This window comes from Moschus berezovskii, chromosome Y (genome assembly GCF_049115385.1).
Source record: "Moschus berezovskii isolate FMDL1 chromosome Y, NW_MosBer_1.0, whole genome shotgun sequence".
NCBI lineage: Eukaryota > Metazoa > Chordata > Mammalia > Artiodactyla > Moschidae > Moschus > Moschus berezovskii.
The window spans coordinates 40,736,176-40,808,264 of NC_142489.1; the positions used below are offsets into that span (position 1 = coordinate 40,736,176).

Sequence of the window (72,089 nt, forward strand, 5' to 3'; positions counted from 1 at the left end):
CAGTCAATCCTAAAGAAAATCAGTCCTGAATATTCGTTGGAAGGACTCATGTTGAAGCTCCAACAGTGTGGCTACCTGATGCGAAGAACGGACTCACTGGAAAAGACGCTAAGCCTGGGAAAGACTGAAAGCAGGAGGAGAAGGGGATGACAGAGGATGAGATGGTTGGATGGCATCATTGACTCAATGCACCCAAGTCTGAGCAAGCTAGGGGGAGTTGGTGATCAATTAGGGAAGCTTGGTGTGCTGTAATCCATGGGGTCACAAAGAGTCGGACCCAACTGAGGGACTCAACTGAACTGAACAGTCCACTACAGCTGAGTCCTGGCTCCAGCTCTATGAAATATTCGAAGAACAAGTCTGACACAACAAGTCTCCCTCAAGTTCCACACAATCCCCCAAATATCTCCTGAATTTAGAAGTGGTGACACTGCACTTGGTCTAGTCTAGTATGCTGAGGCATAAGGACTGTAAAAGCTCGGAGGCCAGCGGCCACGTTTCCTTATTATATTTGGAAATATGTCCCCAAGGCCCGCAGGCATGTCTGAAGCAGCTCCCACCACCTCAGAAAGCCAGATCGTAGCTCAGAAACCTCCCCTTCATCTTCTTTCTGACTCCCTTCATCATATCACCAACCTGTAGCATTCTCTGTCCCTGGCCCCGGAAAGATTCTCGGTTCTTGCAGTCTTCACTGAATTCCATGAGTGCCCATCCATTGTCCATACTTTGAGCTGCATGCTGACTAACTGGAAACACTTGAGGAAGGGAAATGAGAGGCTGAAGACAGGCCTGTACTGAAATGTATTAAGTTCCATAGAGGGAACCTGCACGTCCTTTTAGCTAAGCTAAGTGTTATTAGTGATTTGAATCCTATTGACCTGATCATCTGGGAGATGAGTGTTTTCTCTCCCAAACTGGCACTAAAGGCTTCTATATGGCTTCACTTTGGGTGTCCATCTTCTCCAAGGCCTACTGTACCTGCGCTGTTACCTCCAAACATTCTCAGTTGAGCATGCCTTGGGTCTGACATGCCGCAGTAGAGTCTTCTAGGCATGGCTAAGATGGACAGCGGAGAGGTCTTGCTAGCACAGTTTCTTGAGCTGGTAGAGGACTTGAAGTCTATACTCCCTATCAATACTGGGGATGTGTCCCTGGCATGGCTAAAGGTGTAAATGATGAGCTTGCCTGGAGCTGTGGTTTTGCTGCTCATAGCAGCCCTTGCTTGGGTTGAGGACCATGTACCTCTCCATGGGTTGGGGCCCTTCAGTCTGGACTGTATTGTATTCCTGTTTTGTTTTGCTTTTTTCTTTCAGATATGTAGTTAGGAAGCTAGAACGGTGGCCTCTTTGGGGTCTCAGGAATCCAGAGGACTGGAGACAAGAGTGGCGGTCACAGACAACAAACTCTGACATGCAGAAGGTGACACCAACATGCCCACCTGGCCAACTGTGTGGGGGGTAGGCCCAGGTGGCCCCAACGGTTTGAGAGGCCTTGTGATCCTCCAGGCTGCCTCATGGCTACTGAAGCCTAGCGTCTTGGTGAGAAGAGGTTTAGGGAGGCATGGGGACTATGACATCACAACTTTGGGATTTCACTAAAGCGATAGGCAGCAATGCCTTGGTCACTACCATTTGCCTCCTAGTATTTAGAAATCGATGTACGGGAAGGATAAAAGGAGAGGACTGTATCTTTTTCACGAGGTCAGAGTGCCTTCCTTCTGTGCTTCTTTTCTTCTACCACTTCCTGTGTATTATGCTCATTCTAATATTTCCGAGGTTAACTTGACCCGTGAAATAGGATTACGTTCTAGCCCAGCTGAATCTCTATAGAGATAGTGAAAGCTATTAGGGAGCATTAGCAATCTGTGAGGATTATCAGTTAATGGGAAAGACAGCTCTTTGCCATTTTCCATTCCCTGAAAATACATGTAAGAAAAGGACGCCTCTTTTGGAGCTGACAGCTTCTTTTCAAGAGAAAGGGCGTGTACCGGTTTGCAAGGGTTGCCATTACAAAGTGCCCCATGCCAGGTAGCTTCAATAAATTTTTCCTCAAACTCCTGGGAATCAAGTCAATAATCAAAGGGTCAGCAGATCTGGCTTCTTCTGATGACTCTTTTGGATTGTGCCTGGCCATTGTTTGCCTTTATCTTCACATAGTAATGTCTGTGTTGTTTGTGACTGATCTCCTGTTCCTGTAAAGTGCCAGTCGTATTAACCCAACTACCTATGCTGCTGCTGCTGCTGCTAAGTCACTTCAGTCGTGTCCGACTCTGTGTGACCCCACAGATGTAAGCCTACCAGGCTCCCCCGTCCCTGGGATTCTCCAGGTAAGAACACTGGCGTGGGTTGCCATTTCCTTCTCCAGTGTGTGAAAGTGAAAAGTGAAAGTGACGCCGCTCAGTTGTGTCTGACCCTTAGCGACCCCACGGAATGCAGCCTACCAGGATCCTCCAACCATGGGATTTTCTAGGCAAGAGTACCACCTATATAGAGGCCCAATTTCCAAAAAGGGTCAGAAAGAAATTACAACTTATGCAGTTTGACAACATATAAAGTACAGAGAGTTAGAGTGTCAACATCCACATGTTGAGAGAATACGGTTTATTCCATAATATCGATTTTCTTCTTTCCACTTGGTCCAGCTGTATCTGTCTGCCAGAATTCACCCTCCGAAGTAGGTCTCCACGACACAGAAAACAAATGTTTAAGAAAAACGGATTGTCCAGGGGTAATAGAGATGAAGACAATATTCAGAATTTATAACCTATGTAGAAATCCTATCCTCAAAGACATAAGGGAAGGAAAGCATTTCTAATTTTTAGTAAGTAGTAAGCCATGTGACGGCACATGATAAGCAAACTACTAAAAAAGATTGACAAGACAAAAGATATACTCTATATATGTATTCCAGCAAATCAGTTCATTACAAAATTATAAAAATACTAAGTAGTCCTCAAGTAAAACCTGATGACAAACTTTGTTGCACTTTGTCCTAAATTCACCTGGTAATTGGGGGAGCTATCAGTGTTGCTAATTTGCTTTACACAGAAAGAAAAACTGTTCATACTTTTCTGAGTGTATGTGACTTTGAAATGAGGCATTCTCTCAGAGTCTGTTACCCTCCATAGACTTCCAAGATAAGGTGCTACTGTAACCAAATAGACATTTACCCAACATCCTTAGGCCAAGCAATACTGAAACATTGGAGATTAAAGCAGAGATATGCTTAATGCAGAGCCATGCAAGGAGATGGGTGGCTTATGCCTTTAAAAATCGCAATCTAACCTACAGAAACAAAAGACCTACATATAGAAAACTATCAAACACCGATGAATGACAAAAAGAGATGGAGAAATATACTGTGTTCATGGACTGGAAGGATCAATATAGTGAAAATGAGTATACTCCCCAAAGTAATCTGTAGTCAATGCAATCCCTATTAAGCTACCAACGGTATTTTTCAGAGAACTAGAACAAATGATTTCACCATTAGTATGCAAATACAAGAAAAAACCTTGACTAGCCAAAGCAATCTTGAGAAAGAAGCACGGAACTGGAGAAATCATCCTGCCTCACGTCAGGCTATACTACAAAGCAGCAGTCATCAAGACAGTATGGTCCTGGCACAAAGACAGAAACATAGATCAGTGGAACAAAACAGAAAGCCCAGAGATAAATCCACGAACCTCTGGACAACTTTTCTTTGACAAAGAAGGCAAGAACGTACAATGGAGAAAAGACAATCTCTTCAACAAGTGGTGCTGGGAAAACTGGTCAGCCACTCATAAAAGAATGACACTAGAACACTTTCTAACACCATACACACACAAAAGAATACTCAAAATGGATTGAAGTTCCAAACGTAAGACCACACACGATAACACTTCTAGAGGAAAACATAGGCAAAACATTCTCTGATGTAAATCACAGCAGGATCTTCTATGGCCCACCTCCCAAAATAATGGGAATAAAAGCAAAAATAAAACACAATGGGACCTAATTAAACTTAAAAGCTTTTGCACAATGAAGGAAACTATCAGCAAGGTGAAAAGACAGCATTCAGAATGGGAGAGCATAATAGCAAATGAAGCAACTGACAAAGACTTAATCTCCAAAATATATAAGCAACTCCTGCGGCTCAATTCCAGAAAAACAAGTAAACCAATCAAAATATGGGCCAAAGAACTAAACAGACATTTCTCCAAAGAAGACATACAAATGGCTAACAGACACATGAAAAGATGCTCAACATCACTTATTATCAGAGAAATGCAAATCAAAACCAAAACGAGGTACCACCTCACCTCGCCGGTCAGAACAGCCGCTATCCAAAAGTCTACAAACAATAAATGCTGGAGAGGGTGTGGAGAAAAAGGAACCCTCTCACACAGTCAGTGTGAATGCAAACTAGTACAGCCACTATGGAGATCAACGTAAAGATTCCTTACAAACCTGGAAATAGGACTGCCATACGACCCAGCAATCCCTCTGCTGGGCATACACACCGAGAAAACCCGTAGAAAAAAGACACGTGTATCCCAACGTTCATCGCAGCACTGTTTACAATAGCTAGGACATGGAAGCGACCTAGATGTCCATCGGCAGATGAATGGAGAAGAAATTTGTGGTATATATACACAATGGAATATTACTCAGCTATTAAAAAGAATGCATTTGTATCAGTTCTAATGAGGTGGATGAAACTGGAGGCTATTATACTGAGCAAAGTAAGTCAGAAAGAAAAACTAATGCATATATATGGAATTTAGAAAGATAGTAACAATGACCCTGTATGCGAGACAGCAAAAGAGACACCGATGTAAAGAACAGACTTTTGGACTCTGTGGGAGAAGGCAAGGGTTCCATACTTTGAGAGAATAGCATTGAAATATGTATCTTATGATATATGAAACAGATCGCCAGTCCAGATTCCATGCCTGAGACAAGGTGCTCAGGGATGGGGCACTGGGATGACCCTGTCGGATGGAATGGGGACAGAGGTAGGAGGGAGGGTCAGGATGGGGAGCGCATGTACACCCATGACTGATTCATGTGAATGTATGGCAAAAATCACCACAATACTGTAAAGTAATTAGCCTCCAATTCAAACAAAATTTTTTAAAAGGAGGTACAAAATTAAAAGATTAGACAATATTTTACCTGAGTGATAATAAAAACACAGCATATCAGAATTCATGAGATGCATGTCTAGAAGTGCTTATAATTTTAAATGCTTGTATTAAAAAAGAATAAACGCCTAAGCCGATGGAAAAAAAAAAAAATCGCAAACTCCCTCAAAGCTTTCAGCAAAGGCCACATATAGGAAACATGAGGGAGGGGTGTGATTAGCTCTTGCAAACTTCTTGCTGTCAGATCTCGTGTTTTTGAGCTAAGGTGGTGGTCAGCTTTACTGTGTTCTTGTAATCATCGAGGGAAAGAAAGACTATTCCCTAGTCCCTGAAAGGAAAGGTCCCAAGCTTGACTTTCACCTTCCAAGGTCCTGATTGCAAGGAGCGGGTCCCTGTGTAGGCCAGTTATCCTGTCTGGGAGCATTCATCTAGCACCCAGTCTTGGCACTTCCAGCAGTACCCAGTCCCAGTTGGAAGAGGCAGTTCTCAGTTCTCTGTGCCCTCCTCTTACCAAGGCCCCATACCCTGCCCAGCAACCTTCAATGAGCGAGCCAGGTACCCAGCATGCAGCTGGCCCTCAGCCTCCTCAGTCTACCCAAATGGGGAGCAGGGTCCTATAGACTGTGACCCACGTAGATTGCCATAACCATTCGGACATCGAGGTGGGGATGGGACACGTTGGCCATTGCTTTGAAACCTGGGCCAGGTCAGTGAGGGACTCCAGCAAGGGCCCTGGGACTCTATAAGACACAGCCTGTCCCCAAGCTCCACAGTTCATTACCCAGCCCAAGGCCCAAGGGCCTGGAGGGCCCTGTGGGAAGGCTGTAATGTATCTTTCACTACATTATGCTGAGAGGCATTCTGTTGGTGGTGTTTGGTTTTCTAACTTCACTAATGGTCTTGGGCTGAGGCCTGCAGCTCCGTTTTCCATCCTGCCTCTATTACAGTATCTTCCTTGATAAGCTTATTCAACCTGTGACCAAAAGTTGGTAACTTGGACCATCATGGGCCATTTCCACTAGCCCGATGACCACATTCTACTCTGTTTCTATAACATAGGGATTTCAACTTAACAATGCCATGTGATATAAAAGCTTTCGTCTTCTTCTAACTGAAGTAATTAACTTAGCATAATGACCCCGAAGACATATATTGCAAAGGGGGCTACCATTTATTTATTCACTGCTGGAGTTATAGTTCCAGCATGTAATATATTTCCAGCAACTATTTTTGGACTATTGTCGCATTACAGCGTTGCTCTAGCTTCTGCTATATGTATGTCAAAGTGAATCAATTTTAGGTGTACATACATCCCATCATTTTTGGATTTCCTTCCCATTTAGGTCACCAGAGAGCAGAGTTGGATCCCCTTGTTCTTTTACTTTTCTCAAAACATAGTAGTATTTTTTTAATTAAGTTAACTGGGGGTTAATTACTGTACAATATTGTGATGGTTTCTGCCACGCATCAACATTAATAAGCCATAAATATACAGGTGTCCCACCCACCCTGGAGCCGCTCCCACATGCCCTCCTATGCTATTCTTCTGGGTTGTTCCAGAGTACTTGCTTTGCATCCCCTGCTGCATGCAGATGAAAACACGAAAGATGATTTTTCTGCATGAAATATGTACTTATCTCTATTTCACATGTGAGAACATGGGTGCAGATGTTTCACGTGAAATAGGAAATCTGTATTTCATGTTTGAAAATCTACTTGTATAGTTTTCTTCATCATACATGGAACCTGGTCTGTTTCACACATAGATATCTGTGCACACATTTTCTATATGAGTGGGGAATTCTATATATTTCAGATATGAAAAGTTGAGAATATACTTCCCTGCTTGAATTGTGAAATTGTATACATTTCCTATATAAAAATCTCAACTTTTACTGACATGAAGTATGTAATTAAGATCTGGGGAGCCAATATGGAATTGGAATTATCCCTATTTCATGAATGAAATTCTGGGCACCACTGTTTCTTTGTGAAATACTTAATTCTTTGTATTTCTCATAGATAAAACAATGACTGTCGACCATGAAGTATGGAGTTCTCTGTAATGCCTGTATCAAAAAGTAGGCTTTCATTCTGTTTCAGGAAAGATGGACTTCTCTACATTTCACATCTGAAGATCAGAATGAACATTTTCCTGGGAGAAATAAGGAAATCTATGCATTTCACACGAACCACTGGTTCTTCAGTCTCTGAAACACCTGTTTGCATTAGTGTCCCTGTGCATTGCACATGTGTGTGTACATGTGTGTGCTTGGGTCACCTGATTGTGTGTGTGTGCGTCCTAAGGTAGGTGCTCACTGTGAAAGAGCAGGCATCCTAGGCGACAGAGCGTGAGCAGCTCTGTTCCTCTGGGAAGTGCATCCGCAGGCGCCCATCCTTAGCCACCCGGGTGCCTGCTCTAAGCCAGGGGCTGGCGGAAAGGGCAAGAGCTGACAGACCATAGGCCAGGGGCTCCACGGTGGTTTGGCCTGTGGCTGCGTTGTGGGGCCCAAACAGCGAGCCGAGGAAAGTGCTCTGCTTCTTTCTCAGACGACGGCTGCATTCCTAACACTGCTCAAGCCTAAGACCCAAGTTTAGGGATGGACTCTGCAGCAGGTGCACCACGGTGAGGTCTGTGTAAGCCCACCGCATCCCCGCCCCCCACCTCGCCCCCACCCCACGCCCTGACATGGCTTGCAGTATGGATCCGAGGCGAGCACCTCTGTCCCTGAGGTACCCAGGAACCCTGTCTCACCTCTGTGGATCTCTGAGCATATGGAGTCGCCCGCTGCTCCAGAGGCAATTTCAAGCTTGAGGATGGTCGCGGCGTCAGGTTCAGGGTCCCTTCCTTCGCCTCCAACTGGCCTGGCTCTCCCAGTCTCTGGTCAGGCACATCTGCACTGTTGAGCAGGCAAAAGGCTTGCGTGGACCGGTGCACAGAGCGCTGGCCCGACTTTGGCCCAGGGGTCACCTGGGGCCAGAGTGGCCAGAATTCCAAGAGGCGTGGCCCAGGAGCCAACGCCTTTAGACTCCATTTGATTGGTTCTGTCGTGAGGTCTGGAGGTCAGGGTGTAGAGTTCAGCCCCTTCCCGCTGCCATACTACGCGTGCGTGGTGGCTCACGGTTCTGCGCATGCGTGTCTCCCTTTCCCTGCTCATTGGCTGCGCACGAGTATCCTGTTGGTGGTACTGCATTGAGTGCGGCTGCCCGGTGGGCGCGCTGTGCCGGCGTCTGCTGTGCTCTGGTGGCCACCTTCTTCACAGCTCCGGGCTCCGGCCAGAACACCATGGCGAGTGAGACGGGGCCAGAGGAAGGCGGCAGCACCCCCGGATCCTGGATCTTGGTTGTGAGTCCGGGTCTTCAGGAGGGAGGGGCCCTGGGGCCTGTCAGCCCAGTGCGGGCGGCAGAGGCCTTGCAGGCCCCAGGTGGTGCGCCAGGCGAGGAGGCCGCCCTCTTTTGGGTGGAGGCAGCGGAGGAAGGTGCGGTCCTGGAGGAGGGAGAGCTGGCGGGAATCGGGCAGGAGTTGCAGCTGCTGGTGTTAGACGTCATGGAGGAGCAGGAGCAGGTGTCCTCGGAGGAGCAGGGCCAGAAACATCCACGGCCTGGAGGCCCGAGCGACCAGCCTGCACTGGAGGCGCTGGCGGCCCTGCAGGTGGAGCTGGAGCCGGTGAATAAGAGAGCGCAAAGGGCGCACGCTCGCCTGAAACATAAGAACTGTCAGAGGCGAAAGCTGCATCTAGAACACAGAAGCGCCATCATCCAGGGAATCTGTGGCTTCTGGGTCGAAGTTGTATCCCTTGGTGTGGTGGTTGTGAATTTTTTTTTTTTCTTTTGTTGTTTTCTTTAAACCTGGGATATTGCAGGAGCAGTTTTACAGATCTGGTGGTTCTGGTAGAAAGTTGTTTTTTTTTTTGGATGATGGGTATTGGTTACCGTCCTGCATATCTGTTCCTGATATTAGATGTGATGTTCTTGCTGTCCTGACTAGCACAAATTGATACTTGGGCTTTACTTGCAGAGGTCCCAGTCAGAATCGTCATTAGCATTAGGGACTCCTCAGAGAAAAAGCTTGTCTGGAATCCAGGTCTTCTCCAAAAAGTTGAGTGAATTTGGGAGTGGGTTTGGGATGTGTAAGTGCTCATACTGGTTGTAGCTAGGAATGCTTGTTTTCCAGAAGTAAGCTACCTTGAAGGAGGCTGAGATGGAGCTTAGGGCCTTCCTGTTAGGAACAGAAGCTCCTTCTGGTAGTGCACTCATAGGCACAGCCTTGGGCCTTGTTCCGCATTCATACAGTCTGCATCCACGGAAATGTGGCGAATTCACTAGTAGCACGTTGAAGTCAGACAATGCCATTCTACTCTTTAGGCTAGCTTTGTTCTTCCAGCACATTTACCTCTAGCATCTAGAGGCTCCTTGACCTAAAGCAGTTTATGAACCACCCCCAGATGTCAGTTATGATGAGCAACCAGGATGAAGAGATGCTTCACTACATGACCAACTTGGAGGTCAGCCAGGGGACCCCGCTAACTGTGGAGGGGAGATGACTGGGGAGGGGAGAGGGCATGGTTTATCCCTGAATACGGGAAAGGACAGCTCTTCTGTAAAGAGGTTTCATACCCACTCCCCCTACCCCCAACACTTTGTCCTGGCAGGTGGAGGAATTCAGGCATCCCACTCATCACTGCAAGATCACATTGTCCTTTCGGAGGAATAGGTATTTCCAGAATGAAGTGATTGTTAAGGAGTATCTCATTAACGTCCCTGGTAAGAGGCAGCTCCCTGGATTTGGGGAGTGGGGGCAGAAGAGTGTAGGTTGAGTGGGAAAGTGAGCTAGGTCTTTCTCCCATACTCCTTTTCCTGCAGGATACCGAGCGTCTCATTCCACTCCGATTCAGTGGTCCCAGGGGTTTGAACGTAAGGCATACAGCCTCAGGCACCACGACAGCAGCGTTAACTTCTTCAATTGGTTCTTTGACCACAACTTCACAGGATCTGGCCGGATTGCTGAGGTGGGGTCCCACGTGGCCACTGGGCCGAAATTGGTGATTTATGTTGGAGTTCTTGGCGGTGCACGGGAAGGCTCAGTGTCTGGCCAGCCCTGTGCCGACCTTGCTCATTTCCCTGGCAGATCATCATAAAGGATCTGTGGCCCAATCCTTTGCAGTACTATGTGAGGAGGAAGGCTCCACCGCGAGAGGTAGCGGGAGGACGAGAGGTGAGGCACCCAGGGGCTGAGCACTGGCATAAGGGTTGTCCAGGAACTTGGGTCGTTTATTTCACTTGTGGAGAAAGTGAGACTCTGTGGAATCCAGCGTGACACCGTGCACGGGGAAATCAGCAAGAGACAGCAAGTGTGGAGAACTGTAGTGAAAGACAGGTTCTAACTAGAGAAGCCTGTGGTAGATGAAGTGGCCTGGTCAGGCCAAAGTCACTCCAATTTATATCTGAGTCAGCTGCACACATCTCTGAACTGTCATTCCTTGGCCAACAAGTCCAGCCTCAGGCTTCTCTTAAATTGGGGTCCACCTACTATTCCTCATGAAGTCCCCTTTCCACCAGGTCTGTGAGTCTCCTTTGTACAAGGCTGTTCCCCCACTGACCCATCACTTGATTCCATTTTGGTCATCACGCTTTTTTTTTTTTTTCCCGTTGCATAGTTTTCACCTGCCACCCTCACTATGAGAAACTGACCACTGTGAAGGATTATGGAGAATAGTTTTTTATTTATTTTAACTGGAGCATAACTACTTTATAATGCGGTGACCGGTTTGGCCGTACATTGGCCAACATGAATTACCCAGAGGTATACACGTGTCCCCCGAATGGTGAACCCACCACTCACCGCCCTCCCCTCCCTGTATTTCTGGGTTGTCCCACAACATGACTTTAGTTGCCTTGCTTCTCGCATCAAACTCACACTGGTCATCTATTGTTCAAAAGGTAATGTACATGTCTCAGGGCTGTTTTCTCACATTAACCCACCGTCCCCTTCTCCCACTGAGTCCCATGTCTGTTCTTTATATGTCTGTGTCTTATTTGCTGCCCTGCGTGTTGCATGTTCAGTATCACCTACATGGTGCTCAACTCCAGATATTTGTGTTAACATACAGTGTTTGTTTTTCTCTTTCTGACCCACTTCACTCCCTGTAATAGGCTCCACGTGCATTGCATCTCACTAGAACTGACTTTGATGCATTCCTTTTTAGAGCTGAGTCACAACACCATTGTGTATCGGTACCCCAACTTCCCTATCCCTTCATCTGCCGATGGGACATATAGGTTGCTTCCATGTCCTAGGTACTGTAATAGTTCTACGGGGAAGAATGGGGTACATGTCTTTTAGTATGTGCTTAGAGGACATGTAAAAATTCACAGACTCTGTCTCCTGGGAACTGACTTGAAAGAGGAAAGTTGTCTTTAGTGTTCTCAGAGAGGGTAGGTTTTCATATCTGTGTCTCTGTCTTTTTTGAAAGGAACCGCCCCTGCTCGACTTTGAGACATTTATGAGGCAGTGTCCCCATTTCCCTAAAATAGAAAACCTAAGAAGCTGCTTCATGTGAAGATCAATGGCCATCAGAGTTCTCTTGGACAGGAAAGTAGTGAAGAGTGGTCTGGTGGTGAAACGGATCAAGAGGGAGACACAAGTAAACCCGAAATAATGCCGAAGGACAAATAAAAAGCGTCAACTGTATGCGTCTGCGTATTGTTTGGGGAGGGCCTCAGGACAAAAACTTCAACTGCATGTAGAATTCTCAGTTTACCGTGTGGGAAGTACCAGTCCATGGAGAGTTGTAGAGGTGGTTAAGTCGTATGTGGGGGTTGTGTCAGGAGACACAGTTCTTCCTGTGGGGTGGGGCTTGGGGAGGATGGAGAAAGAAGATGAGGGGCCCATTAACTGTGGGTCTGGCAGTTTTACAAGGGAAATGTGGATGTCCACGCACAGGGTCTGGTGAACAAGGGCCAGAGAGTGAAAAGCTGGAACGCAATTTTGTTGGAAGGTGGTGCCCCAGGTATCTTCTCTGTTGCACAGCATCAGACATTTTAAGAGTACAGAACAAGGAAAAAGCCTTAACATTCAACTCACTATGAAGCAAGAAGGCATTGCAAAGAACTTACAGACAAGAAAAGTTTAGGACAGGGTCCCCAGTGCCTAATATTTCCTGCCAGTGCTTCAGTACTAGGGGTGGCTTTAGCTCTAACTTGTGCTGGAGTGAAGAGTGCAGAGATAGTCACAGGTCGGTGAGTAAAAGTGAACTGTGGATGGTTGACTTGCTGGTCAGTCTCTGGAAACTTGCCATGACTTGTGTCCCAGTCTCTTCAGGGCTTTCACTTAGGCCCTAGGGTCTCGGTGCTATTAGATTTGACTGCACACTAGGATGTGTTGTGTAAGGTTTTCTTCCACTGAATATCAATGCGTGTGAGACTTGGCGGGTTTCTGATGAATTCATGTGCATTCTGTCTCAGTCACCCTGAGCTGCATTTGCTTCCTGTTCCCTGGGTGTGTTCATGTTTTCCTCTGTTTAGAATGAAGACCGGGCGTCTCCATTGTGTCTGCCCATGAATGTGAGTTGATGTTCCTTCCTGCGGGTCTGCCTTTGCCTCCTTCTTCTTTCATGATGCACCCATACTTGTGCTGTTACGCACAGCTCTGCTGCCATAGCTCTCTGAGTTCTTACACTGCCCTGTTCAACACTCCTGCATTGTGTTGCTCGTATGCCCTCTTTTTTTTTATTTTTTTAATTTGTGTATCTTGTTAGATTGCATGTGAATTTGACCCTTTCTTTCACTCCTGGATCAAATGCTTCCAGCATCTTGAATTGTGACTTTTTTAAAGAGTTCCGTGATATCTGTGCTCAACAAGAAATGCGTTATCGCAGGAATAGTTAACAGTGACCCACATTTGGAAACAAGAATGCCTACACACTTAGAGTTATGCCCAACGGGCAAGAATATCACTCGCTGAAGTGAGAGTATTAGTTAGGATCACAGAGGGCAAAGATGTTGCAGGAATGCTTCTGTCAGGAAAGATTTAGGGTTGACTGGTTAAGTGTTCTAAAAAACACTAGTGCAGGATTGAAATACGTTGACTTTTACCCCCATCCATGTATTCTTGCGTTGACCATTACAGTTATGATGAAACTGACATTACCCATGCAGAATTTCTTCATGACTTTAAGTGAATTATCACCCAGGTGATAAGAATTGGGGCTTGCCTTTCTGTAAAGAGAAAGTTGTTAAAGAATTGTTGTCCTCAGTGACCCAGGGAAAAGGGGTGCATGATCAATTTCCAGTTCAAAACCCCTTGCTATTTCCGTGTTGTTTCTGGAAGTAAAGCACAGGGAATGGAATCACGCCAACCTGATTGGCACTGTGAGCCAGTCCAAGACGATAGGATTAGGGAACGCAGGCACACGTCACTCAACTGTCCACAGTGAGGACTTCCAACCCTGCCAGCCTCTTTGCATGTCAGTCCTCCTCATGAGCAAATCCCATTCACCTTCCAGGATATATCGTGGAAGTAGACGAGGACACTGACTTGATCAACTAGCGAGTGAAGCAGATAACTGGGACTAAAAAAGAGGGGTGCTTACCAAAGTCCATTATACTGCACAAGTAAGCCAAGAGTCGCGCATGTGTGCAAGTTTCTTTTCAGACTTAGGGGGTGTGTGTGTATGTGTGCGTGCACACGCATGTGCGCTGGCAAAAAGGGGTGTGTGAGCTCTCTGAACTGGCCTGGCTGGGGGATGGAAGAATGGACACTGGAAACGTGAAAGAGCTTGTGTAAGGTACAAAGACCTTGGGGCATCAGAAGCACTGACGTGATGGAAAAAAGCCCAGGGATCTCTCCGACAGAGCAAGATGTAAGTGTAAACGTGGATCCCTGAGCAGAAAGGAGAGACAGGAAAAAAGCACCCGGGGGCAGTCAGGGAGGATGTGAAGGGGCAGAGAACGAGAGTGGGCCAGATTCCCAGGCACAGAAGAGGGGCTACACACAGCCCCTAGGACACCCGGCTACAGAGGGTTTTCTGTCCTCAAGTGCAGCATTCTTTCCCCGACATGACCAGCCACATGAACCCAGCTTGCCCTCTTCTGTAAGGCTTGCGAGACGGATGGCACTGTAGCATCAGCAGCTGCTACGTGCAGAGTTTGCCAGTTTGAAACCACTCCATAAAAGGGTGTCTTAGGTTGATCCTCTCACCCCCTCCCAGTCCCACAGGCCTGGGCTGATGGGGTTAGCTGGCGTGTGTTCTCTCACCTGGAGGCTGGATGAGAACAGAACTAGTTTGAAAGGACCTCTGTACAATGAATGTTCAGACTTCAATTCCTCTGGCACTGGTGAGTCATGGCTCTTAGCAGGACACTGTCCTTAGCATCTCTGTATTAAGAGATGCTTCATCTCTAAATCTCTCTACAGAGAGAATTCCATGTTTGTGTCACTTTTTGACATGTGGGCAAAAGTGTTCTACGTGCAGCACGGAACTCGGTATTTCACATATGAATCCATGCATGAAGTTTTCATGAATGACATATGCAATTCTCTACATTTCACCTGTGAAAATCTCACCACAAACGTTCCAAAATGAAAATGGAATTCTCTACATTTTATATGAAAATATACGCACATACTATTTTCCTACGTGAAATTTGGAATTCTGCGTATTTCACATACGAAAAACTGGGTGCTGAGTTTTCCACATGAAATCTGGAGTTTTGTCTATTTCACTTATGAACATCAGGCCACTGATTTTAATACACAAAATGTGGAATTTTGATGATTTCATATATGCAATTCGGGGCACTGATTTTCCTCTGTTGAGGACGGATTTCTCTGTATTTCACATAAGAAAATCTTGGCAGAGACTTACTCCATGAGATACTGAACTTTTTATATTTCATTTAGGAAACTCTGAGCCATGATTTTCCTACATGAAATACGGATTTCTCCGCTTTGGCATTTGAAACTCTAGGCACAGAGCTTTTTCCCATGAAATATGAAATTCTTGTATTGCACACTGAATTGGGAATAAACAAGGTAACATGAAATATGGAATTTTTCATATTTCTCATTTGAAAATCTGTGTGCTGACTTTCCTTCACGAAGTACAGAATGCCGTATATTTAACAATTGAAAGACTTGGCATCAATGTTCCTACAAGAAATATGGAATTTTCTATTTCCTACATAAAGTGATTTTCATGCTAGAGGTGTGAAAGTCTCTATACTGCACCCAAGAAAATTTGTTAGAAGAAAAGTTGTTAATTCTTGGGTGGGAGCAGGACTCATGGACACCCTGCCCTGGCATGCCCTCCACCTCTTGGCAGAATATCCAGCCATCGCCCCAGAAACTCAGTCCTCTGAGTTTCAAGTCAGTGTTTGTCAAGAATAAATAGTCGAGCCTTTCTGCACTCCCCAGGGAGGGGCTACAGGTGGCTACTGATCCCAGAGCTGATTCCTTCATCTCCCAGAGGCTCTGGGATAAACCCGCCCACCCCTGCTCTGTGTAGCACAGTCTCTCCTTTGTGCCGTCCCTGCAATACCAAGGGAACTTGCCCAGCGGGTCCGATGTGGTAGATCAGGAAGTCCTACAGGTGCGTGGGGAGGTCGTTCCTGATCTCTCCTTCTCCAGAGATCCAGACGAGTTTGAAAATGAAGAACAAGTCACTTTTGAAAAGGAGGAATGTTATGGTGAATCGATGCTCCAGCACCCAAGTTCACTGCCACTCAACCAAGGTCACAGCCTGGTCTAAAGGCACACAGATGCCCTCTGTGCCTGCCCAGCGCCTCCCTCCCGGAGACTTCAGTGCTCAGACCGCTGGATAGGAAGTGGTCTGAGGCTGCTCTTCCACAGATACTTAAAGGTAAGCGGAAAAGTGGTTGATAGAAATTAAAATGAAATCGTCATCTAGCAAGATGAGAACCTTGACAGGAGAGAGGAAGGAGCATGTGGCAAACAGCTTCGGTTCTTGGGGCATACGATTCTCCTTAGTAAAAACATTTGCATTGCAAAACTTATGAACATTCCCTCTTATAATTTGTCTTCCCAGGGACATGGTCATTGTATTGTAATCTGTCAAAATCCACTGAGTTTCATTAGAAATATGAATTTTTGCAACATATGCAAAAGAATTCTAGCCTAATGAGGCTAGAAATAGGCTAGTCATAACAGTGGTTTGAAATACTACTTCAAGATATAAAACTTAAATTTCAGGACAAAGTGTTCTATTATTTTTTTATAAAGCATCATGAAATATCCAAAATATCTTCCCTTACTGTGTTGATTGAAAAAAAAAAAAAAACACTCCTCTAAAATTTTGGTTACTTGATAAAATAATGAGTTAAATATGAAAAAAAAAAAAAAAAACCCCAGAGTAAGAGGCCTTGCATACAGCAAGCTATGTAATCATTTCCGTTTGACATTAGTCATAGTGGTGGTCGCTCAAATAAGAAATACCTTGTATTTATCCAAACACCCAATAAAGCAAAATTCTCAGGTGGAAAAAAAATAAAAACATGGGTTCTGGAAAAGAGGAGCCCTGATGAGATAAAGCTGCATTGCCCCATTCTGGTCAGGTTAAGAATATGCTCAAACAGTGACCAGCACAGTGAATAATCCTTACTAAATGGCTCTCTGTCCTTTTGATTAGATGCCATCTGCTCCCTTTCACTAGTTGGGGGTATTTTATTTCTCTTTAGCCCCGATCACCACCACAAGGGAGGGGCTGAGGAAAAAGCGACAGCAACATCTCTGAGTAATAAACCCGCTGGCATCTCTCATGGGAAAGAAGAAGGATTCCATAATTTCACTTTCCAGTACTCAGGGCGAGATGGTCCCAGCATATGCAGGTCTTCCTGGCCAGCATCCACTGCATCAGATCCCCTGGGAGGCTCCCTTGTGGTGCAGGGGTGGTGGGGAGGAGAGTCTGTGCACACAGAACAGCAGTGGGCAGGTTAACCTAAGTGCCTCTGGGAGACACAGGTGGTCAGCTCTGGGAACAGAGTCATGCAAGCAGGTTATTAGAAGAGCCACATCTTATTCTGCACCCAGAAAACATTTTTTAAGTAACCTTCTCAAGATCTCAGAAGTTAGGATGTTAAATACCATGATATCAAGCTAGTGGGCGAACAAGTTAATTACACACAATCTGTATGTTTATTGTGTTTATTCATTTTCTTGGTCATGCTGCACACCTTAGGGGATCTTAATTTCCCAGCCAAGAGACTGAACCCACACCCTCAGCAGCGGAAGCACTGACTCCTAGCCACCACTGGACTAACAGGGAATTCCTCATCTTCTTAAATCTGAGTCATTTGGTAAAGAACAGAGCAGAGACTGTGATCACCCCATTCCCACCACCTCCAACTCACCACTTGCTGATATTACGACTTATTTGCTTCCAATCTTGTACACACTCACAAATGTCTCTGACAAATGACCCAGGTGAAGGTGTGTGTCTGTGTGTGTGGGTGTGGGTGTGCGGGGTTGTCTGTGTTTATGGGCACATTGGCAGGAGCTTGAAGATATCTGATGAAGAGCTTCTGTCAGCTGGTTGGTGTCTCTGTGATTGTCCATCCAACCTCCTCTGGAGGGAATGCCAGAATTTGCAGCTGAGCCCTTTCAGATTAAGTCACCCCAGTCAGTTTCCTTCTGGGCTGCCTGCCCCAGTGGTGACATTTGCTTTCGGATTTGAGGCATCACTCAAGGCATCTCTGTGGATCCTGCAGGGATTTTGTTGTCCCCAGTTTGATATTCAAGCTGAGCCTGAAGCACAGGAGAGAATGACCCAGTGCTTCCCATTTCCAAATTCTCTCTTCTCTGTCGCAGCCCTGGTGTTAAACTGGGGATACCGAAGGTACAGTTCCAAGTGTTGTTTCATTCCTAGTGCATCATATCTCTACTCTTAAACTCATCGCAGAAAATCCAGAAACAACAAAATAATAGAAAAAGAAGAAATGTCAGCCAAACCCACCCACTGAGAGGCCCTGGTACCATGCTGAGCTGCTCCCCACCCAGGCTTTTCCTCTCTGAAAAGACCTTCACTTTTGAAGTTTTGGGTCTACACATATCCTTGTGATGTCGAGTGATTTTGCAGAGCTATACCAGGGGCTTCCCCGGGGCTTCCCCAGTGGCTCAGAGGTTAAAGCGTCTGCCTCCATTGCGGTAGACCCGGGTTCAATCCCTGGGTCGGGAAGATCCCCTGGCAAAGGAAATGGTAACCCACTCCAGTATTCTTGCCTGGAGAATCCCATGGACAGAGAAGCCTGGTAGGCTACAGTCCACGGGGTTGCATAGAGTCGGACACGACTGAGCGACGGAATGGAACGGATACCAGGCTTCTGGTGGAGGGAGAGAAAATGGCGTTCCAGGAAAGCTGGGGTTTTCATTCTCATGCTCCAGCTGCGATCAATGACAAATTCCCCACTATTCCCCCTTCAGGTTCCCAGCTGCCACTCATGTCATTAACTTCCCATGACACTCTGACGTGTTCCCAGGGCATGCTTCACGCTGATAGAGGGTGATATATGCAAAGTACTCTGTACATATGCAATCGACTCGGCCTGATTAGTAGTAGTAGTATTTATTCTTTTGCTTCAGTACTGTGAACAGACTTTCTCTCATTGGGGCAAGCAGGGGCTACTTGCCAAGTAGCAAAAGTACCAAAAGCCCACGGTATTTTCTTCCAGAATCTTCTCTTGGGATGAACCAAAGGCAACCACTTTTTGGAATTGCCTTCCAGCTTCAAAGTCCAAAGTGGGAAGCAGAGAGGCTTCCCTTGGCTTGGCCACTCACTGCATGCAGGGAACAGGATGACTGCCCCTCAAAAATCTAGACATGTTCTTTGATACCAGAAGCAAGAGGATGGAGCCTGACTGGGCACGAGCACAGGAAGCCACCGTTTATCAGGAAGTGAATGAAAGCCCTGATCCTGCTACCCCCAGAATGCAGATTCAGCACCATCACGAATTCAGAGACATAGTGAAACACAGCCCTAAGCCCACCCATGGTCTCCTGGTGAAAAGTGCCCTCCTCCCCACAGTAAGAAAGTCTCTTCTCCATCCCGCAGCCATCTTCCTCCTCCCCAGCACCTACAACTTCTCCCCTATGGCTTCCACAGTTCCGCCCCAGGAGCCAGCCTGTGCCATGATTTCGGTGTGCACAGCGGCTGTGGACTGGATGAGCAAGCTGGCCCTCCGCTACCACTGGGTGAATGGGATCACAACACCTACAAGAACAATGTTGGCAGTGAGTGGGCCGGGGAGAGGGCCACCCATGGTGGTTGAAGGGTCTGCCTGCCTGGACTCCAGGCGCACCCTGGACCAAGGGAAAGTCATCAAGAATGGATGCTGTCACTCATATCCCAGCGGCTCGGTGCCAGGTTCCAAGAGGCTTACAAATCCTAGCCCACTCAGTGCCGCCCTCATTGACACTCTGGGAGAGGATCTCATCATCTCCACTTTGGTTCTGGGGAAGCTGAGGGACAGATGACTTGTCTTGCCCATCCACGATTTATGCCTCCAACCCCACCGAGGTGTTCCACATGTGGTCCAACATCAGGGTCACCTGCAGGCTCTTTAGAAATGCAGAGTCTCTGGTCCCCACCTCAGACCTGTCAGATCCACAGCTCTGGGGTGGGCCTGGCCCTCTGCATCTTAACTGGCCCTCCAGGTGACTCTGATGCTTGTTGAACATTTGAGGACCACAGGCTTCAGCCCTGACTACTCCGACTGTGTTCCCTGGTACAGCCACATGAGCATCACCTGGGAGCTTGTTAGAAATGGGACTCCAGGCCCCTGCCAAGGCAATGGAGTCAGGTCTGTGTCTTTAACAAGATTCCCAGGTGATTTCTGAAAACACTGGTTCACAAGCTTGGCTCGTATTGGAGTCCCCTGAGGATCTGCTCTTTGTGGCTTAGCTGCTGCTTGGCATTGGGACTTACTGAGTTCCCTGGGTGATTCTACTGTGCAGCCAAGTCATGAAAGCCACCAGCTTCATTGTCAGGACAGCATTGGTTTATCACACTGAGCAAGAAACCTGGAAGGTGCTGGAGGCTGGGTTGATTCACCAATGGCCAGGCCCTTGATCACTATTTCTGGAATTCTCTAGGCCTTTGCCTCTTTTCAGGTGAGGCTGCTTCTACCCCACGAGGCACGTGGGGATGTTTCTGATTATCACTATGTCTCTTAACAGCTACTGGCTGGTAAAGGAATAACCATTTCTTTTCATGGTGCCTCAAATCACTCCTAGGAATCGCTGTTCACCTCTTAGCATTCAAGACCACCTCCCTAAACTCCGAAACAACATTATGGGATCCAGACTCGGTTCAGAAGATCTGTGACTAAATGTAGAAGACTGAGCCTCATATAGGACACCCATGTTCTGCTTCTGGGGATTCTAGGCCCACATCCGCGGTCCACAGGGCTACTGTTAAGAACCAGAACTTGTGTTAGGGAACCAGTTTATTTCCAGACATCTCAAGGAACACGTCAGGGATCTCAGACCCTCAGTGGCCAGGTGAGAAGATTCCAGAAGCAATTTACGATTTTCCAGATCCACTTCAGAGAAGCATAAACCCACTTCAGGGGAATCAAACACCTCTCCAGTAACCTCCAAGTTACCTCGTGGTACACTGGACAGTCTACTGGTTCTAGAATCCTATATAACTTCTGGCGATATCATCCCGATTTAGGAACCCTGTGCTTTGTGCTCTGTTTCTCAGTTGTGTTTGACTCTTTTTGATACCATGAACTGTAGCCCCTCAGGCTTCTCTGTCCTTGGAATTTCCCAGAGAAGAATATTTGGGTGGGTTTTCACTTCCTGCTTCAAGGGGATCTTCCCAACCCAAGAATCAAACCTGTATCCCATGTCTCCTTTATTGCAAGCAAAGTCTTTACCTGTGAAGCCGTGGGTGGAGCCCTTTAACTCTGAACTGACTTTCGTTGAAACCCACTTCAGTTCAGCCCTACATGCTTAGTTGCTCAGTTGTGTCTGACTCTTCACGACCCCATGGCCTGTAGTCCACCAGACTTCTCTGTCCATAGAGATTCTCCAGGCAAGAATACTGCAGTGTGTTGCCATGCCCTCTTCCAGGGGATCTTACCAACACAGGAATCAAACTCGGTCTCCCACATTGCAGGTGGATTCTTTACAATCTGAGCCTCCAGGAAAGCCAAAGAATGCCAGAGTGGGTATCCTATCTCTTCTCCAAGGGATTTTCCCAACCCAGGAATTGAGCCAGGGCTTCCTGCATTGCAAGTGAATTCTTTACCGGCTGAGCTACTAGGGCAACCCTATTTAAGAAACCATGAGCCCACTGCAATGAACCCAGATTCAACCTGAGATTCCTAGACTCACTTTAGGAAAATGTGAATCATCATCATATTATCGTCCTCAAAATAGTAGCTGTATCATCGGTTGAGCATGTTTTGGACTAATAACTGTTGATGAAAAGTCTTCTTAGGAATGAAATTAAAAGGACAATTACTTAAGGTCAAAAAGTAATATATAACCAACAACTGAGCTTAAAGTGAAACTTATACATGGTTGTCATAAATATGACTCATTAGGAATTACCTAGGGTTCATTAAAATGGTTGTCCAAAGGATTCATATTTTAGAGTTCATATGACCTGTTGTGATGGAAGTAGTATACCATCCATTTTGGAAGATGAAAGTTCCCAGGTTTTTGACTGCATGACAATCAGAAGTTCCAAGTAAAGTTTGCATTATAGTTAGGACCATCTCAGTATACTATATTCACACAACAAGACAAGGAACATGTGGTTTTGTGGCAGAGTGAGCTCCAGGAGTTGGTGATGGACAGGGAGGCCTGGCGTGCTGTGATTCATGGGGTCACAAAGAGTCGGACACGACTGAGCGACTGAACTGAACTCAACTGAGTATAACTGAAAACAGTAAGATGCCTGAAAAACCTTTTGGTTATGTTACAATGGAAGTATACATTACTCATTCTGAAAATCACTGAGGTTCATGGAGGTTCCTTTTGATATCCAGAGAGGAATTTAAAGCTAGCCCATACTAAGTTTCAAGACAAATGATGCCCTTTATTCAGTATAGGAATTTCAAGAAACTGCAGTTTTCCAAAGGAAAGTGAATAGAAAAATCAAATGAAGGAGTCAGGTACATTTGGACAATTCCTCTGTCCTTGGAGGGACAGAGGAATTCTTACAGGGGAAATGGTTCATGTGTAGAGGAAGACAAAGAGGTAACATACCAAGAGGGAATGAAAGAAAGGAAGAGGGATAAATTTAGAGACTGGGACTGACATATAAACACTACTCTCTCTCTCTCTCTCTCTCTCTATATATATATATATATATATATATACATACATATATATATAAAACTCATAAGGACTTACTAGTATCTATTACAAGGAACTCTGTTCAATACTCTGTCATGGCTTATATGGGAAAATGATCTAATGAAGAGCAGATAGGTGTATATGTGTAGCTGATTCACATTGCTGTACACCTGAAGTTAACATAACATTGTTATCAAATATACTTCGATAAAAATAAGTTTTTAAACAGCTAATATAACGTAAGGCTTGCAGTAGACAGCTACTGTTGTAATGGTGAAAGTTTTAAGGACAGCAGAAGTGATGGTGGAGTGGATAGAGATGAAAATTCAGCAAAGAAAGACCAAATAAATGGCAAGGACAGAAAGACAAGGAATTTCTCAGACTGGGGGTCTTGTTCTGATATCTTAGGTAGAAGCTGACCATCTCTCCTGATGTCGTCTGCTCAGGCCCAAGTTCCTGGGAAATAGGAACAGCCTATAAAGAACTATCGATCTCATAGTCCTGTCTGCCCTTGGGCACTGAAGAGAGTACCTCAGTTTAACTCCCCAAGTAGGGTGAAGGAGTTGTATTCAAGAGTAATATGTATACCCTTTCAATTGAGAGATGCAAATCCTGGGTTAGAACCCTTAGCTTTTCTCAGCATTTCTAGGAGGATAAAGATTTGTATTTGCTGTTGATGAATGAAAATTTGAACACACTTGATGTTTAATGATATTTAGAAATTATTATTAATATACTCGTATGTCTGTTTTCTAGTAATGTGATGGCCTACTCTTTCTTGTCCATTGTCCACTGGAAGAGGACAAAGGATGTCAAAACTCATTTGTGTCATAGCACTCAAAAGTGGAAAAACAAACTGAGACATTGGTAAGAAGTTTATTTAAAAAGAGAATTAAATAGAAGAACATTTCCATCTCAGAATCTGCAAATATTTTAAAATAAAAAAGAATTCTTAAAGTAAGTTTTTTTTTTTAAGACTATGGAATGAGCATAATCATTCCATAATGATTATGGAATGATTTTCCTAGCCTAGGAGAAACTAGACAGAAGCTTATGGGGGCACAAGCAAATGGGTGAGCAGGAAGTAAAATATCATCTTTCTAAGAGAAAATTTCTCTTTCTGCCAACTTATTCTCAGTATAAGCTGTTAGGAAGTATGTTCTACCTTAGTATGTTACTGCTTGCTACAAGTTGAGAACAGGTCAAAATTTAGGGCATTCCCATCCCTTTTAGAATTTTCCAGAGTTTGTTGTGGTCCATACTGTTGAAGGCTTTGGCATAGTCAATAAAGCAGAACTAGATGTTTTTCTGGATCTCTCTTGTTTTTTCTATGATTTTGGTAATTTGACCTCCTGTTCTACTGCCTTTTCTAAATCCAGCTTGGACATCTGGAAATGCATGGTTCATGTACTGTTGAAGCCTGGCTTGAAGAATTTTGAGCATTACTTTACTAGTGTACCTTTCTTTGGATTGGAATGAAAACCGGACCTCTTTCAATCCTGTGGCCAATGCTGAGTTTTCAAAATTTGCTGCAATATGTGTGATTCACAGGAAAACAGCAATAACAAAATGAAACAGCTAGCATCACAAATATCCATTCATCCAAGAGTGGTAGAAGGAAGGAAGGGGACGAGGGAGTGGGGAATGACACAGGGAGAAAGAGGATTCAGATCAGTGCCTGCCCAGGGCTGGCAAATGCTAGAAAAGAGTTGAGAAAAATCAGTGGTCCTTCCAGACCCTCAAGTGTTTAAGGTCCATGCTGGTGTCAGGAAGATTCTGCCTTACATGCACCTAACACAGAAATCTGGATTCCTCACATTTCTCAGAGAGAATGGAACATGGCTAGAGCTCAAAGGGGAGAACCAGCCAACACTATATTACTTACTTATAACAGCTTACTAAGAAATTCTAAGTATTTTTGTAAATGGGGAAGTATTATAAAGATTAGTAGACATCAGTATTAAAATAAGACATAAACACTGAAAATGGAGCTACAGTATTGCTTTTCTAAAAGTAGTAAAATCTAGTATACTTCCAAATATAAATATACAAGTATATTACAATTTATATATGTATGAATATATACATATGTAAATATTTATGTATCTATGAGCGTGTATGCATGTATATTATATATGGGTATATAAACTATGTGGATAAATTCTAGGGAAAGCCTTGGAAAATAAGTTTTAGTTCTGTCTTGCATTAAGTGTATTTTCTTCTATTACATATGATTTTGCATGTTAATTCCTAGAAAGAAGAATTTTATATTAGGGAAAATAATTTACAATTTATAAACTTTATAATTTTATAAATTTTATAATTTATAAAAAAATTTATCAATTTTAAAAGGTTACAATTTTTCCAGTTTCTTCGGGTATAGACATGCATTAGCTGAAAGCGTATTTATTACACAGAAGATGAGGTGACAGAAATTGCAGAAATTTTCCTTAGTGGATCTCTTCATTTTGTTAATTTTTGAATTTTCAGTGAAAAGCATTACCTGTATTTTCTTACTGAGAAAATTCCAAATGTGTTTACTTCAAAGACACTAAGATTTTGACTCCTAAATGTTTTGAGTATTTTCCTTATGTTTTCTTAATTTTATTATTACTTTTGTTTTGTATGAAGAAAAAAGAAAATCACACTCAACTAAAGAATATGCCAGGCAAGCGTGATCATATTGGTGACATTTGAGACGGCAATAAATTACGAAAAACATGTGATGGTAAAAGTTCTCTTTTGTATTTTGTAGTAATTAAGTTAAGGCGAGTGGTAAATCTATTCATTGAAAAAGAAACGTAGAACACTTGGCTCTTCTTATTTTATTATTATTTTTTAGACTTTCCCTCAAAGGTCTCCATTTACCCCTCCCCCGCCTCTGTATTCTCTTCCTGTCCTACTTTCCCTGAGGCTCAGCTCGCTATACATCCGGGTTTCTTACGCTCGTCTCCTGGCGCCATACATCCGGTTCCTTATGCTCTTGACGGAAGAGGCACGGCCGCCTTCAACGGTAGTTTAGCTAGCGGTCAGTTGAGGAAGGTTGGTGTTGTGTGTTCGCAAGAACGAGGCGAAAAAAGGTACGGAGTTGCACATTTTAAGATTGGAAAACAGATTTAGACCCTACGAGAACATGTTTATAGTTATAGCGTCCGTGTTTACTGGAGAAAAATAGTAACTCAGACTGATTTTTTCCTGTCAGGCCTTTTCCTGTAAGAACTAATAACTGAGTGAAATGTGTGTGTGTGTGTGTGTGTGTGTGTGTGTACCTTCTCCTGAAAAGTCTTATCAGTTTAATTCTTGAAAAGTATCTTTAATTTTTATTCCTTGGAGAATCAGTGCCTGAAGTAGCCATGGAAAGCCAGTGAAGGTGGAGAGTCCTTTTGTCTGAATGGAGGGCTGGGGGATGGACAGGAGGGTGGGGGTGGGCAAAGAAGGGGGTTTGAAACGTCTGGATGTTGGCCGTGGGAAGATATACTGGGCATATACTCCTTCCCTGGGACTGAGAAAGCTGCTTTTGCTTTCTTTTATTTGGTATATAACGCTGGGCTTTTCTCCATCCGCTTATGGCTACTAGTGCGGGATCTTGGCTGCTTTTGGTGTGTAATTCGTTTTTTTTTTCCGTTGGTTTGGGGCTGCTAGTCACGTGGAATGTTGCTTTGGTTTCTCGTGCAATGTTGCTTTGGTTTGCAGTTCGGCTTTTTTCCGTTGGTTTCGGGCTGCTAAGCGCGTGGAATATTACTTTCGTTTCTCGCCTAGTGTTACTTTGGTGTGTTCTTGTTTTTTCTCGCGTAGTGTTCCTTTGGTGTGTAATGCGGCTTTTGTTTTTACTCGCATAGTGTTTCTTTGGTGTGTGATGCGGCTTTTTTCCGTTGGTTTGGGACTGCTGCTGCTGCTGCTAAGTCACTTCGGTCGTGTCCGACTCTGTGTGACCCCACAGACGGAAGCCCACCAGGGAAGTCCCGCGTCCCTGGGATTCTCCAGGCAAGAACACTGGAGTGGGTTGCCATTTCCTTCTCCAATGTGTGAAAGTGAAAAGTAGAAATGAACTCGCTAGAAGGCAATGGCAAGCCACTCCAGTACCCTTGCCTAGAAAATCCCATGGATGGAGGAGCCTGGTAGGCTGCAGTCCGTGGGGTCGCTAAGGGTCGGACACGACTGAGCGACTTCACTTTCACTTTTCACTTTCACACATTGGAGAAGGAAATGGCAACCCCCTCCAGTGTTCTTGCCTGGAGAATCCCAGGGACGGGGGAGCCTGGTGGGCTTCCGTCTGTGGGGTCACACAGAGTCGGACACGACTGAAGTGACTTAGCAGCAGCAGCAGCAGCAGCAGTCATGTGGAAGTTTGCTTTGGTTGCTGGCGAAATATTGCCTTGGTGCGGCTTTTTTTCTCTCCACTTGGGGCCGCTAGTCTTGCAGAATGTTGCTTTGGTGAATAATGCGGCTTTTTTTCGATTGCCTTGGGCCTGTTGGGCGAATTGCCTCTTCGGTGTGTAATACGTGTTTTTTCTCTTCGCTGGGGTCTGCTAATCGTGCAGAAGGTTGCTCTGGTGTGTAATTCGGCTTTTTTACATTGGCTTGGGGCTGGTCGTTGTGCGGAATGCGGCTTTGGTGGGTAACGCGGCTTTTCTCCCTCTGCTTGGGGCTGCTGCTGCTGCTGCTAAGTCGCTTCAGTCATGTCTGACTCTGAACGACCCATAGACGGCAGCCCACCAGACTCTGCCATCCCTGAGATTCTCCAGGCAAGAACAATGGAGTGGGTTGCCATTTCCTTCTCCGGGCTGAATGTTGCACTGGTGTGTAATTCGGTCCACCCCCGCACCTCCCCACCCACGTTGGCTTGGGGCGGCTAGTGCGCTAGACTGTTGCTTCAGTGTGCAAACCGGCTTTTCTCCCTTGGCTTGGGGCTGCTAGTTGTGGGGCCTGTTGCTTTGGTGCGTAATCCAGCTTTTCTCTCTCGGCTTCCGGCTGCTAGTCGTGGGATATTGCTTTGGTGTATAACTTAGGTTTTCTCCCTTGCCTTGGGTGTGCAAATTGTGCATCGCGATGTAACAGCCGAGGCTCCGTTTGGTTTCACGTGCACTTCTTTAAACAGTTTTTCTCCGAGATAGTGACAGTAGTTGGAAAACTTAACCAATATACCTAACCATTTTACTTACATGACTTTAAAGTTTTCAAATGTCGAACTGTTGATTATTTTAACAAAAACGGTCAAATTTTAATGTTCGTAAAAGTTAACATTATTCAGTTTGGCGCCATGATTCTTACTCTACCACAAAAGCCCACAGGTTAAATTTCCCTCAACAAAGTATTTTATTCTTTTGTGGCTTTTATGACTTAGTATTGCAGAAGTTTTTGAATGTAAGTGTATTTTAAAGATTATTTGTAGGGTAATGAATATAAACGTGAGAAAATGGAGGAAATTTGAAAATCTGTTTAGTATATTTTATGCACATGTTATAAAACTTAGATACAGTATTTAGGTTTTAATGAGTGAAACCTTTAAATAATGCAGCTCAAAAGAGATTTACAGCAGCCGTCTAATGTAATTTAAACTTCCAGGCTTTTGTCATCTGTAAAAAACGTCATTCGTTAGTTCAGCGCTTGTTTTCCTTTTTGCGTTACAAGTTTCCTTGTCTTCTTAGTAAACATTTTTTAAAGTTAAGTTTTTTTTTTTAAATGACACTTGAACATTTTGGCTCATAATTAGTTTTTTGGCATATTTTTTGCCACCTAACAGTAAAACGATGGAAGCAGATAGGCCTGGAAAACTCTTCATAGGAGGCCTCAGTGCTGAAACAACGGAGAAGTCTCTTGAAGCGGATTTTGGGAAATACGGTCACATTATGGAAGGTAACTGTAGAATCAATATACATTAAGTCGTTAAAGCATATGTATACTTTGAGTAGTTTGAGATTTTTTTTTTTAATTGATTAAGCACTTGGCAGTCAGTGAAAGGGTCTCCTCTTACTGAAAAGGGAAGAAAAGAGTGCTTTTAAAATGTACTAATGGTCCTGGGACATGAAATAGAATAAGATATGGTAATTGTAGAATTCTTGAGATTATTTACTGTTAGTTTTTAAAATACTAGAAGTTATACATAAAAATCAAATTGTGTGGTGTTTTTATATCATATATAAAATAATATATAGATTTTTGTTGCTTTTAAGTAACTTTCAAAAGTTTCTACTCTATTGATAACATTCAAGTATGTTAAAGGGGTCTTATGAGAAAGCGTCAAAGGAGTGATTATTTTGAAAACAATAAAGTTCAGTTTTATGTGACATTTTAAATTAAAAAGATTTATGTATATTACAGTTCTCTTGATAAGGGATCGGAACACAAACAAGTCGAGAGGCTTTGCTTTCATTACTTTTGAGAGCCCGGCAGATGCAAAGGATGCTGCCAAAGGAATGAATGGAAAGGTAAGTCTTAATAATGAATGTTCTTCATCTAGTACTCTTTATAGATTTCTTTATTGTTACAATAGTATAATGCTCTGTAAGGCTTCACTCTCCTTTTGTCACATAAACACTGGATTCTCTGGTTGGGAAGAGATTGAAGTTAATACCCAGCAGTAACAAAATAGATTAAATCTGTCTTCTATTAGCATTCAAGTGTAAACACAAATAGGTTTTAACCTTCAGCACTCTACCGGTATTCCATTCTGTATTTTAAGTCTTGGCATTTTCTATTTAAGTCAGTCTTCACTGTTACAGTGTTACGAATAAAAATTTGTCCCTTAGAGGCAGAACTGTTTTTAAACATTGGAGAATTGCTTTACAATATTGTGTTGGTTTCTTGCAGTCTATCAGCATGAATCAGCCATAAGCATCCCACTTCTTTAGCTAGTTACAGAGCACTGTGTTTGCTCCAGGATTTCCCCCTCTGTGGATTGTTATATTAAATAAAAAAGTCTATTTCCCCCATTTTGTATTGTGGGTCATGGGCTTTTGTACTCATGATATCCTGTTAATTGTTAAATTATCTCTAAAACTTCTACATTCCCTTAGTGTGACTACATTAATTCCCTATTATCTATAGTTATGGTTCTAGTATATTTCAGGCATGTGGCACAAGCTGACCCTTGTACTTTCATTTTTCAGATATAGTAATACCTAAAAGTTAAGTTTGACCCAGCTTTGGGTCACAGAGATAAAGTTTCCTTGAGACTACTTGATGGTAACTAATTGCTGTTTTTTAATTTGTTCTAGTTGTCTAGCCACAGGAACATGTAATCTGAAATTACACTTGAATTATTCTTTATTCAATAGGTGTTATATTGTAAGGCATTGATTGTATTTAGTAGCTGACTAATGGTTATGGATGAGACAAAGTATTTATTTTCTTGAGCACTGGTATTCTAGGGTGAAGGGAAAAGATGTACGAGAGGAAACATTAATTTCACATGCAGAAATGTTAAGGAAAATGAAGTAGTAATTTTGGTAGAGCTTATTGGGTTTTGGATACTATTTTTAGGTATATCTAGGATGTAAGCTAAATCCTGCGTTGGGAAGGAGGCAGTGCATGAATTTGTGGAAAATATTTTGAACCAAAAAATAGAAAATAAGACCTAAGATGGGAAAACATGGCTTTTGAGGCTGATTATATTGAGCTAGAGCCCATTTCAGCCAGAAGTCCTGGTAGGAATTTAGGATTTAAAATTATTTTCCAAAAATAATATGAAATAACAAGAGTCTATATAGTATGATTCCTGCTGGGTTTTCAAAACTCCCTTTGGTCTCTGTAAAAGATTAAGGCAGATATTGGAAGATCAATTAAGTTTAAGCATTTCTGAAAAATATGAAGTAGCATTACGGTAACTATTTGGGAACACAAAATAAAACAGTTGTATAAGGCAAGAAATGTTAAAGACCAAATAAGGACCCTAGTTTTAAAAAAGAAAAAGGAAGAAAATTAATAGAACTAGAGTAAATACAGAGCAGCACTCATATTGAGAAATTTTCTTTATGTTTGTGTCTAATAGAACAAATGCTAAAATGTAATTATGATAGGAACAATAATTTTGAGTAAATACTGTAAGTAATATGCATGCTTTTACATACCCTTGGGAAACAAATTTTAAATGGAAAAATTACTAAAATGAAGCACGTTACAGAAAATAAAAATGTGTGCTTTTTCATGGTAATGGAGAGATACACATCTTTTAATACCAGAGAACCTTTCAGGAAATTCTGATAATAAATGCATATGCTTTGTGGTGGATGACTTACGAAAGGCAATTGCCAATTAAGTCATGTTCATCATGAGGAAGGACACAGTCATTTCAGGAAAAAAATGTTTGCTTTTGGGGAAAAAATACTGATTTAACTCATTACAACAATAAGTTAAATTTTATGTAACATTAGTGATGCTGTACTTAATCTTTTAGTTTTTGGATGGAAAAACAATTAAAGTAGAACAAGCCAATAAGCCATCATTTGAAAGTGGTGGTAAACTGAGATCTCAAACTCCTGCAAGAAAAAGGGGCCATCCGAAAAATCTGAGATGTGAAAAAGGAGGAGGAGCAAGAGGGCGTGTGTCTCAAGGAGGACACTTTGGTAATGTATTAAAATATAAGGATGCCATAGCACTGAAAACCTGTTAAGTTTGAACATCTAGTAAACCTTAATTTTTATTGAATTGGTAATGAGCAGAATAATCGATAAGAATATATTAGGTGAGAAATTACCATTCTTGATAATCAAAATTATTTCTAAGTTGTAAAGAATTGTCGTAGTTTTAAAATTACGTATGTGCAAAAAATGTTTATCGTCTTACAGGGAAATCACTTAAATTTTGTTAAGTTTTTTTTAACCATTGTTATTGATGCCTCTTTAAGAGTTTTTCTACAGAATTCATTTCTGTTGATCATACATTAGAATTTTCCAGCTTACAGCAAATAACTTTATTTAAAGAATTAAAACTACGTTGATATACTTTCAGAGTAGTCCTACTGTATTGTAAAAAGTACTGGATAATTTTCAAGATTACATAACAGATAACCACAGTTCAGGGGTGAAAATTCCATATTTTTGGACTGACCTTATAGTGTTTGTCTTGAGCATAAATGTGCAGACAAATCTATGCAAATATCCACTGTCATTTTGACATGGTGCTTTTGTTCCTGGGTTCTGTTATAGTATAATTTGCATTTTGGAAAAGTTGTCTTTGATGCAGATGTAAAAGCATCTGTTTTGTATGTATATTTACATACAAAACATGTATATTTACATGTTTGTGTGTGTTAGAAAACAGTGAGTTATTGAAAATGGTAATATGAGATTTTCAAAGAAGTTTTTACTTGGTAAGACAGAAGAAGGGAGTCACTTTCCATTCATAAACTTCCATATATTTAACGAACTTTGTCTCTTCTACTAACAGTAGCAAATCTTTAAAAAATTTCACTTCTGGTTTTGACAACCAGATGTGCCATTTTTAGAAAATCTTAAGTTCAGTTACAGCGTGTGTTCATTATAAGATCACACAGTTCTGTTGTTTTCTCAAGAGATGAGGGGAAAAGTTTACTAGCTTATACTCTGCCAAGTGTAATTGGAATATATCTGTCAACATTTTTCTAGTTAGATAAAAAGATAATTTTTCATTGCATACCATGCATTTTTAACGTCTGTTAAACTTGAACAGAACATAGCCTTTTACTCAAAATTAACACTAAAGGTTATGCTTGAACAAAACAGAATTGATCTGTGTGAATTCAGTTATAAGCAGGATTTTTTGTTTTTTATCGAATTATATATGTATCCATGGTTGTTTGAAAAGTTGCATATTTTCCTATAAAAGGTGTTGTTTGTATTTTTAGGTGCATATTTTTATTGTTTTGACTTAATTATTGTTACATTTTATTTATTTGAAGTATAGTTTATTTAAAAGAATGGATTAGTTTCACTTGTGCAACATTGGGACTTAATATTTGGATAGATTCAAATCAATGTATATTTCATGTAAAATATTCTCTCTTTCTCTATGAGGTACAAATAGCTTTGTGACATGTTTTTTTTTTTTTTAATTTACATTATTGTATTGGTTGTCCCATACTTGGCATGAATCCACCCTGGGAGTACATGTGTTCCCAATCTTGAATGCCCCTCCCACATCCCTCCCCATATCATTCCTCTGGGTCATCCCAGAGCACCAACCCCGAGCTTCCTGTATCTTGCATCGAACCTAGACTGGCAATTCATTTTACATATGATAATATACATGTTTCAGTGCCAATCTCCCAATTCATCCCAACCAGCCCTGTGTCTCTATTGCTGTCTCACACACAGGGTTATCGTTATTGTCTTTCTAAATTCCCTATGTATGTGTTAGTATCCTGTATTGGTGTTTTTCTTTCTGGCTTACTTCACTCTGTATAATAGGCTCCAGTTTCATCCACCGATTAGAACTGATTCAGATGCATTCTTTTTTTATTATGTTAATTTTAATTGGAGGCCAATTACACTATTGTTTTGGTTTTGCCATACATTGACATGAAACTACCGGGGTGTACATGTGTTCCCCATCTTGAATCCCCGTCCCACTTCCCTACGCATATCATTCCTCTGGAGCATCCCAGTGCACCAGCCCCGAATATCCTGTATCATGCATGGAACCTAGACTGCCGATTAGTTTCACCTATGATGATATACATGTTTCAGTGCCGTTCTCCCAAGTATCCCACCCTCACCCACGGGGTCCGTAACTGGTGTATATATCTGTGTCTCTTTTGCTGTCTCGTATACAGGGTTATTGTTACCATCTTTCTACATTCCATATATATGTGTTGTATACTGTATTGGTGTTAGTCTTTCTGGCTTACTTCACTCTGTATAACAGGCTCCAGTTTCATCCGCCTCATAGAACTGATTCAATTGTAATTTTTTTCCCTTTTTTAATATTTTTAAAAAATTTTATTTGGAGGCTAATTATTTTACTATATTGTATTGGTTTTGCTATACATTGACATGCATCTGCCCTGGGTGTTCATGTCTTTCCCAACTTGAACCCCTCTCCCATCTCCAACCTATATCATTCCTCTGGGTCATCCCAGTGCATAAGCTCCGAGCATCCCGTATCATGCATCAAACCTGGACTGGAGATTCATATCACATATGATAATACACATGTTTTAATGCCATTCTCCCAAGTCATCCCACCCTCTCCCTCTCCCTCAGAGTCCATAAAACTATTCTGTATATCTGTGTCTCTTTTGCTGTCTCACATACAGGATTATTGTTACTATCTTTCTAAATTCCATATATATGGACTAGTATACTGTATTGGTGTTTTTCTTTCTGGCTTACTTCACTCTGTGGAATACGCTTCAGTTTCATCCACCTCATTAGAACTGATGCAAATGTATTCTTATATATATATTGTTTTAACTGGAGGCTAATGACTTTTGAATATTGTATATGTTTTGCCATATGTTGACATGCATCTGTCCCGGGTGTACATAAGTTCCCCATCTTGAAACCCCTTCCACCTCTGTCCCCATATCATCCCTCTGGGTTATCCCAGAGCACCTGTCCCAGGCATCCTGTACCATGCATTGAACCTGGATGGCCGATTCATTTTCACATATATTAATATACATGTTTCAATGCCATTCTCCTACATCATCCCCCCTTGCCGTTTCCTACAGAGTCCATAAGATTGTTCTATATATCTGTGTCTCTTTTGCTGTCTCGCATACAAGAGTTTCATTAAAATCTTTCTAAATTTCATATATATGTGTTAGTATACTGTATTGGTGTTTTACATTCTGGCTTACTTCACTCTGTATAATAGGCTCCATATTCATCAACATCTTTAGAACAGTTTCAAATTGCTTCTTTTTTTTTATTTTTTAAAACAATTTAATTGAAGGCTAATTTACAATATTGTATTGGTTTTGCCTTTCACTGATATGAATCTGCTCCAGACATACATGTCTTCCCGATCTTGAACACACCCTCCCTCCTCCATCCTTATATCATCCCTCTGGGTCATCCCTGTGCCCCAGCCCAGAGAATCCTGTTTCATGCCTCGAACCTGGACTGGAAATTCATTTCACATATGATAATATACATGTTTCAGTGCCATCCATCCATATCATCCCAACTTCGCCCTCTCCCACAGAGTCCATAAGACTGTTCTATATATGTGTTTCTTTTGCTATCTCGCATAAAGGGATATTGTTACTATCTTTTTTAAATTCCATATAAATGTGTTAGTAAACTGTGTTGGTGTTTTTCCTTCTGGCTTACTTCACTCTGTATAATAGGCTCCAGTTTCATCCACCTCATTAGAACTGATTCAATGTTATATATATTTATATATATATATATATTTATATTTAATTTTAATTGGAGGCTAATTATTTAAAATATTGTATTGGTTTTGCCTTACATTGCCATGAATCTTCCCTGGGTGTACTTGTGTATCCCATCTTAAACCCCTCTCCCACTTCCATCCACATGTCATTCCTCTGGGTCATCCCAGAGGACCAGCCCCAAGCATCCTGTATCATGCATCGAACCTGGACTAGCTATTCGTTTCTCATATGATAATATACATGTTTCAATACCATTCTGTGAAATCATCCCACCCTCTCCCTCACCCACTGAGTCCATAAGATTGTTGTATATATCTGTGTCTCTTTTGATGTCACGCATACAGGGCTGTTTTTACCATCTTTCTAAATTTCCATAGATGTGTGTTAGTATACTGTATTGGTGTTTTTCTTTCTGGGTTACTTCCCTCTGTATAATAGGCCCCAGTTTCATCCACCTCATTTAGACTGATTCAAATGTATTCTCTTTTTTTTTCTTAAAAAAAAAAAAAAAACTTTACTTAGAAGCTAATTAAAATATTGTATTTGTTTTGCCATACTTTGACATGAATCTGCCCTGGCTGAACATGCATTCCCCATCTTGAATCCCCCTCCCGCCTCGCTCCCCATATCATTCCTCTGGGTCATTCCAGAGCACCAACCCCGAGTTTCCTATAAGATGTTTCGAACCTGGACTGGCAGTTCGTTTCACATATGATAATATACATGTTTCTATGCCATTCTTCCAAATCACCCCACCATTTCCCTCTCCCACAGAGTCCATAAGACTGTTGTAGCAGTAACAGATATCTGTATCTCTTTTGATGTCACGCAGACAGGGTTATTGTTACTATCTTTCTAAATTCCATATATATGCTTTAATATACTGTATCGGTGTATTTCTTTCTGGCTTACGTCACTATGTATAATAGGTTCCAGTTTCGTCCACCTCATTAGAACTGATTCAAATGTGTTACTTTTTTTAATCCTTTCTGAAAAATTTTAATTGGAGGCTAATTAGTCTACAATATTGTGTTGTATTTGTCATACATTGACATGAATCCGCCCCGGATGTACATGTGTTCCCCATCTTGAACCCACCTCCGACCTCCCTCCCCATATCATCCCTTGGGGTCATCGCAGTGCAATAGCCCCGGGCATCCTGTTTCATTCATCAAACCTGGGCTGGGGATTTATTTCACATATGATAATGTACATGTTTCAATGCCATTCTCCCAAATCATCCCAAATTTGCCCTTCCTTCAGAGTCCATAAGAGTCTTCTATACATCTGTGTCTCTTTTACTGTCTCGCATACAGGGTTATGGTTACCATCTTTCTAAATTCCATATATATGTGTTAGTGTACTGTTTTGGTGTATTTCTTTCTGGCTTAATTCACTGTGTAAAATATGCTGAAGTTTCATCCACCTCAGTAGAAGTGATTTAAATGTATTCTTTTTTTTTAATCTTTTTAAAAATTTTAATTGGAGGCTGATTACTTTACAATATTGTATTGGTTTTGCCATACTTTGCCATGAATCTGCCCTGGGTGTACCTGTATTTCCCATCTTGAACCCATCTCCCTCCTGATAATATCCCTTTGAATCATCCCAGTGCACCAGCCCTGAGGAATCTGTATCATGCATCAAACCTGAGTGGAGGAGATTCATTTCACCTGTGATAATATACATGTTTCAATGCCATTCTCCCAAATCATCCCTCCCTTGCCCTCTTCCTCAGATTCCATAAAACTGTTGTATATATCTGAGTCTCTTTTGTTGTCTTACATATAGGGTATCGTTACCATCTTTCTCAATTCCATATATATGATTAGTAAACTATATTGGTGTTTTTCTTTCTGGCTTACTTCACACTGTATAATTGGCTCCAGTTTCAACCACCTCATTAGAACTGTTTCAGTGTAGTCATTTTCTAAATTTTAACTGGAGGCTATTTATTTTACAATATTGTAGTGGTTTTGCCATACATTGACATGAATATGCCCCAGTGTACATGTGTTCCCCATCTTGAACCCCCTCCCTCTTCGCAGTATCATTCCTCTGGGTTTTCCCAGTGCACCAGTCCCGAGCATCTTGTATCATTCATCGAACCTGGACTGGCAATTCGTTTCACATATGATAATATACATGTTTCTGTGCCGTTCTCCCAAATCATCCCACCCGTGACTTCTCCCACAGATTCCATAAGACTGTTCTATATATCTGTGACTCTTGCTGACTCGCATACAGGGTCATCATTACCATCTTTATAAATTCCGTATAAATGTGTTAGTATACCGTATTGGTGTTTTTCTTTCTGGCTTACTTCTCACTGTATAATAAGCTTCAGTTTCAACCACCTCATTCCGTCCGTTCCGTTCAGTCACTCAGTCGTGTCCAAAGCTTTTACGACCCGTGGACTGTAGCCTACCAGGCTTCTCCGTCCATGGGATTCTCCAGGCAAGAATACTGGAGTGGGCTACCCTTTCCTTCTCCACTAATGCAAATGTATACTTTTTCTAAAAAAATATTTTTATTGGAGGCGAATTACTTCACAATATTTTATTGGTGTTGCTGTACATTGACATGATTCTGCCCCGAGTGCACAGGTGTTCCACATCTTGAATCCCCCGCCCCCTGCCGAACTTCCCTCCCCATATCATCCATCTGGGTCAACCCAGTGCACCAGTCCCGAGCATTCTGTGTGATGCATCGAACCTCTACTGACGATTCATTTCCCATGTGATAATATACATGTTTCAGAGCCATTCTCTTAAGTATCCCATCCTCGTTCTCTCCCATAGAGTCCATAGACTGTTGTATATATCTGTGTCTCTTTTTCTGTCTCACATACAGGGTAATCGTTCCCATCTTACTAATTTCCATATGTGTGTGTTAGTATATTGTATTGGTGTTTTCATTTCAGGCTTACTTTAATCTGTATAATAGACTCCAGTTTCATCCGCCTCATTAGAAATGATTCAAATATATTCTTTTTTAAAATTTAAATTATAAGCTGATACTTTACAATATTGAATTCGTTTTCCCATACATTGACATGAATCGGCCCTGGGTGTACATGTGTTCCCCATCTTGAACCCTCCTCCGACCTCCCTCCCCATACCATCCCTCTGAGTCATCCCAGTGCACCAGCCCCGAGCATCCTGTATCATGTATCAGACCTGACTGATGATTCATTTCACGTATGTCGGCATACTTGTTTCAGTGCCATTCTCCTAAATCATCCCTTGCTTGTCTCTCCCTCTGAGTCCATAAGACTGTTCTCTATATCTGTGTCTCTATTGCTGTCTCACATAAAGGGATATTGTTACCATCTTTCTAAATTCCATATAAATGTGTTAGTATACTGTGTTGGTTTTTCTTTCTAGCTTACTTCACTCTGTATAGTAGGCTTAGGTTTCATCCACCTTATTAAAACTGATTCAAATGTATTCATGTTTTATCATTTATAAAAAATTTTAATTAGAGGTTAATTAGTTTCCAATACTCTATATTGGTTTTTCCATACACTGCCACGAATCCACCCGGTTGTACATGTGTCCCCATCTTGAAATCCCCTCACACCTCCCTCCTCATATCATTCCTCGGGGTCGTCCCAGTGCACCAGCCCCGAGCATCCTGTGTCATGGATCGAACTTGGACTGGCGATTCTTTTCCCATATCATAACATACATGTCTCAATGCCATTCTCCAAATCATGCAACCCTTGGCTTCTCCCACAGACTTCATAAGACTGTTCTACATCTCTGTTTCTCTTTTGCTGCCTCGAATACAGGGTTCTCATTACCATCATTTTGAATTCCAATATATGTGTTGTATACTGTATTGGTGTTAGTCTTTCTGGCTTACTTCACTCTGTATAATAGGCTCCAGTTTCATCCACCTCATTAGAACTGATTCAAATGTATTCTTTATATATATATGTATGTATGTATGTATTTAATTTTAATTGCACGCTAATTGCTTTACCTGAATTGCTTTACAATATTGTATTGGTTTTGCCTTACATTGCCATGAATCTTCCCCGGGTGTACATGTGTTCCCTATCATGAACCCTGCTTCCACCTCCCTCCCCACATCATTCATCTGGGTGATCTCAGAGCAGCAGCTCCCAGCATCCTGTATAATGCATTGAACCTGGACTGGTGACTCATTTCCCATATGATTATATACATGTTTTAATGCCATTCTCCCAAATCATCGCACCCTCTCCCTCACCCACAGAGTCCAAAAGACTGTTCTATATATCTGTGTTTCTTTTGGTGTCTCGCATACAGGGTTATCGTTACCATGTTTCTAAATTCTATATATTTGTGTTCGTATACTGCATTGGTTTTTTTTTCTTTCTGGCTTACTTCACTCTGTATAATAGTTCCATTTTCATCCACCTCATTAGAATTGATTCAAATGTATCCTTTTTTTATCTTTTATAAACAGTTTTAATTAAGAGGCTAATTACTTTCCAATACTATATTGGTTTTGCCATATACTGACATGAATCCACCGGTTGTACATGTGTTTCCCATCTTGAACTCCCCTCCCACCTCCCTCCCCATATCATTCCTCAGAGTCATCCCAGTGCATCAGCCCCGAGCATCCTGTATCATGGATCGAAGCTGGACTGGCGATGCATTTCACATATGATGATATACATGTTTCATTGCCATTCTCCCAAATCATCCCTCCCTCACCCTCTCCCACAGAGTCCATAAGACTGTTCTATACGCCTGTGTCTCTTTTGTGTCGCATACCATGTTATTGTTTCCATCTTTCTCAATTCCATATATTTGTGTTAGTATACCGTGTTGGTGTTTTTATTTCTGGCTCAGTTCACTCTGTATAATAGGCTCCAGTTTAATCCACCTTATTAGAATTGGTTAAAATGTATTCTTTTAATTGCTGAGTAATACGGCATTGTGTATATGTACCACAGCGTTATTATCCATTTGTCTGCAGATAGACATCTAGGTTGCCTCCATGTCCTGGCTGTTAAAAACAGTGCTGCATTGAACATTGGAGTACATTTGTTTCTTCCAATTCTTGTTTCCTCGGTGTGTATGCCCAGGAGTCAGATTGGTGGGTCGTATGGCAGGTCTATTTCCAGATTTTTAAGGAATCTCCCCCACTTTTCTCCATAGTGGCTGCACTAGTTTGCATTCGCATCAACAGTGCAGGAGGGTTCCCTTTTCTCCACATCCTCTCCAGCTTTTTTGCTTGTAGAATTTTGGAAAGCAGCCATTCTGACCGGGGTGAAATGGCACCTCATTGTGGTTTTGATTTTCAGTTCTCTGATTAGAAGTGACATTGAGCATCTTTTCATATGTTTGTTAGCCTTCTGTTTGTCTTCTTTGGAGAAATGTCTGTTTAGTTCTTTAGCCCATTTTTTGATTGGGTCGTTTATTTTTTCTGGATTTGAGCTACAGGTGTTGCTTGTATATTTTGGAGATTAATTATTTGTCTGTTGCTTCATTTGCTATTATTTTCTCGCATTCTGAAAGCTGTATTTTCACCTTGCTCATCGTTTCCTTTGCTGTGCAGAAGGTTTTAATTTTAATTAGGTCCTCTTAGTTTATTTTTGCTTTTATTTCCAATATTCTGTGAGGTGGTTCATGGAGGATCCTGCTGTGATTTATGTCAGAGAGTGTTTTGCCTACGTTCTCCTCTAGGAGTTTATAGTTTCTGGTCTTCCCCTTAGGTCTTTAACCCACTTTGAGTTTATTTTTGTATATGATGTTAGGGAGTGTTCTAGTTTCATTCTTTTACAAGGGGATGACCAGTTTTCCCAGGACCACTTGTTACAGAGATTGTCTTTTCTCCATTGAATATCCTTGCCTCCTTTGTCAAAGATGAGGTGTCCATCGGTGTGTGGATTTATCTCTGGGCTCTCTATTTTGTTCCATGGCTCTATATTTCTGTCTTTATGCCAGTACCATACTGTCTTGATGCCTGTGGCTTTGTAGTACAGCCTAAAGTCCGGTGGATTGATTCCCCCCTTTCTTCTTTCTCAAGATTGCTTTGGCTGTTCGATGTTTTTGTACTTCCATACAAATTGTAAAATTATTTGTTCTAGCTCTGTGAAAAATAACATTGGTAGCTTGATAGGGATTGCACTGACTCTGTAGATAACTTTGGGCAGTATAGTCATTTTCACAGTATTGATTCTTCCAATCCACCAACACGGTATTTTCTCCATCTATTAGTATCCTGTTTGATTTCTTTCACCAGTGTTTTATAGTTTTGTATATATAGGCCTTTTGGGTTTTTTGGTAGGTATATTCCTAAGGATTTTATGCTTTTCGTTGGAACGGTGAATGGAATTGTTTTCTTAATTTCTTTTTCTATTTTCTCATTATTAGTGTATAGGAATGCAAGGGATTTCCGTGTGTTGATTTTATATCCTGAAACTTTACTATATTCATTGATTAGCTCTAGTAGTTTTCTGGTAGAGTCTTTAGGGTTTCTTGTGTAGAGGATCATGTCATCTGCAAACAGTGAGAGTTTTAATTCTTTTCCAATCTGGAATGCTTTGATGTCTTTTTCTGCTCTGATTGCTGTGGCCAAAACTTCCAAAACTATGTTGAATAGTAATGGTAAGAGTGGCCACCCTTGTCTTGTTCCTGACTTTAGGGGAGATGCTTTCAAGTGTTCACCATTGAGGATAATGTTTGCTGTGGGTTTGTCATATATAGCTTTTATTATGTGGAGGAATGTTCCTTCTATTCCCACCTTCTGGAGGGTTTGTATGATAAATGGATGTTGAATTTTGTCAAAGGTTTTCTCTGCATCTATTGAGATAATCATACAGTTTTTATTTTTCAGTTTGTTCATGTGGTGTATTACATTGATTGATTTGCGGATACTGAAGAATACGTGCATCCCTGGGATAAAGCCGACTTGGTCATGATGTATGATCTTTTTAATGTGTTGTTGGATTCTGATTGTTAGAATTTTGTTAAGGATTTTTATATCTATGTTCATCAGTGATATTGACCTATAGTTTTCTTTTTTTGAGGTATCTTTTTCAGGTTTTGGTATTATGGTGATGGTAGCCTCATAGAAGGAGTTTGGAAGTTTACATTCGTCTGCAGTTTTCTGGAAGAGTTTGAGCAGGAGAGGCGTTCAGTTCAGTTCAGTCACTCAGTCGTGTCCGACTCTTTGCGACCCCATGAATCACAGTACGCCAGGCCTCCCTGTCCTTCACCAACTCCCAGAGTTCACTCAAACTCATGTCCACCGAGTCGGTGATGCCATCCAGCCATCTCATTCTCTGTCGTCCCCATCTCCTCCCCCCCCCCAATCCCTCCCAGCATCAGACTCTTTTCCAGTGAGTCAAGTCTCGCATGAGGTGGCCAGAGTATTGGAGTTTCAGCTTTAGCATCAGTCCTTCCAATGAACACCCAGGATTGATCTCCTTTAGAATGGACTGGTTGGCTCTCCTTGCAGTCCAAGGGACTCTCAAGAGTCTTCTCCAGCACCACAGTTCAAAAGCATCAATTCTTTGGCGCTCAGCTTTCTTCACAGTCCAACTCTCGCATCCATACATGACCACGGGAAAAACCATAGCCTTGACTAGGCGTACCTTTATTGGCAAAGTAATGTCTCTGCTTTTTAATACACTATCCAGGTTGGTCATAACCTTCCTTAGCTCTTCTCTAAAATTTTGGTAGAATTCATCTGTGAAGCCGTCTGGTCCTGGGCTTTTGTTTGCTGGAAGATTTCTGATTACAGTTTCCATTTCTGTGCTTGTGATGGGTCTGTTAAAGATTTTCTATTTCTTCCTGGTTCAGTTTTGGAAAGTTGTACTTTTCTAAGAATGTGTCCATTTCTTCCAAGTTGTCCATTTATTGGCCTGTAATTGCTGATAGTAGTCTCGTATGGTCCTTTGTATTCCTGGGTTCTCTGTTGTGATCTCTCCATTTTCATTTCTAACTTTATTGATTTGGATTTTCTCCCTTTGTTTCTTGATGAGTCTGGCTAATGGTCTGTCAACTTTATTTACCCTCTCAAAAAAAAAAAAAAAAAAAAAACAGCTTTTGACTTTGTTGTTTTTTGCTTTGGTCTCTTTTGCATTTATTTCTGCCCTGAGTTTTAAGATTTCTTTCCTTCTACTCAGCCTGAGGTTGTTAATTTCTTCCTTGTCTCATTACTCTAGGTGTAGAGTTACGTTATTTAGCTGACTTTTTTCTTGTTTCTTGAGGTATGCCAGTATTGCTATGAACCTTCCCTTTAGCACTGCTTTTACAGTGTCCGAGAGGTTTGGGGTTGTCATGTTTTCATTTTCATTCGTTTCTGTGCATATTTTGATTTCTTCTGCGATTTGTTGGTTACTCAGCAGCGTGTTCTTCAGCCTCCATGTGTTGGCATTTTTAATAGATTTTCTCCTGTAACTGAGAGCTAATGTTACTGCATGGTGGTCAGAAAAGATGGTTGGAATGATTTCAATTATTTTGAATTTACCAAGGCTAGATTTATGACCCAGGATATGATCTATCCTGGAGAAGGTTCCGTGTGCACTTGAGGAAAAGGTGAAATCGATTGTTTGGGGGTTAAATATCCTATAGGTATCAATTAGGTCTAACTGGTCTGATGTATCATTTAACGTTTGTGTTCCCTTGTTAATTTTCTGTTTAGTTGATCTATCCATAGGTATGAGTGGGGTATTAAAGTTTCCCACTCTTATTGTGTTATTGTTAATTTCCCCTCTCAATTGCTAGCATTATCTTACACATTGCGGTGCTCCTATGTTGGGTGCATATATATTTATAATTGTTATGTCTTCTTGGATTGATCCTTTGATAATTACATAGTGTCCTTCTTTTCCTCTTTTCACAGCCTTTGTTTTAAAGTGTATTTTATCTGATATGAGTATTGCTACTCCTGCTTTGTTTTGGTCTCTGCGAGGAGTATCTTTTTCCACCCCTTCACTTTCCATCTGTATGTGTCCCTCGTTTCGAGGTGGGTCTCTTGTAGACAACATATATAGGGGTTATAGGGGTCTTGTTTTTGTATCCATTCAGCCAGTCTTTGTCTTTTAGTTGGGGCATTCAACCCATTGACATTTAGGGGAATTATTGATACTTATGATCCCGTTGCCATTTACTTTATTGTTTTGGGTTCGAGTTTGTACACTCTTTCTGTGTTCTGTCTAGAGAAGGTCCTTTAGCATTTGTTGGAGAGCTGGTTTGATGGTGATGAATTCTCTCAGCTTTTGCTTGTCTGTAAGGCTTTTGATTTCTCCTTCATATTTGAATGAGATCCCTGCTGGGTACGGTAATCCGGGCTGTAAGTTATTTTCTTTCAACACATTCAGTATGCCCTGCCATTCCGTCCTGGCCTGAAGAGTTTCTCTTGAAAGATCAGCTGTTATCCTTATGGGAATCCCCTTGTGTGTTATTTGTTGTTTTTCCCTTGCTGCTTTTAATATTTGTTCTTTGTGTTTGATCTTTGTTAATTTGAAAAATATGTGTCTTGGGGTGTTTCACCTTGGGTTTATCCTGTTTGGGACTCTTTGGGTTTCTTGGACTTGGGTGATTATTTCCTTCCCCATTTTAGGGGAGTTTTCAACTATTATCTCAAGTATTTTCTCAGGTCTGTCTTTTTGTCTTCTTCTTCTGGTACTCCTGTGATTCGAATCTTGGTGCATTTGACATTGTCCCAGAGGTCTCTGAGATTGTCCTCGTTTGTTTTAATTCGTTTTACTTTTTTTCCTCTCTGTTTCATTTATTTCTGCCATTCTGTCTTCTAGCTCACTTATCCTATCTTCTGCCTCCCTTATTCTACTGTTGATACCCTCCAGAGTGTTTTGGTCTCATTTATTGTGTTATTCATGATATATTGACTCTTATTTATTTCTTCTAGGTCCTTGTTAAACCTTTCTTGCATCTTCTCGATCCTTGTCTCCAGGCTAATTATCTGTAACTCCATTTTGTTTTCAAGATTTTGGATCACTTTCACTATCATTTAGAATTCTTTATCAGGTAGATTCCTGTCTCTTTCTCTTTTGTTTGTGTTGGTGGGCATTTATCCTGTTCCTTTACTTTCTGGGTATTTCTCTGACGCTTCATCTTGCTTATATTGCTGTGGGTGGGGTGGCCTTTCCGTCTTCTGTCTGTTTGTGGAGTTCTCTTTATTATGAAGTTTCCTCTCTGTGGGTGGGATTGCACGGTGTGGCTTGTCAAGGTTTTCTGGTTAGGGAAGCTTGTTCCGGTGTTCTGGTGGGTGGGGCTTAATATCTTCTCTCCGGAGTGCAATGAAGTGTCCAGTAATGAGTTATGAGATATCAGTGCATTTGGAGTGACTTTGGGCAGCCTCTATATTGAGGCTAAGGGCTATGTTCCTGTGTGGCTGGAGAATTTGTGTGCTGTGCTCTGGAACTTTGTGTGCTTGCTCTGGAACTTGTTGAACCTTGGGTAGTGCTTGGTTTCAGTTTAGGTATAGAGGTGTTTGATGAGCTCCTATCGCTTAATGTTCCATGGGGTCAGGAGTTCTCTGCTGTTCTCAGGATTTGGACTTAAGCCTCCTACCTCTGGTTTTCAGTCTTATTCTTGCAGTAGCCTCAAGACTTCTCCATCTGTCACTTCCAAAGCCATTCCCTCTGTTTTAGCTTCTTCTGTTTGCTGGTCTCTTCAGTGTCTAGCTTCTGCCGTGACACAAGGGGGCGGTGGTGGACACTTTTTTAGGCTCACGTTCAGTCGTGCTGTGGGGAAGGAGGAAGTCTGCAAACAGATATCACTGGCATTTGTGGGGAGTGCTCGCAGTGTCTCGGCCACACTGGCTTTGCCCCCGCTCACAGCGTGTGTACTTTCCCTCTCTATACTGCTCAAGCTCTAGGTTGCTCTGCCAGGAACTGTCTGAGGCAGGCCCTGTGTAGCATGCACTTCCCAGGTCAAAGCCGCTCAGGTTCAGGTAGTACTCCTCAAAGGCGCAGACTTGGTTGGGCCTGCGTATTGGGCCCTTCCCCAGTCCGAGCAGCTCAGGTGGCCAGGTGTTTGGCTAGCGCAGTCGCTGCGACTTATCACCTCCCCGGGCCCTGCTTCTCGGTTTTCTGGGTATACAACTGGCGTACCCTCTCAGGCTGTTGTCAACCGTCCAGAATCCCAAGAAAACTTGGTTATCATCGAAGCCTGCTTGCAGTTTGGTAGATGATGCCTCTGTGGGGCCTTGATTGCCCCCTTAAACAGCTCTGCTTGCCCTCTCCTGCCTGTCTTGGCGGGGGATGGGCCATCCGCAGCTGGCTAAGTTGCTCAGTCCTTTGTTCTGTGAGCAGGTCTGGCGGTGTCTTAGGTTTGGGCTTTTTGCCTTTTTGCAGGGTATCTATCCCACAGTCTGCTTTGCTATCTCAAGTTAGCTCCCTCAGATTGCCCTCGGGGCCTTCAGGTCCGGTCCTTACTCTAAGCAATGCAGCCCGCATCTCCCTGCCAAGCCCCCACTTGCTAGTGGCGGATATGGGCGTCTGTGCTGCTTCTTCACTGGGAGTTACCATTGGGCATGTAATCTGTGGGTTTTAATTATTTATTTATTTTTCCTCCCCGTTATGTTGCCCTCTGAGTTTCCAAGGCTTGCCACAGACTCGCCAGTGAGAATGTTTCCTGGTGTTTGGAACCTTCTTTCTTTTTTTAGACTCCCTTTCTGGGACAGATCTCCATCCTTACCTCTTTTGTATATCCTTTCGAAGACAATGGGCTGATTTTTTGGGTGCCTGATGTCCTCTGCTGGCATTCATAAGTTGTTTTGTGGAATTTACTCAGCGTTCAAATGCTCTTTTGATGAATTTGTGGAGGAAGTGGTCTCCCTCTTCTGTTCCTTCGCTGTCTTAGGACCGCCGCCCTATTGTGTTACTTTTTTAAAAAGCTTTTTTGATACCAGAATAGTATGAATTATTATCATTTTCCTCCAAGTGTGTTTAAAAATTTATTTTATCCTGGTTTTTCTCCACCTCCTTTATTCTCTTCAGACTACTATCACAGCAGTGGTTCTTGACTCATTTTGTAAATTTTTCAAACTGAATTGTACTAACTGATGTATCATTTGAGGAATTAGTTTTATTGGTTTAGGCAAATACGAATGCTGAAGGCAATGGTAGTTCTTTAGTAAATATCTATAAACAGTAAGCGAAACTTAATGTTTATTCTACTTATAAGATTTCACTGAAATACAGGTGATAATGGATATAGTCGCAATATGAGCTCTTCAAGAGAAACTTATCCACCTAAAAGAGGACCATCCTCAAGATGTGAAAGTCCTTCTCCTAAAAGATCTGCTCCTTCTGCTCAAGGGCGAACCAGTAGTGGAATGAAAGGACAAGGTAAACGCTATATAATATAGGGACTGTTGTTTCTTAGTAAAAGTGAGCAATTTTAAAATGAATGCTTAACTTTAAGATGCACATGTTTACTGATCACTAGTTTATTTGTTGATTCACAGCTGGAAAATAATTATTTAGCATCTAATTTTAGATGTGTAGTAGGTGATTAACATAGAAGTGGGGAAGACATTTCCTTTAAATCTAAAAGTGAAAGAGGAGAGTGAAAAGGTTGGCTTGAAGCTCAACATTCAGAAAACGAAGATCATGGCATCTGGTCCCATCACTTCATGGGAAATAGATGGGGAAACAGTGGAAACAGTGTCAGACTTTATTTTGGGGGGCTCCAAACTCACTGCAGATTCTGATTGCAGCCAGGAAATTAAAAGACGCTTACTCCTTGGAAGGAAAGTTATGACCAGCCTAGATAGCATATTAAAAAGCAGAGACATTACTTTGCCAACCAGGGTCCGTCTAGTCAGGGCTATGGTTTTTCCCATGGTCCTGTATGGATGTGAGAGTTGGACTGTGAAGAAAGCCGATGGCCGAAGAATTGATGCTTTTGAAGTGTGGTGCTGGAGAAGACTCTTGAGAGTCCCTTGGACTGCAAGGAGATCCAAGCAGTCCATTCTGGAGGAGATCAATCCTGGGTGTTCATTGGAAGGACTGATACTAAAGCTGAAACTGCAATACTTTGGCCACCTCATGCGACGAGTTGACTCACTGGAAAAGAATCTGATGCTGGGAGGGATTGGGAGTGGGAGGAGATGGGGACAACAGAGAATGAGATGGCTGGATGGCATCACCAACTTGATGGACATGAGTTTGAGTGAACTCTAGGAGTTGGAGATGGACAGGGAGGCCTGGCGTGCTGTGATTCATGGGGTCGCGGAGAGTCGGACACGACTGAGCGACTGAACTGAACTGAAGCTTGCTAGAGAATTCCTCAGAATTTTTTTTTTTTTTTAAGTTGCTAACATTTGCTGCTTAGTAGGAGTTTTCATGTAGTTTCAAGGTCAAGTATTTTTATGAAAACTAATATCCTATGAGTTAGCATTTTGGAATGTAGAATCGTTTAGCTCTGTTATATTGGTTACCTGATTCATGTAATTATAAACATTAACTGAAATTTGCCATATTAACTTTAGTTTGCATTCTTGACATATTTTTACTTTGTTGTTTGACTCCTGGTATAGTTAAAAACTTTGAATCACTATCAAATTTTCATTTTATGTATAGACTATTATTGAAGCCAAGTGTAATATGGTATTGATTTCAAAATAGTAAAGAAGTTGAGAAAACTAAAGTTTCATTAGACTATTAGCCCAGTAAGCAAACAAAACAAGAGAAGTCTGACCACCAGGAATTAGTAAGAATTAGCACAAGAAGTGAACATTATTTATGGGAATTAGTTTCCTGTTTTGGAAGAGGCAGCATTTTTCAAGTGCACCCTTTATAACTAATAAGTAGTTGAACTCAAAAGCACTATTGTTTAGAAAGGTCAGTAATTCAGGTTGCGGTTTATGTTAAATGTATCACCATTAGGAGAGAATCAGCTACTTTGTGATTGAATATGTGATAATAGTTTTCAAAAATTAATTAGATTTTACTCAAGTTTTGAGAGATTCTATTACTTGTAATTTAAGGATTATGCAAAATGTACAGGGAGCAGATGATGTCAGAAAATAAAGTGTTCAGGAATTACATGTATAAAGCAAACTAAATGTGCATTAATGGGATTTTATAAGTAGTTTTTTTAAATTGTTTTGGAGAGAGGAAAGATACCAGTCTTTTGATTTTTTTTTTCTTTGAACTATTACTCTCAATTCTGAGATACTTATGTAAGCATTTTAAAATTAAAGGTCCAGTATTGCAGAGAGAAAATTACAGAGGAGGTCCTCATAGGGAGCCAATGTCTTCTCGGAGAGATAACTGTGTGTCACCAAGAGATAATGGTTGTGCTACTAAAGAGAGGTAAAGAAAAATAAAATACATGCATTTTTAAGTCATAGTTCATTTTGTTGAGGTAAAATTTATCTAACAAAATTTTAAAAGTGAACAATTCAGTAGCATTTAAAATACTCAGAATTCTACAACCACTCTCTCTGTTCAGTTCCAAAATAGTTAATCACCCCAAAACAAAATCCATAAGCAGTTGCTCCCATTTTTATCCTCCTGTATCCCTAGTAAACACCCACCTATATCATGTGTCTGTAAATTTACCTAATCCTGAATATATCATACGTTCACTGTAGCCTGCCAGGCTCCGCTATCCGTGGAATTCTCCAGGCCAGAATACTGTAGTGGGTAGCCATTCCCTTCTGCAGAGGATCTTCCTGAGGGATTGAACCCTGGTCGTCCACATTGCACTCGGATTCTTTACCACCTGAGCCACCGGGGAAGCCCTAACAATATGTAACCTTTAATATGTGGCTTTTCCATTAGTGTGAGTGTTTTCAAAGATAATCCTTGCTGAAGCATGAGTCAGTACTTCAGTTTTTGAGTGGGGGTTAACACCATTGTATGTATAGTTAACATGGTTTGTTTATCCATCTTTGTAGTTAATGTGTACAAACATTGGAGTGCCTGTTTTCAATTCTTGGTGTAAACTCTGAATTGGAATTCCTGGGTCGTACAGTAACTTCAGTATTTTAAGGAACCGTTCATCTCCATAACTGCACTGTTGCCAATGCAAGAGACTCAGGTTCAGTCCCAAAGTGGGGAAGATTGCCTGGATGAGAAAACAGCAACTTACTGCAAATTCTTGCTTGGAAAGTCCCATCAATAGAGGGGCCTGGTGGGCTACAGTCCACAAGGTCTCTAAGAGTCTGACACAGCTTTATACTTCTACCATGCACACACAGGATTTCAGTTTCTCTGCATGTTCACAAACACTTGATGTTTTATATTTTATATTAAAAAATATCTCTCTATATATATAGCCTGTCTGCTAGGTGCAGAGTAGATATCTCATTCGGATTGAGAAACTGTATTTCCCTAAAATACAATTATGTTAAGCAGTGTTTTATATTCTTGTTCATAATTATATATCTTCCTTGAGGAAAAGTATATTGAAGTCCTTTGCACATTTAAAACTTTCTTTCTGAATTCTTATCATTTAATTTTGTTTGTTTGTTTTAAGTTTCTCAGGCAGAGATTATTCAAGTTCGCGAGACACCGAGGATTATGCTCCACCGTCTAGAGACTATGCATACTGTGATTATGGCCATTCAAGTTCTCGAGATGATTATTCCTCTAGAGGACATAGGTACTATAAACAATTCTGTTTTTAATCGAATAACTTATGGAAATGGTTAATTATAACATTAATTCTCTTAAATGTAGTGATCGTGATGGCTATGGTGGAAACCGTGATAGAGATTATTCTGAACATCGAAGTGGAGGCTCCTACAGGGATTCATACAAGAGTTATGGTAAGAGTACAGTTACAGCTTACAAATGACAAAATTAGAATTGACATGCTAGATCTACATCATTTACTCAAGTTTACTTCTATTTTCTCAGAAAATAAAATGTAATTTCTACCTAATTGATTGGTTTGAAGGTCTTTGAATTATTTTTGATCTGTCATTTCAAATGATATGAAGGATAATTTGGCAGCTCACATTTTTTAATCACAAAAATTATTGTAACATTTTTAAAAGCAAAAGTGCTGTTGAGAGTATGAAGCATAGGAACATTATGAAGTTCAAAATTTTAGTCTTTTCCAAAAAATTAACATTTAAACTCCTGCTAAGTCACTTCAGTCGTGTCCGACTCTGTGCAACTCCATAGACAGCAGCCCACCAGTCTTCCCGGTCCCTGGGATTCTCCAGGCAAGAACACTGGAGTGGGTTGCCATTTCCTTCTCCAGTGCATGAAAGTGAAGTCGCTCAGATGTGTCCGACTCTTAGTGACCCCATGGACTGCAGCCTACCAGGCTCCGCCACCCATGGGATTTTCCAAGCAAGAGTACTGGAGTGGGTTGCCATTGCCTTCTCAACTACTGGAACTAAAAAGTACTGCTCTTTTAAATAAATGTGAAAGCCCCTTCACCACTGCTGCTAATTCATATCTTCACCACAGAGGCAGATAAAGGCTATCCTTTCAAAGATTTAGTACTTTACAGTCATGTTATAGAAGTAACGGGAAAAGTTTTATAATTTTATCAATTACTGATTTCACAGGGGGCTCCCGTGGTGCTCCATCAGGAAGAGGTCCACCTCTGAGTTACGGCAGAAGCAGTCGCTATGATGATTATAGCAGTACAAGAGACAGATATGGAGGAAGTCGGAAAAGTTACTCAAGCAGCCGAAGTGATACCTACTTAAGTGGTCGTGACCGTGGCGGAAGACAAGAACAAGGGTTTCCATCCTCCAAGGATAGGGTGTACCCTCCTCCTCGTGAGTCATACAGTAGCTCAGGTTGTGAGGCTTCCAGGGGAGGTCATGGGGGGAGCCGATCTGAAAGAGTAGGCAGAAACAGGTACTAAAAATGTTTTCTTGGCATGGGAAAATTTTTTGTGAGTTTCTGTTTTAACTGGTACTTGAGTATTGCTGAAGAAAACCGTTGGTTTTGGAGGGAAGAGCTGTAAACTTTCACCTCCATGAATTTTCAGATAAATTGAAAAACAGAATTATTCAGATAAGTTGAAAAATAGAGTTATTCAAAGTAATTTCATACTTGTTACTGCTGGTTGAAAGATAGAAGTTAAAATTTTTAAATTTAATGTCTAAATTTTCTGAGTATGTTTTGTAAAGTGTTATTGTTTATTTTACTGGTGGGTTAAACGAGCATAAAAACACTTGTTTCTTGTTTAGAAGGTGAATTGTGCTGTTTGCTTAAAGTTTCCCTTTGTAGTCTTTGCACACGAATGCATTCAGAATTAAGCAGTATGGTATTTCTCCATTGCAAGCCTTACCTGCTTTATATTTAGGTTAACAATATTACATGTTATTTTTGAAAGCAGTGTATAGAAGGTTTGGCAAGGCCTTAAAAACCTGAAGGAAATGTTTGCATCTTTACTAAAATTTTTGTGTAACTTTTTAAAACAATAGTATAAATCAGAAGAAAATTTAGATGTGTGAATAAATGTTTAAGAAGTCTGAAGTTAAGTATCAATTGTCTTAGTCATTCAAGTGGCAAATGATAAAAGTGCCAACCACGATTAAAAAGAAAACAATCTGCACCTAAGTCGGGATTGAACTAGTTAAGTATTCTGAGTATGTATCTTCATGAAAGGAAGCAGTTCTAGATTTGTTGGAAATGCAATGCTTTAAGTAATACTGATTTTCACTTCATTTTGGAGTACTTGGTATAACCCAGAAGTATAGGCTTATCTATAAGGAAAGTTAAGGGGTTTTGTAGGCAATCCTAGGTATCAGTAATAATACATCAACTTTTTATTAAGAGGCAAGGATAAGCGCTGCAGAACAAATTGGAATTTGCAAAATTAGTGGAGAAATTTGCAGTGTCCTTTTAAAGTAACAGAAATTTACTTGTTAAAGGTTCCATTAACAATAAAATCAAAATAACATTTGAGGCAAACTCAGAAGACAGATTAAGAAATTTCTTAGGATTGTTCCACATGTTAGACGTCAAAGGCATAGTTAAAATACATTTTCAAGACAAAGGACAGTGCATAAAAGTGACATTCATGTTCTACATGAAGTTCACCAGGCAGCACTGTCCAGGTAAGCAGGTACAAAATAAGCAGTAAGTTACTGATCCTAGTACGAAGCTGAGAAAGAACAGGATATGCTTTGAGTAGTTGCATTGGTAACTGCTGAAATGCCAACCAAAGTCAGCAACTGCTCCTTTGATATTTTGGTAACATTTTTACTAGACATTATGAAGGCATGATTTTCATTCAGTTGTGCTGTAGTGTTTGTGAGGACTGAATAAGAGTATAAATGTTGTAGCATAATTTCTAGTTACCATAACGGATTCACAGGAAATAGTGTCTGTATTACCTACCCTGGAAGCTTTGAGCAACAGAAAGATCCTTGACAGGATGTCTTGTTATCATAGTGACAACATTTGTGAGAAAATGAGAGTGGCAGCCTAGAATATAATTTCTCCCCAACATTGCTACAAGGATTCTGTTTTTGAGCGTGTGAAAGAGTAAATGCTGAAAATTATAACCAAAGTTAAAAGCCTATCTTGTTAAAACGTTCATGAGAATATAATGAATTTGTCTGTAGTACAGAGAATGAGAAGTAAATTTCAACTATAAGTTTTCTCTACATTTTATTTGTAAGGAGTTCCTGTTTTTAAAATCCGTTTGACCTGCAGGTTCCTGTAGTTGGCTTAATTTGAAAATGTCAATTAACCCAGGAATGTAAAATTTCCTGTTGAAAAAGCTTATCTTGTAAGAAATATTGTACCTTTCTGTTGACCCTAGCCATTAAACTGGTGTGTAGTAATAAAGAATATCAAGTTGCTTTAGAAACTGTGTTAAAAAACCTACACAATGAAGTTTTCTTCTCTACATTTACCTAGAACTCTGTATCCCAGGCTTTGCTGTATATAGTGAATATAAAGGTGCAATTTGTTTAGTGTCTAGCAACTATGAAATCGTCTACATTTATATAGCCAGAGTAAAGTGGAAAAAAGTCCTTGACTTAAAGTGGTTATCTTCTTGTATCTTGCTTGTTTTAATTTGATGTTCTTTCTGTTAGAGAAAACTTTTTTCACTTGTGATTTTTCATTAATTCTGTATGTGTTGTAAACTTTTAGTAGTTTGTGCTAAGAATTTTTATCTTGAAATTAAAAAGTTACATAACTTTCTAAAAGTGTTAGTTTGACTTTTTACACCTAATCTATTATTTTTTCGTACTGTGATATATGATATAAATATTTTCATTCCTTAGTTAAACACCATTTTTTCCAGTGAAAACTAGCATAAAAGTTAAACTGTACATACATCTTCACTCAGCTCTGTATTCCATTTCTCTTAATGAAAATTTCTGGTATGTATTGCCATGTACCACATTACTTCAGAAGTAACTCAGTTATTGTCCAATTTTATCTTTTATTTTTCTGGCTGTTTGCTTTATATAGTTCCATAGGACACTGGAGCTTTGACTGTCATTGCTTTACATTTATCAATGAATTAGGGTGAAAGTGACTTGAATGTTTTAAACTTTTCCCACCCATCTTTCCTTATATTCAGACTCTATTTAGAACCTGACAGATTCTCAGTAAAGGCCCTTATCACCTCATTTGTTAATGACATTCTCCTATTTACTTGTTTTTGGTTATGCTGGATTTTTGGAGCTGCATGGTGTTTTCTTTAGTTGTTGCAGGTGGTGGTTACTCCCTAATTTCAGTACACAAGCTTCTCATTGCAGTGGCTTCTTTTGTTGTACAGCACAGGCTCTAGGGCATGTGGTAGTAGTGGTTCTTAGGCTCCTGGATTACTGGTTCAGTAGTTGTGGCTCACAGGCTTAGTTGACTCTTGGCATGTGGGACCTTCCTGTACCAGGAAGTAAACCCATGTCTCCTGCATTGATGGCAGATTCTTTAAGAGTGAGCCACCCGGAAGCCCTGTTAGCTACATTCTTAAAGTAATTTTTAATGCTTAGGTCTTGAATGAAATTTTATCTATGTTGTAATTAACGAATAGATGTTCTTTTTGTTAAAAGTTGTTTTATTCAAGTGATATTTTATTAAAAATAACTTCTTAATTATCAGTTTCCTGCATAAGCTCGCCATCATTTAAGGACACAATTTTGTTATTTGGTCTGTATCCCTGTTTTCTTCCACCACTCCAAGGAATTAAGCTTTCAGTTCAGCTCAGTTGCTGAGTGATGTTCCACTCTGCAACCCTATGGTCTGCAGCACACCAGGCTTCCCTGTCTATCACCCACTCCCACAGCTTGTTCAGACTCACGTCCAGCAAGTCACTGATGCCAGCCTACCATCTTATCCTCTGTCATCGCCTTCTCCTTCCTTCCCTAAATCTTTCCCAGCATCAGGGTCTTTTCAAATGAGTCAGCTCTTCGCATCAGGTGGCCAAAGTATTGGAGTTTCAGCTTCAAAATCAGTCCTTCCAATGAACACCCAGGACTGATGTGTTTTAGGATGGACTGGTTGGATGTCCTTGCAATCCAAGGGACTCTCAAGAGTCCTCTACAACACCATAGCTCCAAAGACGAATTCTTTGGCACCCAGCCTTCTTTATGGTCTTACTCTCACATCCATACATGACTAGTGGAAAAGTAACTTTGACTGGATGGAACTTTGTCAACAAGGTAATGTCCCTTCTTTTTAGTATGCTGTCTGGGTTTATCATATCTTTCCTTCTAAAGAGCAACTGTCTTTTAATTTCACGGATACAGTCACCAGCTGCAGTTGTTTTTGGAGCCCAAGAAAGTAAAGCTTGTCACTGTTTCCATATTTTCCTCATCTATTTGCCATGAAGCTGTGGGACCAGATGCCATGATCTTTGCTTTTTGAATGTTGACTGTTAGGCCAGCTTTTTCACTCTCCTCTTTCATGTTCATTAAGAGGCTCTTGAATTCCTCTTTGCTTTCTGCCATGAGGGTGGTGTCATCTGAGATTATTGATACTTCTCTCAGCAATCTTTTGATTCCAGCTTATCTGACATTTCATATGATGTACTCAGTATATGAGTTAAATAAGCAGAATGACAGTATAGAGCCTTGACCTACTTCTTTCCCAGTTTGGAACCAGTCTGTTCCTAATCGAGTGCTTTCTTAACCTGCATACAGATTGAACTTTGAGTTGTTGTAATTTCTGCTTTTACCTCGAAAAATACTCTCCAATTTGGTGACTTCTCAGGTAAATCAGTCTCTCCTATTAACGAGAAAGGAAAAAAAAAAAGTTTTCTACTAGTTGTTAAGCTATATTTGTTCCTTCTTCATGAGTAAATAGTCATCATGTTCCCAGTGAGTTTAAGATTCTTGCCTCATTGCAGAGAGAATTTCAAGATAAGAAAGGAAGAATAAGAAGTAAAATGAGTGTTTTAGTTAAGCAAGGGTCTGTCCTTGGAGGGAGAACAGGCAGATAGGTGAGGAAGTGCTACTCTGCATTTCTTTGGTAAGCCAGCTATGAGGGGCATACAAATGAAGGGGTAGAATATTCCCAGGGGAAGGATTTTGGAGGTCCTTTCCCTGATTTTCACCCCAGCTCCAGTCTCCTGAGGGGAGGAGGGACTGTTGTCTTTATTTACCTTAGATCAGAAGTGTCATGGTGTTGATGCATGATCTGGTATTTCTTTCTTGCAAGGCTAATTGTTTTGTAATGAAAGCATAATAAGCAATAGGTTACATGTGAACACAGGAGATTCCTTCCATTCCACACATTTCTTTGCTGACTTTGGGACACTTATAGAAAATGTGTGATTTCCTGTCAGTCTGGACATTCCTGCTTTTGTCTGCCTATGGACCCCTGCTGTTAACAGGGTGAATGATTTCCTGCCACATGCCCACTGTCTCCATTTCTCTTCTCATAGCTATCTGCCTATTGTAACAACTAAAACTGCCTTAGTTTTACTGTCATTTAGTTACATGGCAGTCACTGAAAAATATATTTATGCCATAAAACAAAATTTTAGCTATACCACTTAACCACATAATTTTGTTCATGAGTAAGTAATATGCAAATTTCTGTCAACTAAGAAAGATGCCCAACTTGAAAGTTACAAGTTGTCTTTGGGGCAAAATTAGGACTGCAGTGTGGGGGGCAGCACCTCAGATAGCTCTGACAGACTACTCGAAAGAGGTGCATCAGGAGAGGTCAATATGTAATATTTTGGTGACGGGGAAAGTGAAAGTGTTAATTGTTCAGGTGTGTCAGACTCTGTGACTCCATAGACTGTAACCTGCAGTTTCTCTGTCCATGGCATTCTCTGGAGTGGCTTTCCATTTCCTCCTCCAGGGGATCTTCCTGGCCCAGGGATCAAATCCAAGTCTCTTGCATTGCAAGCATGTTCTTTACCAACTGAGCCACCAGGGGAGCCCCTGGTGAAGGGGAGTGCAATACAATTAAGGATTCAGGTTACAAAGATTTTCTGGTAGTCAAGGAGCTGATGGGATTTAGTGCTTTTCTAACCGTGAGGAGATGCAGGAATTGGGATCATGAAATCAGTTCCTGAAAATCACCAACTATCTAAAACCTGTCGGTCTAGATTCCCTGGAGCACAGAATGCCTCACTGCACACTAGACTCTCTCAAGGGGTGTTGATAGTTGCCAGCCGCCGCAGCATAGGGCAGATAGTAAATGTTCTTGTTCAGCTGTTGGCAGTGCTCTTGGCAAGTGGCAATTTGTAGCTGACACATAATGTGATTTTCTAAAGATACCACCCAAGATTTAATCTTGTATTTTTCTCTCCACTCATATATTTTATTTCTTGTCAGGATTAAGAAATTAATAATTATTAACATAAAATTTTCTTGATTTCTCACTGTATTCTGAACTTGTCCTTTCAATACACTGACTTGGAAGCTGTGAGTTGGCCTACATTATTAGGTATAAGCCATAAAACCCCTGAAAGGAAACGGGTACAATTTCCATAAAGATCAATTTCATATAATGCATATAATTGTTATCTGTCTGGTCTGTGGAAAGTGTCCCTATAAGTACCATGATCCAACCACTGGAAAACCTATGAAAGTATCTGTGGAAAGCATCCCTATAAATGCTATGATACAGCCTCAATCTATAAACACTGATGAGCTGGTGTTTATAGAAATGTTCTGTGAAATTCACTGAAACTGCACACCCTATCCAGGCATCATAGTAACCATTTATGTGAGTTATTTTATGACAGGAGGTCCTGGTAAGGAACATGGAAATAATAAACCACCACCAACAGAAGAGTTCAGCAAGATCAAAAGGAGATGCCATGTGTTCTAACACTTCCCAGAATTATATTCACTGGCACTCTTCCTGGTTGAACAATGTCTGCACCACCAGGAAGGATCTTACATCAAAATGCCTGGCCAAATACAACTTGGAAACTAATCCCATCACCATAAAACCTGAGGCTTCCAGCCACCTGGCAGAGCAGTCCTAGGTTCCGTTATCCTACTGCTGTCCATTTGGGTACCCTTTCCCAATAAAGTAACTTGTTAGCACAAGTGTTTTCTCAGACAATTCATTTCTGAGTGTCAGGTTAAGAGTCCACTCTTGGGACCTGGATGGGGTCCCCCTTCCTGCAACACAGGGACTTGTGGTTCATTCTGTACATATGTTTGTGTATGTGCACACATACATATAGGTATGTATATAATTGAATTTATATATATAATATGCATATATAAAACGTCTACACACACACACATACAAAATATGCATGTGATGTGCTGTGCTTAGTTGTGTCCAACTCTGAGACCCCATAGCCTATAGTCCACCAGGCTCCTCTGTTCATAGTGAGTCTCCAGGTGAGAATATTAGAGCGGGTTGCCATGCCCTCCATCACAGGATCTTTACAACCCAGGGATGGAACCCAGGACGCCTGCCTTGCAAGTGGATTCTTTACCATCTGAGGCAGCAGAGCAGCCCAGGAATACTAGAACGGGTAGCCTATCCCTTCTCCAGGGAAACTTCACCAACCAGGAACTGAACCAAGGTCTCCTACATTGCAGACTGATACCAGTGGAGCTATCCAGGAATCACATATGAAATATGTATTTATGTATTTGATATGTACTAGGTTTTGTTCCCAGTTTCTGGCACAGAATTGCTGAAACCTGTGGAATTGCCTGAGTGGTTTTGGTAACAGGACTGCATTTTGTTATTTATACGCTTCTTTCAAAAATATGTGAGTTGACACTAAAGAGGTGACTTTGGGTTGCCACTTGATAGCTTTAGAATGGAGACTAGCTACCAGTGAAACTCACCATGAGATTATAGATTTAGAAGTTTCCCTTAACTCCTGATTTCCTGAGAAGTCGGAGGAATTGGGAATTCAGTTAATCATTAATGACTAACTTCATCAATTATGCATGTGTATTGGAACTTTTTAAGACCAAACAAACTAGTTTGTAATTGAATTCCAGATTGGTGGGAAAAAATGCATTCATGTACCGGAAAGGTACAACTCAAACACAATGGAAAGCTTGAGATTTTTCCAGACCTGTGTCTTCTGTTCTCGCTGTTCAATTTGTTTCCTTTATAATAAAGTAAATGTTTTTCTGGGTTCTATAAGCCATTACAGTAAATTACTAAATCTGAAAATGGGGATAATGAGAACCTGTAATTTTTAACCAAGTTTGGCACACTACTTTGCACTAGTGTCTAAAGATGGAGAGACAGTCTAATGGCACTGATTTCCACTTTTGGGTGTACACTAGGAAGAGAAATGTAAACAGCCAAGGACTAAGGAAAAACTGAGGCCCTAGTCATGACTGTACAGGCTTTAATGAGGCAGTCAGGGACTCAAGGGGTGCCTCAAGCCCAGGGAGTCCCAGGTAAGGGGCAAATATATTACCTGTGTGGAAAGGAGAGACTTCATGTGAGAATGTCTTCAGGCATCTATGCTGCCCCTGGCCCTGGGCCTGGTCTGTAAAGGAACACACTGGAGTAGGAACAATCCTCAGAGACAAAGGCCCCAGTAATTGGACCCTCCCAGTAACCAAGACAGATGAGGCCTGGGATACCCACACAGTTCCCCTTTATAATAACATCTGAGGAGTCCAGGGTACAACTGATGGTGGCTGGATTACTGATTTGTTTTTAGGTACTGGGGATACATTCTCCATTCTCACTGAGACCTCCCAGTCTGCTCTCGGCATCTGCAGCCATAAGAGGACTGGCCAAATAACACCTGGGGCGGATTCATGTCACTGTATCGCAAAACCAACCAATATAATATTGTAAACTAATTCAGTTCAGTTCAGTTCATTTCAGTCGCTCAGTCGTGTCCGATTCTCCGCGACCCCATGAATCACAGCACGCCAGGCCACCCTGTCCATCACCAACTCCCAGAGTTCACTCAAACTCGTGTCCACAGAGTCGGTGATGCCATCCAGCCATCTCATTCTCGGTCATCCCCTTCTCCTCCCGCTCCCAACCTTTCTCAGCATCAGAGTCTTTTCCAATGAGTCAACTCGTCGCATGAGGTGGCCAAAGTATTGCAGTTTCAGCTTTAGCATAAGTCCTTCCAATGAACACCCAGGATCGATCTCTCCTAGAATGGACTGTTTGGATCTCCTTGTGGTACAAGGGACTCTCAAGAGTCTTCTCCAACCCCACAGTTCAAAAGCATCAATTCTTCGGCGATCAGCTTTCTTCACAGTCCAACTCTCACATCCATACATGACCACGGGAAAAACCATAGCCTTGACTAGACGGACCTTTGTTGGCAAAGTAATGTCTCTGCTTTTTAATATATTATCTAGGTTGGTCATAAGTTTCCTTTCAAGGAGTTAGCGTCTTTTAATTTCCTGGCTGCAATCAGCATCTTCAGTGATTTTGGAGCCCAAAAATATAAAGTCTGACACTGTTTCCACTGTTTTTCCGTCTATTTACCATGAAGTGATGGGACTAGATGCCATGATCTTTGTTTTCTGAATGTTGAGCTTCAAGCCAACCTTTTCACTCTCCTCTTTCACTTTCCTCAAGAGACTTTTGAGTTCCTCTTCATTTTCTGCCATAAGGGTAGTGTCATCTGCATATAGCCTCCAATAAAAAAACTTTTTAACAAGTGCTATTTTAGTCAACCTCATAGCTGTAATTGGGACTCTGGTTCTTTTTAAACTCAAATGCCTTTTTAATAATGCCTGAGAACTCTTATACCTTGTTGGGATGAGATATATTGGTAACAATTTAAGTTTCTGTGCACCTGAACATGAACCCCTCCATTCCCCAGGCAGATCCAGAAGTATGGGCTGAGGGGGACAAATTGGAATAAGTATGCAGAGCTAAGTTTATCAGACTTAAAGATCCTACTTCTTTCCCTTATCCAAAGCTATATCTCCTAAGTTCAAAGGCTAAGGAAAGACTGTGACCAATCATAGAACTTAGAAGGGTTATTAGTATCTTTTAATAATCTCCTCCATATTAGGGCTTAGGAAGCCTAGTGGTCAGTAACACCTGGTTCAAGATTTGAGAACTGTCAATGAGGCACTTGTGCCTTTACACCCCTGTGGTCCCCAATCTTTATACTTTGCCTTCCACTGTACCTGAAAATGCCAAATAGTTTACAATTCTAGATTTAAAATATGCCTTTATCAACATTGCATCAGCCTAGGTAAGTCAGTTTTTGTTTGTTTTCAAGGACCACATTTGTCCCAAAGGGTTTTGAGACAGCTCTCACTTGTTCAAACTGGCTTTGTCTTGGGACTTAAAAAGATTTGCAGATCAACAGGCTACAGTTTTTAATGATATCTTGTTATGTATGGCCATTGAGGAATTAGGCTCCTCAGCCACAGAGCAACTATTAAATTTCCTAGAAGACTGTAATTACAAGGTGTCAAAGACTAAAGCACAAACACCTCAGGCTTTTGGTCCAATATCTGGGTCTTATAATCTTCCAGGGCACCAAAGCCTTGGGATATGAGAGTCAGATCAATTCTTAAGCTGGATATTTTGAGATAAGATTTTTAGGAATCATGGGCTACTGTAGGATTTGTATTCCTGGATATGGATAATTGCTTTATACATCATCTCCTTAATGAGTCTTAGGCTTCCTTGAGAGCTAAGATGATAAAGAATTTACCTGCAATTCAGGAGACCGGAGTTCAATTCCTGGGTTGGAAAAATCCCCTGGAGTAGAGATAGGCTAGGGACTGGAATGCAAAAGTAGGAAGTCAAGAAACACCTGGAGTAACAGGCAAATCTGGCCTTGGAGCACGGAATGAAGCAGGGCAAAGGCTAATGGAGTTTTGCCAAGAGAACAAACTGGTGATAGCAAACACCCTCTTGCAACAACACAAGAGAAGACTCTACACATGGACATCACTAGATGGTCAACAATGAAATCAGATTGATTATATTCTTTGCAGCCAAAGATGGAGAAGTTCTATACAGTTAGCAAAATCAAGACCAGGAGCTGACTGTGGCTCAGATCATGCATTCCTTATTGCCAAATTCAGACTTAAATTGAAGAAAGTAGGGAAAACCACTAGACCATTCAGATATGACCTAAATCAAATCCATTATGATTATACAGGGGAAGTAAGAAATAGATTTATGGGACTAGATCTGATAGATAGAGTGCCTGATGAACTATGGATGAAGGTTGGTGACATTGTACAGGAGACAGGGATCAAGACCATCCCCATGGAAAAGAAATGCATAAAAGCAAAATGGCTGTCTGAGGAGGCCTTACAAAGAGCCGTGAAAAGAAGAGAAGCGAAAAGCAAAGGAGAAAAGGAAAGATATAAGCATCTGAATGCAGAGTTCCAAAGAATAGCAAGGAGAAATAAGAAAGCCTTCCTCAGCGATCAATGCAAAGAAATAGAGGAAAACAACAGAATAGGAAAATCAAGACATCTCTTCAAGAAAATTAGAGAGTCCAGGGGAACATTTTATGCAAAGATGGGCTCGATAAAGGACAGAAATGGTATGGACCTAAGAGAAGCAGAAGATTTTAAGAAGAGATGGCAGGAATATACAGAAGAACTGTACAAAAAAGACCTTCACGACCAAGATAATCACGATGGCGTGATCACTCACCTGGAGCCAGACATCTTGGAATGTGAAGTGAAGTGGGCCTATGAACAAAGCTAGTGGAAGTGATGGAATTCCAATTGAGCTATTTCAAACCTTGAAAGATGATGCTGTGAAAGTGCTGCACTCAATATGCCAGCAAATTTGGAAAATTCCGCAGTGGCCACAGGACTGGAAAAGGTCAGTCTTCATTCCAATTCCAAAGAAAGGCAAGGCCAAAAAATGCTCAAACAACCGCACAATCGCACTCATCTCACACGCTAGTAAAGTCATGCTCAAAATTCTCCAAGCCAGGCTTCAGCAATATGTGAACCGTGAACTTCCAGATGTTCAAGCAGGTTTTAGAAAAGGCAGAGGAACCAGAGATCAAATTGCCAACATCTGCTGGATCATGGAGAAAGCAAGAGAGTTCCAGAAGAGCATAAATTTTTGCTTCATTGACTATGCCAAAGCCGTTGACTTTGTGGATCACAATAAACTGGAAAATTCTGAAAGAGATGGGAATACCAGACCATCTGACCTGCCTCTTGAGAAACCTGTATGCAGGCCAGGAAGCAACAGTTAGAAATGGACATGGAACAACAGACTGGTTCCAAATAGGAAAAGGAGTACATCAAGTTTGTATATTGTCACCCTGCTTATTTAACTTATGAGCAGAGTACATCATGAGGAACGCTGAGTTGGAAGAAGCACAAGCTGGAATCAAGATTGCCGGGAGAAATATCAATAACCTCAGATATGCAGATGACACCACCCTTATGGCAGTAAGTGAAGAGGAACTCAAAAGCCTCTTGAGGAAAGTGAAACAGAAGAGTGAAAAACTTGGCTTAAAGCTCAACATTCAGAAAACAAAGATCATGGCATCTGATCCCATCACTTCATGGGAAATACATGGGGAAACAGTGGAAGCAGTGTCAGACTTTGATTTTTTGGGCTCCAAAATCACTGCAGATGCTGATTGCAGCCATGAAAGTAAAAGACACTTGCTCCTTGGAAGGAAAGTTATGACTGAACTAGATAGCATATTAAAAAGCAGAGGTATTACTTTTCCAACCAAGGTCGGTCTAGTCAAGGCTATGGTTTTTCCCGTGGTCATGTATGGATGTGAGAGTTGGACTGTGAAGAAAGCTGATCGCCGAAGTATTGATGCTTTTGAACTGTGGTGCTAGAGAAGACGCTTGAGAGTCCCTTGGACTGCAAGGAGATGCAACCAGTCCATTCTAAAGGAGATCAGTCCCAGGTGTTCATTGGAAGGACTGATGCTAAAGCTGAAACTCCAATATTACGGCCACCTCATGCGACGAGTTGACTCACTGGAAAAGACTGATGCTGGGAGGGATTGGGGGCGGGAGGAGACGGGGATGACAGAGAATGAAATGGCTGGATGGCATCACCGACTCGATGGACATGATTTTGAGTGAACTCTGGGAGCTGGTGATTGACAGGGAAGACTGGGGTGCTATGATTCATGGGGTTGCAAAGAGTTAGACACGATTGAGCGACTGAACTGAACTGACCCACTCCAGTATTCTTGGACTGCCCTTGTGGCTCATCTGGCAAAGAATCTGCCAGCCGTGTAGGAGACTGAGGTTTGATCCTTGGCTGGGAAGATCCCCTGGAGAAGGGAATGGCTACGCATTCCAATATTTTGGCTGGGGGTCACAAAGGGTTGAAAGTGACCGAGCGACTTTCACTGGCAGACTCAAAAAGCAAGTACTGATCAGTTGCTTTGGACCCCAGGGCCACAAACACTTTTAAAATCCTCCAAAAGGCCTTGACTCAGGCCCTGGCTCATAGTCTAGCCACAACACATAAATTTAATCTATACGTCACAGAAAGAAAGTGTGTAGCTTTAGAAGAAATGATTGAAACTCGAGAGCCTATCGAAGTAAGGAATTAGTGTCACAGGGATGCTCACATTAATCTCAGAGTCATAGCAGAGTCATAGCCTCACAGTGACTGGGTCTTTAAAGTTCGCAAATGGAAGGGACTGCACTGTTGTAACCACAAAATACATATGCACACTACTTAGTTCAAAGAGCAGTCTGTGGATGTCAGATAATCTTTCTTAAATATCAGTCCCTCTTATTAGAATTTTTTGAAAGACCTTGACGACCGAGGTAACCAAGATGGTGTGATCATTCTCCTAGAGCCAGACATCCTGGAATGTGAGGTCAAAAGGATTTTAGGAAGCATCAATATGAACAAAGCTGGAGGAGGTGATGGAATTCCAGTTGAGCTATTTCGAATCCTAAAAGATGATGCTGAAAAAGTGCTGCACTCATTTTGTCAGCAAATTTGGAAAACTCCATTGTGGCCACAGGACTGGAAAAGGTCAGTTTTCATTCCAACTCCAAAGAAAGGAAAAGACAAAGAATGCTGAAAGTACCACACAATTGCACTCCTCTCACACCCTAGCAAAGTAATGCTCAAAATTCTCCAAGCCAGGCTTCAGCAGTATGTGACCTGTGAACTTCCAGATGTTCACGCTGGATTTAGAAAAGGCAGAGGAACCAGAGATAAAATTGCCAAAATCTGGTGGATCATGGATAAAGCAAGAGCGTTCCAGAAAACCGTCTACTTTTGCTTTACTGATTCTGCCAACGACTTTGATTGTGTAGATCACAACAAACTGTGGAAAATTCTAAAAGATATGGCAACACCAGACCACCTGACCTGCCATTGAGAAAGCTGTATGCATATCAAGAGGCAAAAGTTAGAACCACACAGGGAACAATAGACTGGTTGCAAATTGGGAAAGGAGTACGTCAAGGCTGTACATTGTCACCCAGCTTATTTAATTTATATGCAGAGTATATCATGAGAAACGCCAGGCTGGATGAAGCACAAGCTGGAATCAAGTTTGCCGGAAGAAATATCAATCATCTAAAATATGCAGATGACACCACCCTTATAGAAAAAAGCGAAGAACTAAAGAGCCTCTTGATGAAAGGGAAAGAGGGGAGTGAAAAGTTTGCTTAAAGCTCAACATGCAGAAAATTAAGATCATGGCATCCAGTCCCATCACTTCATGGCAAATAGGTGGGGAAATTTTGGAAACCGTCGCTGACTATTTCTTGGGCTCCAAGATTGCTGCATTTGACTAGGTGGAAAATAGAGTTGGTGGTGGACAGGGAGGCCTGGCGTGCTGTGATTCATGGGGTCGCGGAGAGTCGGACACGACTGAGCGACTGACTGAACTGAGCTGGACGGAACCCACTTCGAGTCCCAACGCCGCCACTTTCTTACTCCCCAAGCGTAAGTTTCTAAGTCTGTGAAATGGGGATAACAGTAATTCTGCTTCCTTGGTGACTGAAAGGTTTGTTGTTAATGCACACAAAAGGCAAGATTCTGTGCCCGGAGTGCAGCAGGCACTCAGTAGTATTCGTCACTAGTTCCTTTCAGTTTTGCTTGAAAGTCTTTTAGATTCTTCTGTGTTGTCTGCTTTCTGCGGATAGACCATCAGTTCTTCAGGAGAGATTTACTGTCTCTTCTGTGGTTGCAGTTCTGACAACAGTGAACGTTTATTGAGCGTTTCCTCTAAGCTAGGCTCTGTTAAGAAGGCTTTTTGTCTAATAGTAATAGCTTCTTTTGCTCTTTGCAACATCTCTGTAATGCCAGAATTTGTTATAAATAATTTCTCTGTTGATTTCTTTCTGGTCTTCGTTGCTGCATGGACTTTTCCTCTAGTTGCAGAGAGCAGGGGCCAACTCTTCAGGGTTGTGATGCAAGGGCTTCTCATTGCAGGGGGGATTATGGTGGCCACATCTCTGTTCTTGGAAAAGAAGGAGCTGGTACAATCCTAGGTCTGGACCTGTGTACACCATACCAGAGAGCCTGCCCTCCCACCCCCACCTCCGCCCCACTCAGAGGCCTGGCAAGTGGAATGTTAATGTCAGAGAGTTTAATTGAGGGGACCTGGTTTTCCCCTTCCTGCCTCAGAAACAGATCCTAAGGAAATGCAGAAATGTTTAGGGGTAAAACCCACAAGAAGAAGGAGGGTCCTGAGAGAGGGGTTCAGGAAAGGAAAAGCTTAGAGAGCTTTGCATACATCATCCCGGCGGCCTGGAAGGCTCTGCCCCTTGCCCAGCTCTTTGGACTCATCCTTTCCCAGCCTCAGCCTCACTCCGGAGGAAGCATTCCCTCCCAGCTCACACTTCCACCTTCCAGCTCCGTCAGGCCTGCCTGCCCTTCCTTCCCCCAGCTCCCCATATTCCTCCTCCAAGGAGTTATCCCCTCTTGTCAAGAAAGAGTTACCTTTGTGACACGTGGCTTCATCACCGACCCTCCACACGGAGGGTAAGCTCCATTAGCTGAGCACCTACTGTGTGCTGGCCTCTCTTGCACAATCGCTGTGCACGCCCAGGGAGCAGAACACACAGGCCGTCTCACCCCTCACTCAGCTCACATCCTGAGGACAAGCAGGCAGCACCTAAGCGTAACAAGCGTGTCAGTTGACCACCAGAGCTTTGGAGAAAGGTAAAGTGGAGAATGGAGAACAGAGGAGGCTCTAGGGCTGGGCAGGCTGGGAGTATCGGTGGTGATCAAGGCCTGCCTGGTTTCAAAGGTGATAGCAGAACAAAGGTGGGAGGAAAGGAAGTAAGCCGAGGGAGCATCAGAGGGAGGGAATTTCAGGAGAGGAAGCAAAGAGTTCAAAGGTCCAAAGGCTAGAGCTTCCTGTGAAGAGCCAGAGTGCCCTCAGGGATGCACAAAGCAAAGGGCAGGGAGGGTGGGGGCGGTGCGGTCATGGAGGTGCCTGGGGCCTTCGGAGGGACTTCAACTTTTAGTCCAAGCACTTCCTTTTAAAGCAGATTCCTGTAACTTTAAAAATGAACTGATTTAGGGGGACTTTGTTACCTGGTTGTCCTTAACACTTGTGGCTCAGTGACCACAATGCAGGGGCACAGGTTTGACCCCTCTTGGGGACCTAAGATCCCACATGCCTCATGGCATGGCACACGTTCAATTCAGAGGAGACAATATTAATAAGAGCTATAAGGGTGACCATGGGAAAAGCTGAGCACCAAAGAATTGGTGCTTTTGAACTGTGGGCCTGGAGAAGACTCTTGAGGGTCCCTTGGACAGTAAGGAGATTCAACTAGTCCCATCTAAAGGAAATTAGTCCTGGAAACTCATTGGAAGAACTGATGCTGAAGCCCCGATAACCAGGCCGCCTGATGGGAAGAAGTGACACATTAAAAAGACTCTGCTGCTGCGAAAGATTGATGGCAGGAGAAGGGGGACGACAGAGGATGAGATGGCTGGATAGCATCACTGACTCAATGGACATGCATTTGAGCAAGCTCCGGAAGTTGGTGATGGACAGGGAAGCCTGGCATGCTACAGTCCATGGAGTCACAAAGAGTCAGACACGACTGAGTCCGTGAACTGACTGATAGGGGTGATACACCATGATCGGACCAAAACAGTTTTGTGAGCCTCATGAATCATCACATGAATCCAGAATTGGCGTGCCAGGTCAAGTGCTGGTCTCTGCTGAGCCTACCTGAAGCCCTCTGTTGGGGTGGGAGGGGGAGTCTAGAGCCCCTTTTCCAAGTACAGATCTAACTGAGAAGAACCTCTGCCCTGAGCATGTGCCAGCGATCAAAATCAACTTTGCTTCTATCAAAGTTAGATGGAGAACCTGCTTAGGTCTCCGTTCATGGGCACCCCATGACCCTCGTTCATGCCCTCTCGTTCTTACCTGGAGAATGACAGAGAAGTCCATAGAGCTATCACTGCTATTCACTTGCCTTCCCATGTTAAAGGGGGTTTCTTAGGCTGGGGTAGCTTATGTTTTGAAATGATCATTTACTCTCCTGAAATGATATACTAATGGATAACAAAACCTCCTTAAAACAAAACTGTCCTGCCCCAGGAAAACATAAAATCAGAAAGAAAAAGAAAAAAGAAAAAACACTGTCCTGGAGATCAACATCTAGTAACACAGAGAGATAGGGAGTGAACTCCCTGGTGGTCCAGTAGTTAAGATTTCACCTTCAAATGCAGGGGGTGCAGCTTCTATCCACGGGGAGCTAAGATCCCACAGGTCTTAAGACCACACCATAAAACAGAAGCGATATGATAAAAAATGCAATACAGAGCTCAAAAGTGGAAGCAACCTCGATGTCCATCAGCAGACGAATGGATAAGAAAGCTGTGGTACATATGCACAATGGAATATTACTCAGCCATCTGAGTCAGTTCTAATGAGGTGGATGAAACTGGAGCCAATTACACAGAGTGAACTCAGAAAGAAAAATATCAATACACTATTCTCAGGCATATATATGGGATTTAGAAAGAGAGTAATGACCACCTTATCTGTGAGACAGCAGAAGAGTCACAGATGTATTGAACAGTCTTTTGGACTCAGTGGAGGGGGCAAGGGTGGGATGATTTGAGAGAATAGCGTTGAAACATGTATATTGCATATGTGAAACAGATCGCCATTCCAGGTTTGATGCATGAGAGAGAGTGCTCGGGGCTGGTGCACTGGGGTGACCCAGAGGGTTTGGATAGGGAGGGATGGGGGAGGGGAGAAGGGGGGTTCAGGATGGGGAACACATGTACACCCGTGGTGGATTCATGTCAATGTATGGCCAAACCACTACAATATTGTAAAGTAGTTACCGCCAATTAAAATAAATGCTTATTAAACAAATAAAACTATGTTGCAAAAATAAGAGTAAGACAATACAAATAAAAAAAGTAAGAAAAAAATGGTCCACATTAAAAAAAAAAATTCTTTTAAGAAATAAGACAAAGTCATTTATACACAAGGGTTCGTCAGGTGGCGGTGGTGGTAAAGAATCCACCTGCTAATGCAGGAGACATAAGAGACACAGGTTCGATCCCCGGGTCAGGAAGCTCCCCTGAAGGAGGCCATGGCAACCTGCTCTGGTATTCTTGCATGGAGAATCCCATGGACAGAGGGGCCTGGGGTCTATAGGGTCACAAAGAGTTCAACACGACTGAGCACACACAAGTATTTATACTCACAATAGCACGTGCTCCAGTAGGTAAATGTTTGAGCACACAGCCTTGCACCCAAATGTGCCAATACTGAGATTCTGCCTGGCAAATGCAAGATGACACAAGTGTGCAACCTTGGCCATTCACAAAGCCGTGGAGGTATTGTGGCCATCATGTGATTGCCACAAACTATAGACTTCTCCAGTTTACACAATAGTTGCAGCCCTGGAAAGCTTTTTATCAAATTTAAGTGACAAAGAGCAGGTAACGGTCTCCACTCAGGTTATTATGAATGGGTTTGTACTTACTTAACTATCTGGCAGAACATTTGAAAACCATTCAAGCCCAAGGTATGCGATGAAGCAGGCACCTGCCACCATGTGTCGTGCCGCCCATATCGTGACAACAGTGAAAAATCATACCAGCAGAATTTGTCACAGTCACTCCTTCTTCAAGAACTAGGGTCGCTTAGTCTAGGGTCGCCCTCCCTTAGTGAACCAGGAGGAGGCAGAGTTGACAGAGATGCCACTTCATAAACTAAAGTGAAGTGGGGTCGCTCATTTGTGACCGACTCTTTGTGGCCCCATGGACTATACAGGCTGTGGAATTCTCCAGGCCAGAATACTGGAGGGGGTGGCCTTTCCCTTCTCCACGGGATCTTCCCGACCCAGGGATCAAACCAAGGTCCCCTGCATTTCAGGCAGAGTTTTTACTAGCTGAGCCACCAGAGAAGCCCAAGAATCCTGGTGTGGGTAGCCTTTCCCTTCTCCTGGTGAACTTCCCAACCCAGGAATCTTCCCAACCCGGGAACTGGGGTCTCCTGCATTGCAGGTGGATTCTTTACCAAGTGAGTTATGAGGAAAGATAAATAATAGAGTTCTTTTTTCTTTTCGTTTTTGAGGTCTTAGTTCTCCAACCAGAGACTGAACTCATGTCCCCTGCAGGGGAGGCACAGAGTCTTAACCACTGGACCGTCAGGGAAGTCCTGGAGGTGCCTCTTTCAATTCTGTGTCCCAGGTGCCTCCCTCACCTCACCCTACAGCCACCTGGATCTCTCAGAAACAGGTGACCAGGAGAGCGCATGTTGCCCTATAACCCTGCTCTGCCTTTGCTGGCTGTGTGGCCTTCAGCCAGCAGAAGCCCTCTCAGAGCTGCCTTTTTATCTGTCACACCTGCAGAGAACAGATGCCAAGGGGGCCCAGCCGAGGAACTGGGCAGAGTTAGCCCTCAGTAACCCAAAGCGGGTGTGGTTAATACTCCCTGTGCCTGTGGGGTGGGGGGGGGGGGTAGGGGAGAGGGGCGAAAGCTAAATCCATCTTCAGAAACTCAGAGGATGCTCTCTCTCCAGGGGAGCAAGCGGAGAAGGAAGACAGGAGCAGAAGTCTGAATTTGCACAGAACAAAGGGGAAAGACTGAATGAGCAGACATTCTAATTAACAATAAAGCAAAGAAGAGGGGATTTCCCTGGTGCCTCAGTCATAAGGAATCCACCTGCCGATGCAGGAGACACTGGTTCGACCCCTGACACAGACCACGGAGCAGCTGAGCCCATGAAACACCTACTGCGCCTGTGTTCTAGAACACAGGAGCCTTAACTACTGAGTCCACTTGACCTGAGTCCGTGCTGGACAGCAATAGGAGCCACTGCACGATAACCCCGTATGCGAGACAGCAAAAGACACACAGATGTATAGGACAGTCTTTTGGAATTTGTGGGAACAGCGGAGGGTGGGATAACTTGAGAGAATAGCACTGAAACATTTATAGTATCATATGTGAAACTGAACTCCAGTCCAGGTTGGATGCATGAGACAAGGGGCTCGGGGCTGGTGCACTGGGATGACCCAGAAGGATGGGATGGGGAGGGAGGTGGGAGAAGGGTTCAGGAAGGGGGACACAAGACACCCGTGGCAGTTTCATGCCAATGTATGGCTACACCACTACAATATTCTATAGTTAGCCTCCAATTAAAATGAATACTTTTTTTTAAACAAACAAAACTATGTTGGAAAAATAAGAGTAACACAATAAAATAACAACAGTAAGAAAAAAAGATGGTCCACATTAAAAAGGTTTTGTAAGAGATAAGACAAATCATTTGTATGCAACATCCCACAGGTGGCGGTAGTGGCAAAGAATCAACCTGCAAATGCAGGAGACATTAGAGACACAGGTTCTGTGGAATAGGGAGGGAGGTGGAAGGGGTTCAGGATAGGGAACACATGTACACCCATGGTGGATTCATGTCAATGTATGGCAAAACAAATACAATATTGCTAAGTAATTAGCCTCCAATTGAAGTAAATATATTTATATTAAAAAAAAAGAAGCCACTGCAATGAGAAGCCTGAATACCACAACTAAAGAGTAGCCCCTGGCACCTTCA

General features: G+C 42.1%; 2 protein-coding genes across 4 annotated transcripts; both read left to right on the forward strand.

The window, feature by feature from the left end:
* The first annotated feature begins 8,414 nt into the window (after positions 1–8,414).
* Positions 8,415–15,876, forward strand: LOC148773105 (testis-specific Y-encoded protein 3-like). Its single transcript, XM_088834506.1, has 6 exons — positions 8,415–8,918; positions 9,556–9,633; positions 9,781–9,892; positions 9,992–10,137; positions 10,257–10,343; positions 15,634–15,876. Exons 1-6 carry the CDS (start codon positions 8,415–8,417, stop codon positions 15,874–15,876), a joined length of 1,170 nt encoding a protein of 389 aa, XP_088690632.1.
* Positions 15,877–28,198: 12,322 nt separating this feature from the next.
* On the forward strand, positions 28,199–51,669 carry LOC148773106 (RNA-binding motif protein, X chromosome-like). 3 transcript variants are annotated; one of them, XM_088834446.1, is made up of 9 exons: positions 28,199–28,304; positions 28,770–28,876; positions 30,844–31,012; positions 46,946–47,092; positions 48,952–49,063; positions 49,102–49,112; positions 50,225–50,357; positions 50,435–50,523; positions 51,277–51,669. In XM_088834446.1, exons 1-9 carry the CDS (start codon positions 28,199–28,201, stop codon positions 51,579–51,581), a joined length of 1,179 nt encoding a protein of 392 aa, XP_088690572.1. In that variant the 3' UTR covers positions 51,582–51,669. The 3 variants fall into 3 exon arrangements, with proteins under 3 accessions (XP_088690572.1, XP_088690570.1, XP_088690571.1); XM_088834444.1 differs by lacking the exon at positions 49,102–49,112 and having other exon boundaries at positions 46,946–47,098; positions 50,232–50,357; XM_088834445.1 differs by lacking the exon at positions 49,102–49,112 and having other exon boundaries at positions 50,232–50,357.
* Positions 51,670–72,089: the final 20,420 nt, after the last annotated feature.

Bases quoted from the DNA above. Each gene is read 5' to 3' on its own strand.
- LOC148773105 (XM_088834506.1), top strand. From the start codon at position 8,415: ATGGCGAGTGAGACGGGGCCAGAGGAAGGCGGCAGCACCCCCGGATCC. The intron at 8,919-9,555 runs GTATCCCTTGGT...GACCTAAAGCAG, and splicing joins GTGGCTTCTGGGTCGAAGTT to TTTATGAACCACCCCCAGAT. The intron at 9,634-9,780 runs GTCAGCCAGGGG...TTGTCCTGGCAG, and splicing joins ACTACATGACCAACTTGGAG to GTGGAGGAATTCAGGCATCC.
- LOC148773106 (XM_088834446.1), top strand. From the start codon at position 28,199: ATGGAAGCAGATAGGCCTGGAAAACTCTTCATAGGAGGCCTCAGTGCT. The intron at 28,877-30,843 runs GTAAGTCTTAAT...TTAATCTTTTAG, and splicing joins CCAAAGGAATGAATGGAAAG to TTTTTGGATGGAAAAACAAT. The intron at 31,013-46,945 runs GTAATGTATTAA...ACTGAAATACAG, and splicing joins GTCTCAAGGAGGACACTTTG to GTGATAATGGATATAGTCGC.